At 39.8% G+C, this 72089-nt stretch overlaps 1 long non-coding RNA gene and 1 pseudogene across 4 annotated transcripts; one reads left to right on the top strand and one right to left on the bottom strand.

Annotated features, from left to right (window-relative positions):
- Nucleotides 1-41913: 41913 nt before the first annotated feature.
- On the bottom strand, nt 41914-49178 carry LOC107826016 (uncharacterized). Of its 4 annotated transcripts, XR_012701278.1 has the most exons (4): nt 49044-49160; nt 45421-45783; nt 43202-43319; nt 41914-42342 (listed from the first exon to the last, which is right to left on the bottom strand). It is a non-coding gene; the product is annotated as an uncharacterized LOC107826016 (long non-coding RNA). The 4 variants fall into 4 exon arrangements; XR_001657196.2 differs by lacking the exon at nt 41914-42342 and having other exon boundaries at nt 42355-43319; nt 45421-45586; nt 49044-49178; XR_012701279.1 differs by lacking the exon at nt 41914-42342 and having other exon boundaries at nt 42355-43319; nt 45406-45783.
- On the top strand, nt 45458-48773 carry LOC107826015 (putative calcium-transporting ATPase 13, plasma membrane-type; annotated as a pseudogene).
- Nucleotides 49179-72089: the final 22911 nt, after the last annotated feature.

Raw genomic sequence — 72089 nt, 5'->3', positions numbered from 1 at the left:
ACCACCTGAAGCACTGTGGGATGCCTAGAGCACTGAATGAAATGGCCTGGGAGGATGGCCTCTACCAAAATTACCCCTGCCTCCAAACGAGGCACCACCGAACCCACCGAACTAACAAGACCTCTTATCAGACCCTTGCCCTCTCTCTTGTGCGAGAACCATCTCGATCCTCCTCGCAACATTAACAGCCGTCTGAAAGGAAATCTCACTTCTGGTCTCGTTGGCCATCTGAAGCCTGATAGGGTGAGTGAGTCCCTCAATAAACCTCCTCACTCTCTCTCCCTCGGTAGGTAGTAAAAGGAGAGTATGATGAGCTAAATCCACAAAACGGGTCTTGTACTGAGTAACAGTCATACTGCCCTGCTGTAAATACTAAAATTGCCTACGGTAATCCTCTCTCAATGTGATAGGGAGGAACTTTTCTAAATATAGCTGTGAGAACTGATCTCAGTTCAATGCAGGCGATCCAACTGGTCTGGTCAACGTGTAATCTCTCCACCACCTCTTGGCGGAACCCGTCATCTGAAATACAGCAAAATTGACCCCATTGGTCTCAACTATACCCATGTTCCGCAATACCTCATGGCAGCAGTCAATATAATCTTGTGGGTCCTCAGAAGGTGTACCACTGAAGTGAACTGGAAAGAGCTTAGTAAACGTATCCAGTCTCAATAAGGCCTCAAAAGACATGGCGGGCCTATCACCGGCATGTGCTGCAACAACTGCCTGAACTACCCTAAGTGGTGGGAGTAGTAGGAGCTTGTGCTCCTCCCCAGCCTATGAGACAGTCAGTGCTACTGGAAATGTACAATTCTGGGCCACGCCCTCCATAAGACTCACCAAACGGACTAGAGCGTCCTGAAGCACTGGAGTAGTTATGAATCCTTCCGGGACCTGAACTGGTCCAACTAGTACAGTCTGAACTGGAACCTCCTCCTGAAGATCCACCTGAAGTTCTACAACAGGTGCTGCTGCTCGAGCTCTAGACTAAGCTCTACCTCTGCCTCTGCCTCTAGCACGACCTCTGCCTCGACCTCTACCCCTGGCCATAAGTTGCCACCGGGGGCTCTGGTCCCTATTCATCGGTAGTTGTATTACGTGTTCTCACCATCTGCGAGAGAATAAGAATAGAATGGTCCAATCATAGATGATAGAATAAGATCGCACGACTTAGTAAAAAGAAGTGATATTGTTCCTAAACTTCATAACCTCTGAAAGATAAGTACAGACGTCTCCGTACCGATCCTTCAGACTCTACTAAGCTTGCTCGTGACTCGTGAGACATAAGTAACCTAGTGCTCTGATACCAACTGTCACGACCTAAAATTCCTACCTTCGAAACCGTGATGACGCCTAACATTTCACTTGCTAGGCAAACCAACATTAGAATAATTTTAACCATTTTAAAACAAATTAAATTAAACAGGAGTTCATTATTGAAATAAATTGCGGAAGACCATAATAACGAACCATCCAAATACATCCCCGAATCTGGTGTCACAAGTGCACGAGCTACTAGAATAATACAAATAAAGGTCTGAATAAAATTCAAGCTATTTGAAAGATAATACACAGCTAAGACAAGATAGAAGGGGATTTCAGAACTGCGAACGTTGTACAGTTATACCTCAACTCTCCTCTAAATAGTTGAATCCGAGCACGTCTATGGTACGCCGCTAGGACCAACTCTAAAATCTGCATAGGAAGTGCAGAGTGTAGTATGAGTGCAACCGACCCCATGTACTCCGTAAATGTCGAGCCTACCCTCGACGAAGTAGTGGCGAGACTATGACAGGACACATACGTAAACAACCTGTACAAGTATATACAAATATGAAGCAATAATAATACAATAATTAACACTTTATAAATTGGGAGGGAACATGCGAAGGGGAATGATATAACAATTTCAGCAGGAGAAGTATCACTTAGTAGCCAATTAATTCATCAACAATAAAATGAGCAACTAATAATATGAAAATGGCACGGCACCACCCTTCGTGCTTTTACTCTTATTCCTCCCATAAACTGATAAATAAATAATAATAATTGGCACGGCATCACCCTTCGTGCTTTAACTCTCTTTTGGCACGGTATCATCTCTCTAAAATTTACATGGCATCACCCTTCGTTCTTTTACTCTCAAAAATGACACGGCAATACCCTTCGTGATTTTACACTCTTTATCACCATGACAATGATAGTATAAATAATAAAAATAGTACGGCATCACCCTTCGTGCTTTTACACTCTTCCTCACCATGTTCAACAATAATTAAATCAATCAATATTTCATGAATAATGATCAAATAATCAATAATAAACTTAAATAGGAATATCTTAATTAAATAGGCAATTATTCAAAATTAAATAAAATCCTCCAGCATGCTTTGACTTAACCACAACACATAAGTACTCGTCACATCACATATACATTATACCCGCACATTAAATCACGTAGCAAATAGATAATTAAATCCTACTCCCTCAAGTCAAGGTTAACCACGACACTTACCTCGCTTTGAAACAAAATTCAAGATTCCAATAAACCTTTGCCTCATGAATTCGTGTCCGAAATCCTCAAATCTAGTCATAAAAAATTCAATATACTCAATACAGATCGTAGGAATTAATTCCATATGAATTTACTAATTTTCCAGATTAAAATCCGAAATTCATCTAAAAAATAACAGTGGGGCCCACATCTCGAATCTCAAAAAACCTTTCTAAATTCTTATTCCGATACAAGTCCAACCATATAAAAATTATCAAATTCCGATGTCAAATGGACCTTCAAATCTTAAATTTTTGTTTTTGGAAAGTTTTACGAAAATTCCAATTTCTTCCATCTAAATCCGAAATAAATGATAAATATATACATGGATTTATGAAATATAATCACTCTTGATTATAGAATACTTACCCAATTAGTCGTGAAAATCCCTTTGGAATCGCTTAAATCCGAGACTCAAAACAAAAAAATAAGTAAAAATGGTTAACTTCCGATTTTATGGGTTCTGTCCAGGCCTTTTTGCATATGCGGACACTTGACCGCATCTGCGGTTTTCGCTTCTACGAACACTTGACCGCATCTGCGGTTTCCACTTCTGCGAGGCATGGCTGACTTCTGCAAGCCCGCATATGCGGTCTAAAATCTGCAGGTGTGGTTATACTAGAAGGCCAAAATTTCAGATTTTCCTTAAGTCCAAATTTTGATCCGTTAACCATCCGGAATCCACCCGAGGCCCCCGAGACCTCAACCAAATACACCAACAAGTCCTAAAACATCATACAAACTTAGTCAAGACCTCAAATCACATCAAACAATGCTAAAACCATGAATCATACTCCAATTCAAGCTTAAGGAACTTAAGAATTTTCAACTTCTACATTCGATGCCGAAACCTACCAAATCAAGTCCGATTGACCTCAAATTTTACACACAAGTCATAAATGACATAAAAGACCTATTCAAATTTCCAGAATCGGATTCCGACCCTGATATCAAAAAGTCAAATTCGTGGTCAAACTTTGGAAATCTTTAGCCTTTAAATTTCTAGTTTCCGTTAAATGGCCATAACTTGAGCTAGGGACCTCCAAATTAATGTTCCGGGCATATGCCCAAGTCCCAAATCATGAGGCGGACCTATCAGAACTGTCAAAACACTGATCCAGGTTCGTTTGCTAAAAATGTTGACCAAAGTCAACTTAATTGAGTTTTAAAGCTCTATTTCACATTTTTAATCAATTTTTCACATAAGAACTTTACGAAAAATTATACGGACTACGCACGCAAATCGAAAAATAATAAATAATACTTTTTGAGGTCTTATAACACAGAAATGAATGTTTAAATTAAATATGACATTTTGGGTCATCACAAATGGTGTTAGAACTCACGAAAGATTGTACTTAAGGTTGAGAAAAATGGGTAATGCCTATATAGAAATATTTGTATATTGTAGGTCAAGGTATTGGGACAACCATTTTCTATGACAATAAAGTACAACAAAGGAATAAATAAATAAAAAGGAAATACACTGGTTACAATATAAAAGGGAAGGTAATACCTCAATTTACCGTGATGTGATGTCGAGGAATGACATGAATCGAATTGGGAAAATAATAATGAATCAATCAAGTTCGTACTAAGTACCTTGTAGTTCATAAGGATGAGGATCTATTTGTGATAACACCAAGAATTACCAAAAGTATCTTTTAGAAAAGAGGATGTCTGGAAACCTTCATGATTTTTAGAAAGGTGAACAAGGAAAAATGCAAGAGATGACCCTTAGTCACACAAGAGATTGGGGAACTCTCGACTTGGTAAGGTCTTCTCATAATAGTGGCTAATGTGATGATGTAACTTATAAGAAATAAAGCGCCATGTTGGGGCACAAGTTGAGAGTATTTGAAGCATGTCATATGCCGGGGGGGGGGGGGTAGGTGAACTTTGAATGTCAAATGCGAAACAAATGAAAGTCAATCTTCAATGATGCACATTGAGGTATGTGAACTTAAATGGGTACGTGAAAAAGTGTTAATGCATGATGTAAGGCCCCGTTAAATGTTACCTAGAACCCGAAGTTTCATGGTAGCGAGGTAGGCTAATGTGTTCAAAGATTTTAGAAAATAAGTTGTGGTACGGACCTTTTGGGTTGTACAATGCATAATGGAGTGGGTAGAAGAAATTGCAGAAAATGACGATTATGTGGTCCATGATGCTATAATGGATATGTTCTACTGACCACTAAATGACCACATAATGAACCAGAAGCAACTCAAATTTTGAAAACTATTTTTGCTGGCCACATAATGATTATGCTATCGCGAAATTGCATCACGGAATGGACTAGACCCAACCTAGAATTTGAAAATTATTTTGTGACCATTCTGTTGGCCGCATAATCATCCTGCTATCGCGGAATTGACATACCATTTTATGGTCGTTCTGCTGGCCACATATTGATTCTGCTGGCCACATATCCGTTCTGCTACCACACAATTGACTTCGGGGGTCATTTTTAGAAATTTTCTTATCCGACCCTATTTGGATATAAGGCCTTAGGGGGTCATTTTACAAGATAAAATCTGATATTTTAGAGAGAGGAGAGAGCTATTCTAGAGAGAGAAGAAAGGGCGCCAACATCTTCATGCTTCAAATTCTTGCTCAAGCTTTAGGGATTCAAGGGAGAAATCCACAAGATCTTCATCTAATAGGTAAGGTTCTACTCCCTAGCCCTAAATTTTGGGATTTGAACTGAAAGTAGGTAATGAGAAATGTGATTCTTGGGTATGAGAGTCGTTATTTATGCATACATGTAGCTATGAGGATGGTGGGGAGGTTATTAAGCTAATATGAGTAAACTCTTGGTATTGAATTGGTTGTGGGGTGAAGAGAATCTTGTAGAAGAACCTTGTAGTCAAATTTGCACACCTAGTGTTTGATGAAATGCCTAAATGAGGTGAACCCACAAATATCTTCCTACTTATGGTTTAATTTTGTTACGTTTCTAAATAGATTGGGATTGCTAGGATTTTCGAAATATTGTAGTAATTTAAGGAAAGCTCAAAGCAAGGTATGGTGGCTAAACTACTCTTTTAGAATTGAATTCCATGATGTTCCCGTAAGTTTCAAGTATGGTTGGCTCAAGTTCCTAATTCTCATGTTCCGAGTTGTTCCTAATAAATTCGATTATCCCGAGTAAGCAAAGTGTCAAAAGATTTATTTACTCAAAACGTGTTCCAATTACTCTTATCCTATCACGATCTCCATCGGGAATGTGTTCAAGTATGACTTATGTGTTAAAGTGTTATAACTTCAATTCATGTTTCAAATGAAAGTCTAGTATGCGTAACTTGGAAAGAATACCAAATGCGTCTAAAATTCCTATTGCTCATATATATGCTTACGGCCTTGATTTTGAATGCTCATATTGTTGATAATCTATAAGGATGCTTGAAAGTGAAAGAAGTGAGTTGGAGATATAAAGTGTGGCCACCATGACAAGAATGAAAATTATATTAGTGGCTAATGGTGCCAATGAAATGAAATTATGTGAGAAAGGTTATGAAATGAGCCTTGATTCAACCGTTCCAAATTGATTTCGAAAACAGATTTGCCTAAAAGCTTATGTACTCAAGTCATGCCCAAATATAGTTCTTTTAAACTAATGCTATGCTTTGTAGGTATTTCCAATATGTTTTGAGTTCTTACATATCATGAGTTGAATTGTGTATTGCCCTTTTTGAGGAAAAGTATTTCAAGAATAAATGGTGTGTTACTCGTTTATGATTTTAACTTGTACTTCGATTGCCAATCATTTAGCTCCATTTCTTTGGAAAGAAATCCATTGTGTTAAAAGCCTTCATTACTAATGAACTTAAAGTTTTGATTTCTAAAATATTCTATATGTTGATGTTATGATGATGATCCTTGAAAGTAAATAAATGAAAGCGTGAAATATGAGATACGGCCATCTTGCCATGAGTGAAGAATCATATATATGGCCAAGAGAGCCAATGAAATAATGATGTTGTGAGCGGTTGAAAGTACTAATGAAGTGATATATAGTGTGAAAGGTTGTGAGATGAATGCATTTGTACTTTTGGTTCCATGTGTTATAAGCTCCTACGTCCTCATAAGTAGAGGCTATGGTGTTCCTAAATATTTTAAATGCTCTTAATGTTCCATGTTCACCCATGGAAAGTAAGAGGAAGCGATAGTATGACCATAAGATGTGGCCACGTGCCAAAATGAGAATTATGAGGCCTTGTATGTTCCAATGGTCTCAATCATAGCATGTATGCTTCTAAACTAGTAAATGCAAATGACTTCTATGTTAAGTCTCCAAGAATCATGAACTTAGCTAATGACCTTAAGATGACAAACAAGTGAATAATAAGATGGAAAAGATATGTCATCTGCTAAATGATGATGAATCTTATGGAAAAAGAATTTGGGCCATGTGACATTGAAATCGACTTATTAATTCATCATGCATGTGCTAATGTAATGAGCTGTGTTTGAACATGAAGTATTCCAATGATCCTGGAACTTACGACCTTAAATGTAATGTTAAGCATGTAGCTTTGAGCTTATATATGGTCATGTGCATAATAATGTGATATGAATCCTATGGGCGGTCTATGAAATGCATAGGTGAATGGTATGAATGAACCCTATGGACGGTCTATGAAACACATAGATATATAATATGAATGAATCCTATGGACAATCTATGAAACGCATAGGTGAATGGTATGAATGAACCATATGGACGGTCTATCAAACGCATAGGTATATAATATGAATGAATCCTATGGACTGTCTATGAAACACATAGGTGAATAGTATGAATGAACCCTACATACGGTCTATGAAACACATAGGTATATAATATGAATGAATCCTATGGACGGGCTATAAAATGCATAGGTGTATAATATAATATGCAAACCCTATGGACTGGCCATGAATCACATAGGTGTATTATAAAATATGTGAACCCTATGGACGGGCTATGAAATGCATAGGTGTATAATATAATATGTAAACCATATGGACGGTCTATGAAACGCATAGGTGTATAATATAATATGTGAACAATATAGACAGTATATGAAATGCATAGGTGTATAGTAAGAGAGGGCTATGGACGGTCTAGTGAGACGCGTAGCCAACACGAACAATAGTTTCCACTTTCATTGCCCATGTTTGTACATGTTGTTACATTTACATTATATTTTGTATACCACGCATAGTTCATATGGATCAATTGATCTCAAAAGAAGTTCATAATGATGTAAGTATAATAAAACTCGAAATGTGATTCTATGGGACATTTCGTAGTTTCTTGATGTGCTTGAATTGCCTCTTATTTGAGTTACCGTATTTTAATATGTTGTTATATCTGCCTTACATATGAGTACTATTCTATATGTACTCACGTCCTTTTTTCCATGGGCGCTGCATCTTTTAATGGATGCAGGTATACTTCTAGTGGATGATATGGATCTTTGATAGGGATCTTCTTTCACTACTCAACTTATGGTGAGACCGCTACAGTCTAGTAGGTGTTTGAGTCTAGTTCATTTTATGTACTTAGGTATCTATTATCATAGAAGCTCCGTGTACACTGTGGGTCCTGTATTTAAGTTGTGTTTTTCCATGTATTTATGTTCACAGTATTTACAGTTATTTATAAAGCTGTGTACCCATTACGAGAAAGGTTTTGGCCTTTGAGCCATCTGTATTCAATTCTAAAGTCAATATATAATTATGTTATGATAAATTATGCATGATTAATGATGAGAGGTTTATGTAAAGTAGGATGGCCTAACTGGGTTTACTCGGTTGAGTGCCGGTCGCGCTCCCCGTGTTCGGGGCCTGACAATGATATGCACAAAAGGTGTAACGACCCAACCAATTATTTTGAGCTCTAGCACATCGTTCGGTGGTTTGAGGCCTTGAGTATCTTCACTTCATATTTTATGACTTGTACACGTTGTCGGAATCAAATTTCGAAAAGTTCAGAGTTGATTCAGATGGAAAATTCTAATTTCGAAAGCTTAAGCTGGAAGAATTGACTAAGGTTTGACTTTTGAGTAAACGAACTCAGAATCATGATTTGAATTTTCCAATAGGTTGTAATGATGATTTCTGACTTGGCGTATGTTCGGGTTGAGTATCGGGTGGTCCGAAAGCATTTCAACGCTTTTATGGAAAGTTAGCATTTTTGAAAGTTTAAGAATTTTTTATGTTTGGTTTGGGGTGGACTTGGGTGTTATCGATGTACGTTCGGGATTCTGAGCCTTGAAATAGGTAGGTTCGGGATTATGAGCCTTGATGTCATTCCGGGATGTTTAAGTATAATGCGGACGCATTCGGCGAAGTTTGGATGTTTGAAATTTTTAATGAAGGTTTCGATCGTCGATCCATAGTTTTGATGTTGTTTGGCATGATTTGAGGCTTCGACTAGGTCCGTGTCATGTTTTGAGATGCGTTGGTATGTTTGGATGGGATCCTGTGGGCCTCGATTTTGATTCGGATTGAAATCGGAGTGAGCATTTGGCCATATGCAATTTTTGGTGGCAACACATTTGGTGTTACTGCACCTACGAGGTTTTGGCAGTAGGTGCGGAGCCGCAGAAGCAGTCCTGGGCGAGCTGGCAGTGGTTGCAGGTGCGAGACTATTTTCCGCATTTGCGATAGGGCAGATGCAGCTTCCTGGAGCGCAGAAGCGAAGTGGAGCGCCTGAGCGAGGGAGATTGTCTCACCTGCGATGTCGCAGGAGCAGGACCTTGTCCGCAGGTGTGAAGGGGCAGCCTCCAGTGCTTTCTGCAGAAGCGGATTTGTTGCCGCAGAAGCGGCCATTGGCTTCGGAGATACGAAGATCGACTGGGCAGAATGTATATGTTAGCCAAATCGCGTTTTGGCTCATTTCACCTCTTTTCTCTCATTGGAGCCGCCCTTGGGGGGCGATTTTTGAGTGCATTTTTGTCATCCTTCATGAGGTAAGTGATTCCTACCTTTGTGAGTTAAATACATGATTTACATGTGGATTTAAACATAAAAAATTATAGTAATTGTAGGATTTTTGAAGAAACCTAAAAATTGGTAATTTTAGATTTTGACCAAGGTTTTGGAAATAGAATTAGGAATAAATTATATATTTGAGTTCGTAATGTTATGGGCAATGTTTATCTTCAAATAATTTTGGAAATTTCGAAATTCGGGCACACGAGCTCGAGGGTTGACTTTATTAACTTTTCGAGCGGAGTTGAAAATTATTATAAATTGATTAATTATGGGTAATAGAGTATATATTTATGGATTTGCACATTATTTGACTAGTTTTGGAAAGACGAGCATCGGTTTGAGGTGTTTGAGTGGCGTTGGAGCCGGTTATGGAACTTCGAAGTGAGGTAAGTCTCATGTCTAACTTTGTGAGGGGAAAACTACCCCTAGGTGATGTATTTGATATGTGTTACTTGTTGCGGGGGCTACGTTGAGGTGACGAGAGTCCATACGTAGCTAGATTCATGTTATGTCCGGGTAGACTTAGGTTCCCGCCATGCTATAACTGTACTATTTCAGTTATCCCTTGCCTATTAAATTCCTTTATTTTATGTTACGACTTGTGATTAGACTTGTTATTGTAGAGATTTGATGAGCCTCATGATTAGCTGTGGAATAATTGTACTCCTCTTATGAATTTCTCCCGCGCTATGCGTTTTCATCGAAAGGTTTTTCTTAAAATTTATAACTCTCACGTTTATTCATGAGTGTGGTCAAGGACCCATTAAAGTTTCTTATTCTAATGGGATTGGGCCATTCACCTCAGCAGGATTTTGTACCACACTCTCATGGGAGCGGGTCGTTCGCCTCGGCAGTATAATAGATGCATCTATGGTTCGTGTCGTTCGACCCTCGGCAGTGCACACATTATGATGGGATCGGACCGTACCCCTCGGCATTTCTATAAAATGGAATCGTACGTAATATTTGAGAAGAAGCTAGTGTATCTATGAGTTTTTCCTGATTTGAAGTATGGCGACCTATCTGGTGAGATCCATTATATATATATATATATATATATATATATATATATATATATATATATATACTCCGGTTGAGGAGGTAACTACTAATTGAGAGCTTGAGTTTATTGTTGAGAGGAGGGTTGTACCATGTAATTATACTTGTTTAGTTCGTTTATTTACTCTGCCTCACGACTGTTTACTTCCTACTATATTTGATTTATTGGACCACTAGTAAGTATCATGTCGACCTCTCGTCACTACTTATCTGGGGTTAGGCTAGATACTTACTAGGTACACGTTGATTTACATACTCATGCTACACTTGCTGCACTTATTGTGTAGGTATATATATGTTTTCGGTGGTCATCTGGGTGCAGAGGCGCGGCTATTTCGGGGACTTTATAGTGAGCTGCATTCCATGTTACGATCCGCAGCATACAGAGTCTCCATTAGAGTTATTTATATTCTCCTGTCTAACTTGTATTCCAGACGGATGTTGTATTTTTATTGTACTCCTTAGTAGATACTCATGCACTTATGACACCGGGTTTTGAGGGTTCCTACTGGTTGTTCATTATTGTAGTTCATGTAAATATCATCATTTTACCGTGTAAATTCTATTTTATACTATTTAATTAATGGAAATTATGATTTCAAAAGTAATAAAAGTGAGTAATTAAGTTGATCAATCACCGCTGGCTTGCCTGACGGCAGCGTTAGGCGCCATCACGACCTATAGTGAATTTTGGATCGTGACAAAAGGTGTAACCTTAGAAGATTTCAAGAAGTGCATAAGTTGCCAAAGGAGGTGAAGTGATGTGGAATTATAACCTTTAGTTTGTCTAAGTGGTATAGGCCTTATTTTGTCATTTGAATGGTGGGAATTAAGAATTTTTTAAGGTAAGATCCAAAGCACCTCTACATGTGTCAAGTAGAGCTATTAACTTGTTATTTTGATGGAACCTTAAGATTTAAGAGGAATAAATATTTGAAATGATGTATCAGGCCAAATTAGAGCTTCAGGCAGATTATGAATATTGCATATGTAGTTTAAGGCTCAAAAGCTTGCAAACGATAATGGTACACGTGTGAAGTTGATGAGTTACAAGTGATCCAAGGCTACGTAGTGATGCCTCACGAATCCTAGCATATTATCAACAGCAAAGAGATTGAAGATACCTCAAGATATGAAGGTAATTATCATACGAATGATTGAGTACCCACAAGTAGAATCCATGAATAATGTGGAAACAAGGAGGTAATATTAATTGCACGATAAATGATGATGTGATGGTGTGATATTGACTATAAAACAAAAAAAGGTTATGACGATGTCATGAAGAAGATTGCACATTTATTACCTTTAGCATTATAAAAATAGTATATGTTATGAAAAGTTATATGAAAGTTATGCCGGTTTAGCCTGAGGCAATTGTATTTACAAGAAATATATTTGAGCATGGACTGAAGGACAAAATGTTAGAAAAATACTTTTTAAAAGTAAAATGGGCACAAAAGGTGATATTCTAACTTTATTGTTGTTGTAAGGGTAGAAAGAGAGGATACTTGGCAACATGAGTTGCGAATAGAAGTGTCATTATACTTGGGTACGGGAAGGGACAAAGAAATCCTTGATGAGCATAACTATTTTCGTTTATTATTAGGATAGTAGGTACTACTAAGTGTAATTGCACAGTAAAAGTCAAGGCTTCGTGGAAATTTGAAATGATGAAATAAGATTTTGAGTTGGGAATAAATAACTTATAGTAGTGTATGGGCGTGTGTATAATCAGATAGAATGGAGTACGACTTTAATAAAAATCTTTGAGTATCAGGTTCGAGCTTTAGATTTGGGTTTTACGCCTAAGTGGGGGAGCGTCAGAGCAAGTAGAAGTCACCTTAAAGGTGATGGTTGGAAAAATAAAATGGAAAAATTTTATTCACAAAATAAAGATAAAGGAAAAATCTTCGGTAAGATTCCTGATGAAATGAGTAAAATTGTCATATAGTGCTGGTATAGAAATCACATGCTTATATCAAGTAATAGGTACGGTGTTCAATATTGGGGTTATTAAAAGGTACTATATAATAGTCAATATTTAATGGGCTACTTGAATAGATTCTTATAACTTTAGAGCATGTGTCACTTGAATTAAATTCAAGCAATGGCGGAGATGAGGAAATACTTTGGTCATGCATTGGACTTAGTAGAACAAATGAAGGTTATAAATGAGGATAAAGTATGTGCACACTTGGCATGAAATGAGGTAGAAAACGGTTTATATTATGCATATTCCTGAATATAAAAATATTATTGCAAACCAAAATGGTGTGCTCCAATAAGAAGCACGAGATTAAAAAAAAACTAAATGGTACAAGTATTATCCTAATAGCATTTTCACTTGGGAGTTAAAAAGCCTACAATCCATGGTAGTATTATTATGGTAGGTATAATGGCAAATATAACTTAAATTTCTAGTAAGAAAATAGCATAAAGAACTTGGTGATATCGATTAGTTGGTTAAGGTTAAGAAAAATAGAAATATGTATAGTGATATTCAAGAATGAATAGAAACTTGTGCCATGAAAGGGAAGGAAGTGGATTGAACATTTCTCAGAGAGCGGACTTGTTAGAAATCGTATCAATCAATTTGGGATCTAAAGGAAACTCAAAAGGTTACTAGTGTAAGTGAAGATATATATCACCCACGTGATGGATGGATCTAGGTAAGACAAATATCTTGTTAGTCTTCGGATGGAATAAAAGAAAATTAAAGAAGGATTTGGTAACTAGAGAATCAAGAGTCCTATGAGGACAAACTAAGCTTAGAAGTAATTTGATGTAAATATGAAAGTCTTTGAATGAAAGAAGAAGAATTTTAACCTATGCAAAAAAAAATGCTCTTTCACTTGCGACTTGGTGTATACATAATAAAAAGAGAATATATAATATGTGTTGCAATATAGAGTAACATGTGTTGGAATGAGCGAGGAATAGATATGCAATTGTTTTAAATTGTAAAGAAGTATTTGATGCAATTCTGGTATATACGCGGCCACGTGGGGCTTAGAATGTTGTAATACGTTGAGGATGTATGTGCAGTCGTGCGGGTCCTAAATAGTTTGTTGTTATACATTGAGCATATATATGCGGCCGTGTGGTGCCCAGACATCATATTATGTAAAGATATTTGGTTGTTGAATTAGGTTGTTATTGGTGCCCGTATGGGGGCTTGTTCTGAACATGTTGAATTGTTTGGATAGTCTCAGTTACAGGGGATACTCCGTCGAAAGGTTTTATGAATTTAGAGAGTTAGCAAAATTTTGGAAGAACATCTAAGATGCGGATGAAGTCAGAAATAATTAAGAATGATGGTTAAGGTGAAAGGAGGATAATAATGTTCCTAGTATTCACTTGCAAAATATTCGAGAACGAATGTTCTTAAGTGGGGGAGAATGTAACACTCCAAATTGTTTTGAAGTATTTTAAAATCATTAAGAAGATTGGCGAGTGCTAATTATAGTAATTTGGGTATGAACATGACTAATAATATGAAGTATATCAAGATCACGATAATATATGCATGAGTTGCATTAAGAATGGTTTATGGTCTAAGAAGAGCCCTAAGGCTAAGTCAAGTTGGAGATTATTTGAAGGGGTAAAGTTTCAAGTGAGTTCACACAAGACCTAACTTTAAACAAGCATAAATCTCAAGATATGAATAGGTGTATGGTGTATGACCTATCCAATGAAAGGTCTATGTGTCTCTCCTAATGCTTCAAACCGTTCGTCATTTGGATACTTCTACAATGAGTTATGGACTTTTTACCAAACAATGGTAGTGCGGCTACGCAACCTGCGCAGCCAATTACAGATTTCGGTCAAGGAAAATTTCCCTGCATAGCTTTCATGCGTAAGCTACGCAGCAAGGCTACACAGCTTCAAGGGTCATTTTAAGGGGCTGAAAATGTGAGTTTAGAGAGAGAATGTGTTAGTTCTTCAACTTGGAACTATTTTCTAGAGAGAAGGAGGAGCTCTTTCACCATGGATACACTTCAAGGTAAGTTATTTTGGTACAAGGATAATTATATAACATCATTTAGTGATAACACTAACATTATTATGGATCACATCCATAGGAAATTGATTGAATTTTCAAGAACACCAAAAAGAGGTAAGTGAGATTCTTCTACCAAGAAGTAATCCCTTCACTTGAGATTCATATATATGTCATATTGGAGTATGGGTATCATGTTTATGATTTTTATTTGAAGTTGTAATGGGATATTGTATGAACCCTAAGGGTGGGTCTTGAAAATGATATTTTGGGCGAAGAAGAAAATGAATAGTGATGAATTGATATAAATGGAATTGTTTTGAGTTTTAATGATTCCAATAGATTTAATAACTTAGTTGATGAACGAATTGAATAGGGAATAACCATCTGGAAAAGATGTAGTACTAGTTCTTGAAATGGGTGTTCTTGAACCTAGGGTTTTGTCGGAGAAGACGATGAATAGTGACTTGATGATGTTGGGTAATTAACGTAGTATTATTAATGACTCCAAATGAGTATTAAATCATAAGAATGGAATTGAATAGACTAATGGGTGAGCTTATTGGATAATTTGGGATGGTTGAAGGCTTGTTGCCGAATTGTGAAGCCTAAATGGATATTTATGAATCTTTTCGTATTTGTTTTGATGTAGTTGGGATAACTAATTGTAGATACTGAATTGCGGGCGATATTTGAGCATTTTAATCAATTGGGGGCATTGTAGTATTTTTGGAGCTTGAAATTTAAGGTAAATTGATTAAGACTTACTCTTCTTGAGGGATTCTCTTTAAAATCATGTCTTAAGTTGATATATTATATTATTTGTAAATGTGCATTCGTACTTGTGGGGACAAGCAGAAAGATGTCACCATGTATTATAAATTGTTGCTTATTGTCACGACCCAAAATCTCACCCATCGTGATGGCGCCTATCTCAATACTAGGCAAGCCGACAACAAACCACATATCTTTTAAATTTAAAACATAATGATTAAATTCAGCTGAAGAAATCTCACAAATACAAATATAAATCGGCAAAGATCCAAATATACCCCTGTACTTTCGAAAATGGTCTAAGAATACCCCTCGTTATACTATTGGGTTATCTATACCCCTGCAGTCATACTTTGAGTTCAAATATACCCCTCATTTAAACGGAGGGACATGTGTCATCATTCTATTGGCCAATTCTAAATATCTCCTAATTAATTAAAAAGACCCATTACCCATACCCGAAAAGCAATTTTCTAAAGTAATTTTTTTTGTAAAAACTGGAAAAATTGAAATGTTTTTTTTTTACTAAAAACTGAAAAGCAATGAAAATATTTTTTTTTCAGTTTTTACAAAAAAAAACTACTTTAAAAAAAACTGAAAAATATTTTCTAAAACAATGTTTTTGGAAAAAAACTAGAAAACAAAACTGAAAAGCAACTTTCTAACGCAATAATTTTGTAAAAACTCAAAAAAACTGAAAAAAGCAAAAATATTTTTTTTCCAGTTTTTAGAAAAATTTTGCTTTAAAAAAAACTGAAAAATAATTTCTAAAGCAATTCTTTTTGTAAAAACTAAAAACAAAAAACTGAAAAGCAATTTTCTAAAGCAATGTTTTTGTAAAAAACTGGAAAAAAATTAGTTAAAAACATTTCAATTTTTTTCAGTTTTTACACGCTTTAGAAAATTGCTTTTCAGTTTTTACAAAATTAGTGTTTTAGAAAATATTTTTCAGTTTCTTTTAAAGTGGTTTTTTTGTAAAAACTGAAAAAAAATATATTTTCGTTTTTTTTCTGTTTTTAGTAAAAAAAAATTCAGTTTTTTCCAGTTTTAACAAAAATAAATGCTTTAGAAAATTACTTTTCGGGTATGGATAATCGGTCTTTTTAATTAATTAGGAGATATTTAGAATTGGCCAACAGGACGATGATATGTGTCCCTCTGTTTAAATGAGGGGTATATTTGAACCCAAAGTATGACTGCAGGGGTATAGATAACCCAATAGTATAACGAGGGGTATTCTTAGACCATTTTCGAAAGTACAGGGGTATATTTGGACCTTTGCCGAATATAAATATTCCCAAAACCCGGTATCACTGAGTACATGAGCATCTAATCTGAATACAAGTCTGGAAAATACGATCTATAATAGCATGAGACCAAATACAGTAAACAAGGAGATAGGGAAGGAGAGACAAGGTCTGCGAAATACAGTAGCTACCTCTGAATCTCCGAAAATCAACTATGCCTTTGCCTCTGACGGCAAACTCCCCGTCCGTCATTTTATCTGGCATCTTCTCCTTTCCTTGCAGTGCCAAATCTAAGCCATCCTGAATTAGGATAGCTTCCATCTTTAATTTCCATATTCCGAAGTTTGCACTTCGGTCAAATTTCTCAACATAAGACTTTGTTAGAGTCATTTTGGCTATTTAAACTAACCCGGTTAGATCTGGCTCTGATACCAATTTGTTAGGATCGGAAACTCGGGTAGTACGAAATTTGGCCAAACAACGGTATAATGACAATAACAAAGACAATGGAAGTTGATAATAACGGCAATTAAAGAATATAAAGAAGACACAAATTTAACGTGGTTCGGTCAAGGTGACCTGCGTCCACAAGCGGAGGGGAGCAATTTCACTATACCAACAAGAGTACAAAATTAGAGTAAATACTCTAATTAATCCCAAATACCCCAAGAGAATAACCTCACAAGATCACTCCAAAGACAGGGCTCACACAAGTATTTTCCGACACTAACTCTCTTGCAAAATACTCTATAATGAAATAAAGGAGAAAGAAAGACAAGAGTGAAAAGCTCTTGAATTGGTGTGTTTTCAAATGAGGAGAAACTCCTCTATTTATAGCAAGAAATTCTTGGCCTAATAATGGATATTATGTCATGGCAAATGTCATGATCCACAAATTTGTTATAATGGATATTATGTCATGGCAAATGTCATGAAAATTTGGCCATATTACAAATCTCCACCTTGAGTCGCTAAAATATTTATCACTTACTATATGAGTTCTATCTTTACTATTTAATTGAAGAAAATTTTGATTTCAAAAATACTAAAGTGGGTAATTAAGTTAATTAAATATGGTTGGCTTGCCTGACAACGGTGTTAGGCACCATCACGACCTTTAATGGATTTTGGATCGTGACAAAGTGTGCTTTTATAATATATATATATATATATATATATATATATATATATATATATATATATATATATAGACTCAAGTTATCACAATAAGAAACAACTTGATCCGTAAAAACGTACGGCAATGTAGCACACAACTACATAGTAACACGGTATTGATTATACCAAGAAATATAAATATTACTGCCAGCTCAAAAAGTATACAAAATAGGAAACATCAACTTAGAAGTATTAACTCCTGCCACTTATTGATATTCTTATTGTTGATCTTGTATGTAATTTTGATGAAAGATATTACATTGTGGCCTTCTAAATACAGAAAGTACACCAGCACCTGGTCAACATTAAATTGATGACCAGCTGAAGAAATATTTGCACAAATAATCCTTTTTCTCTTTTAGTTTTTTTTGCGAATTGAAGGGCTTTTTTGCTTTAGCATATATAAGTATCTTAGAACCTAATTTGTTAAACACCATTAGCCAAAGTAGGCTAGCATCACTATCGGCTGCATAAACATAAAAGGTAGTGAGCCTTGCTAATCTACTACATTAAAATAGTAGGTTAGTATTATACTCACTTTTGACTTCTCCAAAATGTGGCCGTCTTATTTTACCTGCAATATGGCACAAATTTAATCACAAAATTCAACATAATTTCTTCCTTTGTGATTCGTGATGATGTCTTCAATATAAACTTATACATTGAACCAACTTATATAAAAATAGATAGAGACTTCCTGTTTGAGCAGCAAAATCGAATTGCGGAAGCAAAACTTGAATGATAAACCCTAGACATGAAGAGAGAACAGTAGAGAGAAAAAGGATATTTTTATTTCCGTCAAAATGTCAAAATGTCTAATCCCCCTGTATCTGAATCCTTCTAATCTGTATATACAACTAGCACATGTTACAAATATGGACCTAAAGCAAGTAGAATTGTGATTACAAAGTAAAGAATGGACTTTCTCATGTAGCAGCTAGTTGGGCCTTTTTATTGGGTTGGTCGCTGTGAAAAGGGCCACCTTTAACACCCCCCTTAAGTTGGGGGATGATAACACTCCAAGCTTGTCCAAAAGAGAATGATGTGAAGCACCATGCAAAGCCTTTGTGAAGATATCAGCCAGCTGGTCTGAACTTCTGACAAAATGGAGAGAAATCATCCCAGAAGACAAACAGTCCCTAACAAAGTGACAATCAATTTCAATATGCTTAGTGCGTTCATGGAAAACGGGATTCTTGGCTATGTGCAACGCAACCTGACTATCATAGAAGATAGGAACTGGACTGAAAAAGGATAAACCCATATCACCAAGCAAACGAATAAGCCAAGACACCTCTACAACAACCATCCTTAGTGCCCGGTATTCTGCCTCAGCAGAAGAAAGAGAGATAGTAGGCTTCTTTTTACTCTTCCAAGAGATAGGGCAACCACCAAGAGAGACATAAAAACTAGACACAGACTTCCTAGAAGTAGCACAAGCAACCCAGTCGGAGTCTGTGTATGCAACAAGAGAGGTGTCGACTGAATTTGAGAACAGAATTCCTTGTGTTAGATCATTGGACAAATATCTGAGAACATGTAAACTAGCCATCATATGAGGGACTCTAGGAAAATGAAGGAACTGGCTTAGGTGTTGAACAACATAAGAGATGTATGGTCTTGTATGTTGAAGGAAGTTTAACTTCCCAGTTAGTTTCCTGTAAGATCCAGGGTATGGTAAGAGATCACCACATCAGAAGAAAGTTTAACAGAGTGATCCAAGGGAGTAACAACAGGTGTGAAGTTGTCACAATGATACTCAGCCAACAAATCTGAAACATACTTGTATTGACTGACAATATATCCAGAAGAATGACTGAAAACCTCCAATCCCAGAAAATATTGGATGGTACCAACGTCATTGATCTTGAATTGATCATCTAGAAAACCTTTTAAGGAGTGCATCTCAGATAAGTCATCCCCAGCTAGCAATATGTCATCCACATAAACAGCTAGCACAACCAGGGAACCAGCAGAAGATTTGGTGAATAAGGAATAATCATTTTTGCTAGAAATGTACCCTCTAGACTGCAATACTTCAGACAGTTTAGAAAATCACTGCTTAGAAGCTTGCTTGAGGACAAATAAAGACTTCTTGAGTCTACAAACCAATTGAGATGAAGGAGAGGAAGAAGAAGAGACCTGAAGACCAGGAGGAATTTTTATGTAGACTTCCTTATGAAGATCTCCATACAAAAAAATATTATTCACATCCAGTTGAAACACAGTCAAATGCCTCTTAACAGCTAAGGATAAAAGATATTTGATGGTAGTGAGCTTGACAACTGGAGAAAAGGTTTTAGTGTAGTCAATCCCTTCCTTTTGAGTATCCCTTCTAATAACAAACCTAGCCTTGTATTTTTCAATAGATCCATCAGACTTTTGTTTGATCTTGTAGACTTATTTATAAGGGATAGGCTTCTTGTGAGGAGGAAGGAGAACAATATCCTAAGTTTGGTTTGCTTCAAGAGCCTGAAATTCCTTTAGCATAGCCTCTTGCCATGCAAGGTGAGAAACTACATGCTGGTAGAACTGAGGCTCATGCATATGTAATTCAGCAGAAGAGATCTTAGAGTTCATTGAGACAGGTGCAGAAGGAGGGAGAACAGAAGAGCATATATAATCTGCTAGGTAAGCAGGTTGAGTGACTGTTCTGGAAGATCTTCTTAGGATTGGATCAGGAGAGGAATGTGCAGGAGCTAGAGAAACAGGAGGAAAACTGCTAGTTGAGAGAGGTTGGGAAGTGGAGGAAGTAGGAATGGAAGAGGTGGATGGTGGTGGAGATGGAGAATCAGCATAGGTAGAAGAAGGAGAAAAAGTAGAAGAGAAAGAACGATTATAAGGAAAGATATGCTCATGAAAGACAACATCTCTAGCGAAAATAATAGAATGAGTGTGAACATTAAGTAATTTGTAACCCTTTTTGCCACAAGGGTACCCCAAAAACAAATACTAGAAATAATTCTAGAATGAAATTTATCTCTGCCATGTCTAGGAGTTGCTGCAAAACATAAGCAGCCAAAAGATTTAAGGTGGTCATAAGAAGGAGAACGGCCATGTAATTTTTCAAAAGGGGTGACATTGTCTAAAACAGTGGAGGGTAGTCTATTGATGAGATATGTGGATGTCAACACACATTCTCCCCAATATTTCAAGGGGAGTCTGGACTGAAATAAAAGAGCCTTGGAAACTTCCAAAAGATGTTTGTGTTTACTTTCAACCACCCCATTTTGTTGAGGAGAATGTGAAATGGTTGTTTGATGTAGGATGCCATGAGTTGCAAAAAAATATTGTGCTTCTTAACTGCTACCCAGTTCAAAGGTATTATCAGATCTGAAATATTGAACAATGGATTTAAAATGCACTTGAACCATTAGAGTAAAGGCTTTGAGAATAGAGAGTGCATTGCTTTTACAAGAAATGATATGAGTCCAAGTGACCCTAGTATAGTTATCTACCAAAGTTAAAAAATATCTTAATCCATTGTAGGTTCTAACATTATATGGCCCCCAAATATCAATATGAACAAGTTGAAAAGGAAGAGTGGAGTGAATTGTACTATCGGGGAAGGGTAGCCTCTATTGTCTAGCCATATGACAAATGTCACATAAGAAATGTTGCTTAGAAGAAATTTTATCATACAAAAAAAGGAATAGACTCCATTCTATGAAAAGGCATATGACCCAATCTTTGATGTCAATACATATCAATTTTATTAGCAACAGTAGATGAATTACAAGTAAGACAGTGAAGAGTGCAACTATTTACATGATTAGAAACAGTACAACTAGATACTGAATTGGAAACATTACAATGAGAGAATGTAAATGGAATAGAAAGAGAAGGGGTGGTTGTGGTAGGGCTGAGATAGTACAATCCATTTGCAGCTTTACCAATTTCCAGTGGCCTCCTCAGAGAAGGGCCCTTTAAAATAGCCATGATAACTGGTAAGGATTGCAATGCAATGTAACTTAGTAATTAGTTTGTGAATAGAAATCAAATTGAAGTGAAAGGAAGGAACCAATAGAACATTAGGTAAAGTGATATCTGATCTAAGAGTTAAAGAACCAGTAGATACGTCACGACCCAAAATTCCACCACAGGCATCGTGATGACACTTAGTCTTTAAGACTAGGTAAGTCGATTATAATTTCATTTCGAGCCATTTTTTAAAAACATATAATTACAACAACCTCCCAAGACTGGTAATATAAAGTCACGAACTCTAACTGAATACATGCAATGATCTCAAGGATCGAATATACAATACTATTAGAATAAGAGTTGATAGTACAATATAATGGAAAGACTCCAAGGGACTGCGACGACCAAGCAGTCCTACCTTGAATCCTTATGACCACACTCTAATCTCTGCCCGAATCTGATATCTCTAATACCTGGCTCTGCACAAAAATGTGCAGAAGTGTAGTATGAGTACATCACAGTCGATACCCAATAAGTATCAAGACTAACCTTGGTGGAGTAGTGACGAGGTACAATCAAGGCACTCACTAGTCAAATAACATATGCAATATATCATACAAAAATAATAGAAAATAAATATAGCATACAAAAATAATAGAAACACAAATAGCAGTGATAGCAACACCAATCAACTAGTGATATAAACAACAAGGCAGTAAGAACACCATAAATATTGCTCAAACGAATAATAAACACATGTACATCCAATTAATCAAGTTTTTCAAAATATACATCTTTTATCTATAAGTTTTTCAAATAAAAATCTTTAGAATGTAATCCGTACAATTAAATATATCCCGAATATACTTCCTTCAAATAAATATCTTACGAATATAATTCTTTCAAATAAATATCTTTCAAATATAATTCTTTCAAGTAAATATCTTTCGAATATAATTCTTTCAAGTAAATACCTCTTCAGAATATAATTCTTTCAAATAAAAGTCACCATGTGACGCCTCATTTAACTTTTCTGGCGTGAGAAATATATTCAACATATCACATAAAATGGCACGGCAATACCTTCGTGTACTTATCTCATTCTCACCCAATATTTATATATATATATATATATATATATATATATATATATATATATATGTGTGTGTGTGTGTGTGTGTGTGTGTGTGTGTGTGTGTGTGTGTGTGTGTGTGTGTGTGTGTGTGTGTGTGTGTGTGTGTGTGTGTGTGTGTGTGTGTGTATGAGCAACACCCTTCGTGCATTTATCTCTTTCTCACCGTGCATACATATAACAGTACCAACTAGGTGGGAGAAATGCCAATAACAATAAAGAAAATAAAGTGGGAGGCACACATGAAGCAACAACGACTACAAGACACATAGAAAACATAGGTGCACAATACAGCTCAAGATAAAGGCATGAATGTATACACAACGAAAAGATATCGTAATATAATATATGTCTCTTGTCCTCGCCTGCACAGAAACACCCTTCGTGCCATGAACATATGATAATATAAAAATAATGGCACGGCATCACCCTTCGTGTTTTTACTCTCATCCTCACATGATAATATAAATGAAATGGCACGGCATTATCCTTCGTGCATATTAAGAATGGCACGGCATCACCCTTCGTGCTTTATACTTTTGCTCACCAAGCACATGTATATCATTAACAAGCAAGGTAGAAAGCAAAAATAAAATCAAGGAGAGTATTTAAACGATAACACAATACAATAATTCATATCACAATTTTCCCACATGCCACAACCAACTTCAAAGATACAACAAAAATCAATTAATTTCAAAGCAAATAGCCCAAGGCTCCACACAACGTATATAAAACCTCAAAAAAATAACAGAAATGGAAAAGTAACTCAGCATAGGACAACATCTTCTTTAATCCAAATTTTTAACAAAAATATTAACGCCTCTTTTTTTAAGCTTATTTAATTAATTATTTGCAGATTGAAAATTCATAATGAAATTAATTCCAAGAAATATCAAATCAACAAACACACAAAATTCACATAAAATCCAAGTGGAAATAACTCCAAATTATCATATAAAATACAAACTCGACAAAAAAGGAATGGGGCATGACAAATAAAGGATTTACCGTGTTCTAAAAATTTTCCAATTTAATACATTAGGGTGTCTACGAATTTAAACCGATATAATTTGCACATATAAACCAAGTATGTACTCGTCACCTCGCATATAGGGTTTTCAATCACAAAATTTCCACATACGACTTAATGCATAAGGGGAATTTTCCCCACCCAAGGTTAGGCAAGATACTTACCTTTTTGAAGTTAAGCCGATATTCCAAACTAACCTTCTTGCTTGAATTGACCTCCGGACAGCTCAAATCTATCCAAATTGATTGTATAACTTCATTAAAATTTATCGGAAATAATTTTGGATAATAAAACGTCAACTTAAAATTTTATTCTAAAAAGTCAACGTGGGGCCCGCCTCTAGGAACCCGATAGAATTTTTACGAAATCCGAACACCCATTCCGATACGAGTTCAACCATACCAATTTTATCAAATTTCGATAACGAATCGACCTCCAAATTCTCGATTTAAGGTATAGAAAATTTCTACCATTTTCAACCCAATTCACTAATTTCATGATAAAAACAATAATAGATTCATGTATTTTAACCAAAATCGAGTTATGAATTCTTACCCCTAATGTTTTCCTTGAAAACCCCTCGAACAGTCGCCTCACCCGAGCTTTCTTCGTCCAAAAATGGAAGAACGAGACGAAGTCTCATTTTTGGACTTTATTCTGCTGCCCAGGGGTTTGTTCTTCGCGTTCGCGACCCTCCTCTCATATACGCGATGAACAAATCCTTCCACAACCATTTCTAAACTCTTCTCAGACAACCTCTAGTACAATGGTCATAAAGTTTCGTACAAAACTCCAAATGACAAATGGTTTAACGTTTTGAAAACTAGACAGTAAGGGATACAACTTTCATGTTTTTCTCATCTCCCAATTCCTTATAGATTTCAAGATATAAGCTACTAAAGTCAGCCCTGTGCAGCAGAAATTTCTTCTTCGCGATTACTAAACTCTTCCCAGATAGCCTGTAGTATATCCACCATAACGTTTTGTACACAACTACAAATGATAAATGGTTTACATTTCTAAAAACTTGACATAAAGGGCTACAACTTACATTTTTGGATCATCTCCAAATTCCTTATAGATTGTAAGATATAAGCTTCTGAAGTCGGGTGACGGACAGCAAGAATTCCTTCTTCGCGAATGCGAAGAACAAAATCCCATAAGCCAAATCCTTCTTCGCGAATTCAAGAGGCACCCCGCGAACGCAAAGAACAACACCAGACATCAGAAAACCATTATCCAAAGTAGCCCAAAATAATCCGATAACACCCGAAACACACTCGAGGCCCCCCGGGACCCCAACCGAATATACCAACAAGACCTAAAACACGATACGAACTTAGTCGAGGCCTCAAATCACATCAAACAATACCGAAACATTGAATCTCACCTCGAATCAAACTTATGAGCTTATGAAATTTCCAAATTCTATAACTTCTGCCGAAACATATCAAGTCAATCCGGAATGACTTCAAATTTTGTACCCAAGTCAAAAATGACATAATAGAGCTGTTCCAATTTCCGTAATAGAATTTCGACCCCGATATCAATAAAGTCAACTCCCGGTCAAACTTTCTAAATATCTTCCATTTTTCAACTTTCGCCATTTCAAGCCAAAATCAATTACGGACTTCCAAATAAATATCCAGACACACTCCTAAGTCCAAAATCACCATACGAAGCTATTGACATCATCAAAATTACATTTTGGAATCGTTTGCTCAAAATTCAAACTATCACGACCCAAAAACCTAATATGTTGTGATGGCGCCTATCGATGGTACTAGACAAGCCGACGTTCCCAAAATACTCTAGTAATTCAATAAAAAGGTAGTTTAAAACTTTTTCATATAAAATTTTTTCATAAAAACCAAAGTTGAACTCAATATAGAATCAAAATGCAAAAACTAGCCCCAAACATTGTGGTGTCACTAAGTCATGAGCATCTAGATAACCAAACTAATACAACCGGTGTCTAAGTATCAATACAAGACAGAAAGGAATATAGAAGGAGAGACAAGGTCCTGCGGACGTCGGCAGCTACCTCGTAGTCTCCGGTACTCGATCGCGCCCGAACTCAGCGACCTCCGTGATCAAACACACATGGATCTGCACATGAAGTGCAGGGTGTAGCATGATTACAACCAGCTCAGCAAGTAACAAAAATAAATAAGGAACTGAGAAAACAAAACCGAGCTACACATAATACAGTTCTTTTCAGAAATTTCAGTAAAGGAATTTAGGCATGCTTTCAAACCGGTGTTTTAAAATCAAACGTTTCAAGCTCCTGCTAAACAGTATAAGTCCTTCAAAACATCCCAACAGCAATGACTAACAACAATGTGCATCAATAAATAAAAGCAATAATTAGCCTCACAAGGTCTACTGTCACTCATCTATCTTGACAGCTCAGTCGCTTGGCTCTCAGCCTCAATACTCACACTCAAGGTACCTGCGCTCACTGGGGGTGTGTACAGACCCCGGAGGGGCTCCTACAGCCCAAGCGCTATATTGTTGCGGCGTGCAGCCCGATCCAAATACTGTTGCGGCGTGCAGCCCGATCCAAATACTGCTACGGCGTGCAGCCCGATCCAATACTGCTGGGGCGTGCAGCCCAATCCGATATCATGGCCCGAAGGCTTGTTGCGGTGTGCAACCCGATTTAACATTTACTGCGGGGTGCAGCCCAATCCAACATATCTCACACAGCTCTCAACCCGGCACTCAGGCCCTATATCAGTCACTAGCCTTTCCAGCCTCACAATTATCACAACAACAGCCTAAACAAAGACTATAACAAGTACAAATCAAATCATGGGAGAGAGCCGGGACAAAATGCATAAGCAAACAATGACTGAGTACAAGACAACAATTTAACAGTCAATGCAACAAGTTCACGACCACTGCGGGTCCCAACAAGGTTTCCATATAACCTAAGCATGGTTTCTAACATGTAAGACAGTCAGTAACTCGAAAACAAGAGTGAACGGGTAATAACAAGACGGACCAAGTCTCAATCCCACTCGGTGCACGCTCACACGTCCATCACCTAACGTGTGCATCACCTCTAAATATCAACATCATATGAATTTCTCGGGTTTTCGTACCCTTAAGACCAAATTTAAAACTGTTACTTACCTCAACCCAAGCAAAATCCTACTCCGCGATGCCCTTGCCTCTCAAATCGGCCTCAAAACGTCCCGAATCTAGCCACAAGCAATACAATACCATCAATATAGGCGAAAGGAACCAATTCCACAAGAAAATTACCAAATTGTAGCCAAAATCCGAAATCGACTCAACCCCGGCCCCCGGGCCCACGTCTCGAAAATCGACAAAAGTCACAAAACTAGAAAGCACATTCACTCACGAGTCCATTCATATAAAATTCATCAAAATCCGACATTATTTAGTCCCTCAAATCCTTAAATTAAACTCTACAAAATCCCAAGCACTAATTCCCTATTTTCACTACAAAATCTTACTAATTAATGATGAACAAAGCCATAGATTCACGCAATTTATACCATTATGGGTTAGAATCACTTACCCCAGTGTTTCTCCTTGAAAACCTTCGATAATTCGCCTCTTCCCCGAGTTTCTCAGGTCCAAAATTGAAAATGAAAGACAAAACCACGAGCTAGAGATTTTCTGCCCAGCACTATCGCACCTGCGGCCCCTTTTTCCGCTTCTGCGACGCCGCACCTGCGGACTTTCCATCGCAAGTGTGGAACTCACTTAAGATCCTAGGTTCTGCATCTGCTGACCAATATTGCACCTGCGAAAACCGACCTGCACATCTCTATCCGTTTCTGCGAAGCCTGCCAAAATCCTCCTCTCGGCATCTGCGCCCTAGGTCTCGCACCTGCGGGCTCGCAGATGCAACATACTTCACGCACCTACGGTTCCAGCCCACCTTAGCCTTGCCCGCACCTGCGACTTCTCCAAGCGCTTCTGCGCCATCGCACCTGCGGCTCCCACTCCGCAGGTGCGAAAATACTAGTAGCAACAGCTTCAGCTGCATTTTTCCAACTTCAAACAATCCGTTAACCACCCGGAATCACCCTAAGCCCCTCGGGACCTCAACCAAACATACCAACAAGTCATATATCAATATGAAAACTTAGTCGAGCCTTTGAATCACTCAAAACAACATCAAATTACCCTCGGATTCAAGCCTAAGAACTTCTAAACTTCTGAATTCCACGAACGACGTCGAAACCTACCAAAACACGTCCGAATGACCTCAAATCTTGCACACACGTCACAAATAACACCACGAACCTACTCCAACTTCCGAAAATTCATTCAGACCCTGATATCAAATTTTTCACTGCCGACCAAAATTGCCAAATTTCTAACTTTCGTCAATTCAAGCCTAATTCCACTACGGACCTCCAAATCACGTTCCGGACGCGCTCCTAAGTCCAAAATCTCCCAAAGGAGCTAACAGAACCATCAAAATTCCAATCCGAGGTCAAATGCTAAAAAGTCAAACTTGGTCAACTCTCCCAATTTAAAGCTTCAACAATAAAATTCTTTCTTCCAATTCGATTCTGAAATACCTGAAAACCAAAACCGACGATTCACACAAGTCAAAACACATCATACTGAGCTACTCACGCCCGTAAACTACCGAGCGAAGTGCCAATACTCAAAACGACCGGTCGGATCGTTACACAAACTCCGGTCGAATTTTAGAAATTCAAGCTTTATAAAATCAAACCTTTTATTTTATTTATTATTTTTAAAAACTAACAGAAAAACGTGCTTACGCACCTCGGAATAACTTCAAATTTTGTACATAAGTCATAAATATTGGTATGAAGTTGATTGAACTCTCGAAATCCAAATCAGGATACTGTATCAACAAAAATCTAATTATGGCCAAATTTAAGAATTCTTTAAACCTTTAAATTTCTAGTTTCCGTCAAATGGCGATAATTCAAGTTAGGGACTTCCAATTTTGATTCTGGGCATACGCCCAAGTACCAAATCACGATACGGATCCACCAGAATAGTCAAAATACTAATCCGGATTCATATACTCAAAATATTGATCGAAGTCAACTCAAATGAGTTTTAAAGGCAAAATTTCACATTTTCTTTGTGTTTTCACATAAAAAATTTCCGAAAAAAGATACGGATTGCGTATGAAAATGGAGGAAGGTTGAATGGATCTATTTGAGGTCTCAGAATACATAAATGAAGGTTAAAATTAAAAATAACATATCGGGTCATCACAAGATACAACTTTAACCTTATATCTATTAGGGAGAGTAATCAAGTAAGGTCTAGTTAGAGGTTGAAGATTGTGAAGGATGTGTTTATGCGGAGTCATATGGCTTGTAGCACCTGAGTCTAGAATCCAAGGACTTTTATCTGATTGTGAATGTGCACACACACTATACCCATCAACAGAAAATACAGAACAGCTAAACGCACCTGCAAAATTTGCAAATGCAGCATTTTCACCACTGGATCCCTCAGATTGGAAAGGAAGGGATATGTGTGCTTGTTGGAAGAGGTTAATAAGATACTGGTATTGTTCCTTACTGAAGCCATGACCAGGAACATCAGATGATTTGGAAACAGACCCAACAGAACCACCAAACCTAAGAGAATCTGCATTGTACCCTTCAGATTGAACACAAGATACAAACCTATTGTTCTTAATGAATTTGAACTCTGGATGAAAACCATGAAGCATGTAGCACTTCTCAATACTATGCCCAGGCTTCTTACAGTATTTACAAGAGAGACTGGATGTAGGAACCCTCTTGGAGTCAAATTGCACCCTATGATTAACACTTCTATTGATGTTGGAGTTCGAGGGACTAGAGGATACAGAAAAAGATGCAACCTCATTAGAAAAACTAGGAAAAGGACTAGGGGTTTCTTTCTGTTTCTCATCATGCTGAAGCATAGAGTAAGCTTTACTTATAGAGGGAAGAGAAGACTTCATCAAGATATTACTTTTGCAGGTGGAATAAGACTCATTCAAACCACCAAGGAACTGAAAGATCTTATGTTTCTCAATGTGTTTGGGAGAAGCACCACAGGTACACACAAGTCCTACATATGCAGTACTCAATTCATCCTATAAACTCCTTAGTTTAGTGAAATAGGCTGCAATGTTTGAGGACCCCTGGGATATGGCAGCTAATTCTTTTTGTAGTTGAATATGTTTGGACCTATTTGACTGTCCGAATATCTCATTTATATCAAGCCAAATGTCCTTTACAGTGGTAAAACCCATGACACTTGTAGCTATGTCCTTAGAAAGGGAGTTGTAACTACCCGACCGGTCGTTTCGAGAGTTATAATCCCATTTTCCCCATTCCTACTTCTTTTTTGTGTTATTTAGCTATATTATGTTATATCGGGTTAGTGGGTTCGAGTCCGGAAGGAACTCGGGGTGAAATGAGACACTTAGTCTCATAATTAAAAAAATTGAGTTAGAAAAGTGGACCGGATATGGACCTATATTTGGGCATTCAGCCCAATCTTGAGAATTTGGGTGTTTGGGCCATAAAACCATGAATCCTCAAGATTGGGCTGAATGCCATGTTTGGGCCTTGTGCCAATGCTGTTTGGACCCTTAGGGGCTATTTCTTACCATCCTTTCACTGTTTTCGATTGAAAATCTATACTCGGTCATGTTTATACTTGTTTACCGCATAACTCAGTTTTATGACTCTATTTTGATGCATATAAATGTTTTGGGCCGAATGCCCTGTTTTACTGAAATTCCCGAGTGGCCTGATTTGTGAGGATGAGTGTGGATCGGGGCTGCATGTCCGCAGCATACTTTATGACTGAGTGAGGCCGAGGGACTGATTTGTGAGGATGAGTGTGGATCGGGGCTGCCAGCCTGCAACATACTTTATTATTACCGTAAGTGAGTTGTCCGTGCAGATTATAGCGCTTGGGCTGAATGAGCCCCTCCGGAGTCTGTACACACCCCCAGTGAGCGCAGGTACCTACTAAATACGAGTGCCGAGTGCCGAGTGCTGAGTGACTGGGAGGCAAGAGTAATTGTGAGGTATGCCCGAGTGGCAAGAGTTATTGTGAGGTATGCCCGAGTGGCAAGAGTAATTATGAGGTATGCCCGAGTGCCACAAGTGAATGTGAGGTTTGCCCGAGGGGCTGTATATGAGTGATGTTTTGCCTGAGGGGCTGTTTATGATTTCATCATTTTTTTCTCACCTTTGCATTGAGCCTTTGTTTGAAAAACTGTTAGAAAAATGTCTTTAAATGATTTTTACTGGAACTGGGTTTAAACGAGATGTTTGATTCAAATCCTGATTTTTTAAGAGCATGTGGTATTTTACTGAGATTTTCTGATATGAACGTTATATGCTTTATTGCTCGTCACTACTGCTTAGTCTTTATTTATTGTTGTTACTTACTGAGTTGGCGTACTCACGTTACTCCCTGCACTTTGTGTGCAGATCCAGGTGTAGCTGGACACGGTAGCAGTTATTGAGTATTCTGGTTGCAGATTTTCTTGGAGATAGCAAGGTAGTTGTTTGGCAATCGCAGCCCCTGCACTTCTCCCTCTTATCTTCCTCCAGTTGTATTTAACTATTTTTTGGCCTGAGATAGCCTTGACATTGTTAGACAGATTGTAATATATGCTCATGACTAGTGACACCCCGATGTCGGGCTTTTCTTTTCCGCACTTCTGTTTTTCTTTGATTTGAACGCTTTAAATGGAGGCTTTATGTTAAATAACCTTGAAATTATCTTTGAAATGAAAATATCATTTTGTTTTGGAAATGAGTCGGCTTGCCTAGTTCCACGATAGGCGCCATCATGACAGGGGTTAGTTTTGGGTCGTGACAGATTGGTATCAGAGCCTAGGTTACATAGGTCTCACGAGTCATGAGCGGGTTTAGTAGAGTCTTGTGGATCGGTACAGAGACATCTGTACTTATCTTCAGGAGGCTGCAGAACCTTTAGGAAACTCCACATTCTTGAATTCTTGTCGTGCGAATCTGTTGATTCTAGTAACTAAATATTTGTTGTTTCATTCTCTCATAGATGGTGAGGACTCGTGCTACCGGTCAGGAGGGCCAGCTACCAGTACCACCAGCTAGGGCCGCGAGAGGCCGAGGCCGCGGTAGAGGCCGTGGTAGGGGTAGAGGTGCAGCCCGTACAGCAGTTGGGGTAGTACCTACAGATCTACCAGTTGTCCCAGATCAGGACCAAGTTCCAATTGTTGATGCACCAGTCAGGCACCACCTGTGCCTATTGTGATTCCAGGCCTTCAGGAGGCCCTAGCTTAGATTCTGACAGCGTGTACTGGCCTTGCTCAGGCGGTCTCTATTTCGACGGCCGCAACCACTTCTCAGGCCAGGGGAGGCACTCAGACTCCCGTCGCTCGCACACCCGAGCAGGTTATTCAGGGACTTCAGACACCAGAGGCACCACCAGCCAAGCCGGTTGCTATTGCTCAGGATTATGTGGTTCCTTCTATGACTGAGGATGATCAGCGTAGGTTGGAGAGGTTTGGGAGACTTCAGCCACCACCTTTCAGTGGCACAGAGAGAGAGGATGCTCAGGACTTTTTGGATAGGTGTCAGAGGATACTCCGTACTGCTGGTATTTTGGAGACTTGTGGGGTCTCATTCACTACCTTTCAGTTTTTTGGGGCTGCACTCAGATGGTGGGAGACTTACGAGAGGCGTAGGCCTATTGGCGCAGCACCCCTTACTTGACAGCAGTTCTCCGTGGTCTTTTTGGAGAAGTTTGTGCCTCGATCTCGCAGAGAGGAGCTGCATAGATAGTTTGAGCGGCTCCGCCAGGGTGATATGTCTGTGACACAGTATGATATGCGGTTCTCCAAGTTGGCCCGTCATGCTATCTGGTTGGTTCCCACAGACAGAGAGAGGATCATGAGGTTTATTGATGGCCTCACTTATCAGCTACAGTTGCTCATGACCAGGGAGCGGGTTTCAGGTTCTACCTTTGATGAGGTTGTCGACATTGCTCGGCAGATTGAGATGGTTCGCGATCAGAGGATGGTTGAGCGGGAGGCCAAGAGGCCTCGTGGTCTGGGTGGATTCAGCGGTGCTCCTTTTGGTGGTCAGTTCCAGCAAGGTAGAGGTCGTCATTTCAGACAGGCTCAGTCAGCTCGGCCATTTCATCGGGGTGCATCATCTGGCCATGGTTCTCACAGTTCTCATCAGGGCCACTCATCACTTAGTGCCCTTCCAGTTCAGAGTTCGTCCCGTGCTCCACCTGTTCAGGGCTCTTCCATGCCAGGTTCTTCTACCAGTCATCCCGGTGCTAGGGGTTCCCTTCAGTTTCCGCCGCCAGCACCAGGGAGTTATTTTGAGTGTGGGGAGCTTGGGCATATGTGGGGGCAGTGTCCTCATCGTCATGGAGGTCTATCTCAGCAGAGGAGTCAGCCTCGGACTATAGCACCAGCTACCTCACCATCCGCCCAGTCAGCTCGGGGTGGAGGTCAGTCAGCTAGGGGTCGCCCTAGAGGGGGAGGCAGATCAGGGGGTGGTCATGCCCATTTCTATGCTCTCCCTGCCAGACCAGATACTATTGCTTCAGATGCTGTGATTACAGATATTGTCTTAGTTTGCCACAGAGATGCCTCAGTATTATTTGACCCTGGTTCCACGTATTCATATGTTTCCTCGTATTTCGCCCATTTTATGGATATGCCCCGTGAGTCCTTAGTTTCATATGTATATGTATCTACTCCTATGGGCGATACTATTATTGTGGACCGCGTATATAGGTCATGTGTGGTGACTATTGGGGGTCTGGAGACCCGAGTAGATCTATTGTTGCTCAGTATGGTTGACTTTGATGTGATATTAGTTATGGATTGGTTATCTTCATGTCATGTGGTTCTAGATTGTCACGCTAAGACGGTGACATTGGCTATGCTGGGAATTCTGAGGGTTGAGTGGAGCGGTTCTGTAGATTATGTACCAAGTAGGGTGATTTCATATTTGAAGGCCCAGCTCATGGTTGAGAAGGGTTGCCTATCTTATTTGGCTTTTTTGAGGGATGTTAATGCAGAGACTCCTGCCATTTATTCTGTTCCGGTGGTACGTGAATTTCCGAATGTGTTTCCTGCAGACCTACCGGGCATGCCGCCTGACAGGTATATTGACTTTGGTATTGATTTGGTGCCGGACACTCAACCCATTTCTATTCCACCGTATCGTATGGCACCGGCAGAGTTGAAGGAATTGAAAGAATAGCTTCAGGAACTCCTTGATAAGGGGTTTATTCGGCCTAGTGTGTCACCTTGGGGTGCACCGGTTCTATTTGTGAAAAAGAAGGATGGTTCCATGAGAATGTGTATTGATTACAGGCAGTTGAACAAGGTCACAGTCAAGAACAAGTATCCTTTGCCTCGTATAGATGATTTATTCGACCAGCTTCAGGGAGCGAGGGTGTTCTCCAAGATTGATTTGAGGTCCGGTTATCACTAGCTGAAGATTCGGGATTTAGATATTCTCAAGACAGCCTTCAGAACCCGATATGGCCATTATGAGTTCTTGGTGATGTCTTTTGGGCTGACCAATGCCCCAGCAGCGTTCATGCATCTGATGAATAGTGTATTCCAGCCCTATTTGGACTCATTTGTCATTGTATTCATTGACGACATCCTGGAGTACTCTCGTAGCCAGGAAGAGCACGCTCAGCATTTGAGGGTTGTATTGCAGAGATTGAGGGATGAGAAGCTTTATGCAAAGTTCTATAAATGTGAGTTTTGGCTCAGTTCAGTAGCATTCTTGGGGCACGTGGTGTCCAGTGAGGGTATTCAGGTGGATCCAAAGAAGATAGAGGCGGTGCAGTGTTTGCCCAGACCGTCCTCGGCCACGGAGATTAGGAGCTTTCTTAGTTTGGCGGGTTACTACCGTCGCTTTGTGGAGGGATTTTCATCTATTGCATCACCCTTGACCAAATTGACCCAAAAGGGTGCTCCATTAAGGTGGTCGGATGAATGTGAGGAGAGCTTTCAGAAGCTCAAGACTGCTTTGACCATAGCTTCAGTGTTAGTTTTGCCATCAGCTTCAGGTTCTTACACCGTGTGTTGTGATTCCTCGAGGATAGGCATTGGTTGTGTTTTGATGCAGGAGGGTAGGGTGATTGCCTATGCCTCGCGCCGGTTGAAGACCCATGAGAAGAACTATCCTATCCATGATCTTGAGTTAGCAGCCATTGTTCACGCCTTGAAGATTTGGCGTCATTATTTGTATGGGGTTCATTGTGAGATCTATACTGATCACCGGAGTCTGCAGTATCTGTTAAAGCAGAAAGATCTTAATTTGCATCAGCGGAGATGGTTGGAGCATCTTAAGGACTATGATATCACTATTTTGTACCATCCGGGAAGGCCAATGTGGTGGCCGATGCTTTGAGTCGCCGGACAGAGAGTTTGGGGAGTTTAGCATATCTTCCAGCAACAGAGAGACCTTTGGCATTAGATGTTCAGACCTTGGCAGGCCAGCTTGTCATATTGGATATTTCGGAGCCTAGTCGGGTATTGGCTTGTGTGGTCTCCAGGTCTTCTCTTTATGACCGTATCAGGGAGCATCAGTATGATGACCCTCACTTACTCGTTCTTCAGGACAGGGTTCGGAGAGGTGATGCTAGGGATGTGACTATTGGTGATAACGGGGTGCTGAGAATACAAGGCCGAATATGTGTGCCTAATATAGATGGGCTTCGAGAGCTGATTCTTGAGGAGGCCCACAGCTCGCGGTATTCCATCCATCTGGGTGCCGCGAAGATGTACCAGGATTTGAGGCAGCACTATTAGTGGAGGCGGATGAAGAAGGATATAGTTGGGTTTGTGGCTCAGTGTCTAAACTGTCAGTAGTTTAAGTATGAGCATCAAAGACCGGGTGGCTTGATTCAGAGGTTAGAGATCCAGAGTGAAAGTGGGAGCGGATCACTATGGACTTTGTAGTTGGGCTCCCACGAACTTCGAGGAAGTTCGACGCTATTTGAGTTATTGTGGATAGACTGACCAAGTCCGCGCACTTCATTCCGTTTGGTACTACTTACTCTTCAGAGCGATTGGCTGAAATTTATATCCGAGAGATCGTTCGCCTGCATGGTGTCCCAGTTTCCATCATTTCAGATAGGGGTACTCAGTTCACATTGCAGTTTTGGAGGGCCGTGCAGCGAGAGTTGGGTACTCAGGTTGAGTTAAGCACAGCTTTTCACCCTCAGACGGACGGGCAGTCCGAGCGCACTATTCAGATATTGGAGGACATATTGCGTGCTTGTGTCATTGACTTTGGGGGTTCATGGGACCAGTTTTTGCCACTCGCGGAGTTTGCATATAACAACAGTTATCAGTCGAGTATTCAGATGGCTCCGTATGAGGCTTTGTATGGAAGGAGGTGTAGATCTCCGGTTGGATGGTTTGAGCCGGGTGAGGCTAGGCTCTTAGGTACAGACTTGGTCCAAGATGCATTAGATAAGGTGAAATTGATTCAGGAGCGGCTTCGCACGGTGCAAACTAGGCAGAAGAGCTACGCGGATAGGAAGGTCTGTGATGTGTCTTTTATGGTTGGGGAGAAGGTTTTGCTAAAGGTATCACCCGTGAAGGGTGTTATGACGTTTGGGAAGAGGAGCAAGTTGAGCCCCCGGTTCATTGGGCCTTTTGAGTTGCTTCAGAGGATAGGAGAGGTGGCTTATAAGCTTGTCTTGCCACCCAGCTTGTCGAGTGTGCATCCAATGTCCCATGTTTTGGATTTCAGCACGGTTCAGTTGGAGGGTGATATGACTTATGATATGGAGTCGGTGGCTATTTTGGATCGGCAGGTTCGAAGGTTGAGGTCAAAGGATATAGCTTCAGTGAAGGTGCAATGGAGAGGTCAGCCTATGGAGAAGGCCACCTGGGAGACCGAGCGGGAGATTTGGAGCAGATATCCACGCCTATTCGAGACTCCAGGTATGTTTCTAGACCTGTTCGAGGACGAATAGATGTTTAAGAGGGGGAGGATGTAACGACCCGGCCGGTCGTTTCGAGAGTTATAACCCCATTTTCCCCATTCCTACTTCTTTTTGGTGTTATTCGACTATATTATGTTATATCGGGTTAGTGGGTTCGAGTCCGGAAGGAACTCGGAGTGAAATGAGACACTTAGTCTCATAATTGAAAAAACAAATTGAGTTAGAAAAGTGGACCGGATATAGACTTATGTGTAAACGACCTCGGATTTGAATTTTGATGATTCCAATAGCTCTGTATGGTGATTTTGGGCTTAGACGCATGTCCGGAATATTATTTGGAAGTCCGTAGAGGAATTAGGCTTGAAATGCCGAAAGTTTTATTTTTGAGAAGTTTGACCGGGGGTTGACTTTTTGATATCGGGGTCGGAATCCGATCCTGAAAATTGGAATACCTTTGTTATATCATTTAGGACTTGTGTGCAAAATTTAAGGTCAATCGGATGTGATTTGATAGGTTCCGGAGTTGTTTGTAGAAATTAGAATTTTCAAAGTTCATTAGGCTTGAATTGGGATGTAATTCATGGTTTTAGCATTGTTTGAGGTAATTTGAGGATTTGACTAAGTTCGTATGATGTTTTAGGACTTGTTGGTATATTTGGTTAAGGTCCCGAAGGCCTCGGGTGAGTTTTGGATAGTTAACGGATCAAAAATTGAACTAGAACAGCTGCTGTAATTTTCTTCTGTTGGAAATTGCTTCTGCCTAGAAATCGAGCCCAGATGTGAGCCCAGATCGAGATCAGGGTCGAGGGCCACGATCGAAGCCCAGATTGAGCTCAGGGTCGAGGGCCACGATCGAAGCCATGATCGAGCCCAGAGTCGAGGGCCACGATCGAAGGCGTGATCGAGCCCAGGGTCGAGGGTCACGGTCGAAGGCCGGGTCGAGGACATAATCGAGGGCCAGGATCGAAAACCAGGATCAAGGGGTAGGACCGAGGACCAGGATAAAGGACCTCGATCAAAGGACAAGATCGAGGCAGAACCGAGGATGTCTGGGCAGAATTATAAAAACAGGGACTTCGTCCCATTTGCCATTTTTGACAAATTGGAGCTTGAAGAGAGGCGATTTTTGATATATTTTCAAGAAAAACTTGAGGTAAGTCCCTTGTGATCATTTCTACTCCATAATATTGAATTATCATCGAATAATCCGACTAGATTACATGATTTTGAGGTGTAAATCGGAGATTGTGACTTAGAATTTTGGAAATAAGATTTGTAGATTTGAGGGTCGAGTTGAGGTCGGATTTTGGTAAAATTGGTATGGGTAGACTCGTGGTTGAATGGGCTTTCGGATTTTATAACTTTTGTCGGGTTCCGAGACGTGGGCCCCACGGGCAATTTTTGAGCTAATTTTCGGATTTTTATGGAAAAATCATTATTATCTTGTGGAATTAATTTCAATGAATTTTATTAACTGAAACGAATTATTTGTGACTAGATTCGAGGCATTCGGAGGCCGATTTGCGAGGCAAAGACATAGCAGAGTAAAAAGTTTCACGTTTTGAGGTAAGTAACGATTGTAAATCTAGTCCTAAGGGTATGAAACCCCGGATTTTGTATCATTCTACTATTTTTAGTGACGCACATACTAGGTGACGGGCGTGTGGGCATGCACTGTTGGGAATTTGTGACTTGGTCTGCCCCGTAGCAACTGTAAAGTTGCATACTTTGTTGAAACCATTGATACTTATATGTTTTAGAAAGATTTTCTGTAAATTAGGCTGAATACCATGTTTGGGCCTTGCACCAATGCTGTTTGGACCCTTAGGAGTTGTTTCTTACCATCCTCTCACTGTTTTCGATTGAAAATCTATACTCAATCATGTTTATACTTGTTTACCGCATAACTCAATTTTATGACTCTATTTTGATGCATATAAATGTTTTGGGTCGAATGCCCTGTTTTACTAAAATGCCCGAGTGGCTTGATTTGTGAGGATGAGTGTGGATCGGGGCTGCCCGCTTGCAGCATACTTTATGACTGAGTGAGGCCGAGGGCCTGATTTGTGAGGATGAGTGTGGATCGGGGCTGCCCGCCTGCAACATACTTTATTATTATCGCACGTGAGCTGTCCGTGCAGATTATAGCGCTTGGGCTGAAGGAGCCCCTCCGGAGTCTTTACACACCTCCAGTGAGTACAGGTACCTACTGAGTGCGAGTGCCGAGTGCTGAGTGACTGGGAGGCAAGAGTGATTGTGAGGTATGCCCGAGTGGCAAGAGTGATTGTGAGGTATGCCCGAGTGGCACGAGTGACTGTGAGGTTTGCCCGAGGGGCTGTATATGAGTGATGTTTTGCCCGAGGGGCTGTTTATGATTTTATCATTTTTGCTCACCTTTGCATTGAGCCTTTGTTTGAAAAACTGTTGGAAAAATATCTTTAAATAATTTTTATTGGAATTGGGTTTAAACGAGATGTTTGATTCAAATCCTGATTTTTTTAAGAGCATGTGGTATTTTACTGAGATTTTCTGATAAGAACGTTATATGCTTTATTGCTCGTCACTACTGCTCAGTCTTTATTTATTGTTGTTACTTACTGAGTTGGCGTACTCACGTTACTCCCTGCACCTTGTGTGCAGATCCAGGTGTAGCTGGACATGGTAGCGGTTATTGAGTGTTCTGGTTGCAGATTTTCTTGGAGATAGCAAGGTAGCTGTTTGACGATCGCAGCCCCTGCTCTTCTCCCTCTTATCTTCCTCTAGTTGTATTTAGCTATTTTCCGGGCTGAGTTAGCCTTGATATTGTTAGATAGATTGTAGTATATGCTCATGACTAGTGACACCCCGATGTCGGGCTTTTCTTTTCTGCACTTCTGTTTTTCTTTGATTTGAACTCTTTAAATGGACGTTTTATGTTAAATAATCTTGAAATTATCTTTGAAATTAAAATATCATTTTGTTTTGGAAATGAGTCGGCTTGCCTAGTTCCACGATAGGCGCCATCACGACAAGGGTTAGTTTTGGGTCGTGACAGGAGCTAGTAATCCATGCTATAACCATATCGTTACAACGCTCCCAAAAAGAATAGTAGGGAGAATTCAAGGTTGGTTGAGGGACTCTACCAGTAATAAGTCCTAGTTTATTTTTGGCAGAGAGAGCTACTAACATATTCTTTCGTCAAAGGAAAAAACCATTCCTATCAAAGATATCAGAAATTAGGCGAGTTCCGGGACTATCCGAGGGATGAATATAAAATAGATGGGTCGGTTCAATAGAGAACGAGGCAAACCCATCGTCAGATGATGTGGAAGACCTAGTATTATTTCCAATTTCTATATTGCTACCCATATTGAACCAAAAATGTGCATGCAATAGCAAAACAATAAGAAGAATCGAGTAGAATTGAATAGAAAGTTATCGTACTTCTCTGCAACCTGAAGAAGGTAATGCCTTGATAGCAGAACTGGAAAAAAATCACAATATTCAACCACATACCACCGGAGAACGTACAATATACCACCACAAAAAATCTCGAAAAAACTCAGAACTAGTCGTAGACGTAGCAAAATTGACGAAATTTGCAGTGAAAACGAAGAAAACAGGCGAAAATGGGCAAAAAAATCGACGAACAATTTCACCAGAGAAAACCCTCAAAGGTATAATCGATCGAAAGAGGAGGTTGAGATGAGCTTGAATCCCTGCTCCGATACCATGTTCGAGCAGCAAAATCGAATTGCAGAAGCAAAACTAGAATGATAAACCCTACACATGAAGAGAGTACAATAGAGAGGAAGAGGATATTTTTATTTCCGTCAAAATGTCTAATGCCCATGTATCTAGATCCTTCTAATATGTATATACAATTAGCGCGTGTTACAAATATGAACCCAAAGCAAGTAGAATTGTGATTACAAAGTAAAGAATGGACTTTCTCATGTAGCAGCTAGTTGGGCCTTTTTATTGGGCTGTCTCTCCAACGTAACATAGGTGTATGGAGAAAAAAAGTTAACCAAAGGAATAAACAAACAAATTAACTATGTATTTGTACAACTATCTTGCGAATATATTTGCTCACCATTTAGTTTAGACCGAAGTCATGAGATTTTAGAACACTTCGTAGGGTTTATGAAATAAAGTTTTCTTGAGACATTGACTACGCAATGTGACTTATGTTATAAACGTATACTAAAAATAGTAAGTCATTTGTGAAAGATGTTACGGAATCTTACATTTTAGGTGCCCACGTTTCATATATTTTTCCTTATCTGACAATTTTCTTCTAAGAATTTACTATTTATGAATAGGTTGGGAAAATAGTAGTCTCCAAACTCAATCTTACACTTGTGAAAGAGTGCATTAAACTTCCACAATACACAAATAAAGAAAGAGCATGATCACATTCAGCGGCGGACTCAGGATTTTGTACAAGTGGGTTCAATCTAAGTATATAACTTTAGTCGTAAAATAATAGTTGTCAAGTGGGTTTAAATAAAATATTTATACAAAATTTATGCAGCTTTAATCCTAATTTATATATATACACAGTATTATTTACGCACTACGTGCGTCCGCCACTGATCACATTAGGTTTGTTATATATGATTTTACCTTATGTTTTTTAAAGAGTTAGTTTTCACAATTTCACAGAGCTAGCTCCTAGTTCAAATTTGAGGTGCAATTGATCAATCATAAAACCAACCATCTCTGCCCAAGTGTTTGCTGATGATTTTGAACTCAAGTGTTAAAAATTAAAGGTTCCGCCTTGTTTTGGTTTAGACCATGCTCTGCTTTGAAATTATGTGGTTTCGCAGGATTTTTGATCCGTTACCAAACTGAATTACGTTGTTTTATTTAGTTTGGACACTGTTCACCCGAAAAATTAGATAACGTTAAATTTGTTTATGATTTTAAGAATATGTGATACAATTTGATACAAATCGTATAGAAAAATAGAAATATGTGTGTTCTTGTTTATGAGAATGGAATAATGAGCAAAAGAATGAATAAGGTAAAATAAAACAAGCAAGAGGAGATATCTTTCAATATGAGAAGTGATTTTTTGTTACAGTGTTTTCTCCGTGTCCGTATGTTTACAAGGATTCCTCCTTTTATAATAGAGGGATCCTACTTTATTTATAATAAAATAAAGTATATAGTGGATGACCCATGATGAATTGTCTCTTCCTCGATTAATTTCCGTTAAGATTCTCTCTCTTAGTGCGGTTGTAACGGCTCTTGTCTGTGAGCTCGACACTGGCTCGAACTTGTTATTGGGTCGAGCCCTCGGTTTTGGCTTGAGTTCGACCTCCGGGGTGGGCGTAGCGCATTTCTGACATCGAAGCAATGCCTTGCAGATCAATTTGGTCACGGACTCGATAAAAGTATCTAGTCGGCTCCTCGATCAGCCTTCGGACTCGAGGCTCGTTTGTACGGCCTTCAGAACTCATCCCAAAATCCCACTCCGGTTACTTACCATTCGAACTCAATCGAACGTAGAAAGTTTGAAATCTATTTCGACCATATACAGACACAATTGTCAGAGTACAAATTAAAACTTTAATTTAACTATTTAAGTAAAAGTCCGTCAGAAAATAGGGATAAGATTGACCGTACAAATAATTGAAATTATCGTAAATTGAATCCTAGAGTACATTTTCAGTTATAGAATAACACAAATGTATTCTCAAGTGTAAAGAAAAGTTATCTTAGAAATGCTAGCAAAATCTATAAAGCATCGCCAGTTGATATCAAATTCTTGGTTCCAATTTCTGTGTGGTAAATTATATTATGATACAAATTATCATCAACGAGAGCTTTATCTACATTACTAATCTGAAAGAAATTGACAAAAACGACGCAGTACTTATTCTATTACGAGTAACATTTACGACGTCTTCGATGTCTAAGCTAACTAAAATTGGTTTTCGAATGCATGAGTGTATTACAACAAAATTATGTTACAGAGGTGTTTACAATCCTTAATATCCTCTACGAAAAGTGATGCTTTTAAGCCTACTGTTTTCATATAAAAATAGTTTAATGATTCTCTTCTGTTGAACATAGACTACTCGAATACACTTGTATTTTAACTGTCACCTTCATATTCATGTCAATATAAAGACACTCATATATTGGGATTGATGGAGGCCATAGTTTAATCCAAAATGTAAAATAACCAAATGGGATGAGGAATTGGCTTGGATTTGGACAAACTTTGACTTGATGTTCTGTTGGATTATTAGGATGTTACTTTCCTCTTCGCCAACCAGATATTGAAAAAATAAATCACAAAATATATTTTGCACCCTAACCAAATACAAGAAAAATAGATGAAAAGTAACTTATTTTCCATAAAATATATACATACATGGGCACATTCGATTTAGCGGTGACAAAGAGAGCACCACAAAGCCTAAACATTTTTCCCGTCTTTATCAGACCAATGGAAAGGGTCGTCAATGCGTGTTATAAACCGTGTAGAAATCCTGAAATAGGAGTTGGAAGTTGTTAGGAAGCTTCATTTTAATCCTTTGATTGAAAAGTAGAGAAAAGAAGAGAATGCATGCCTATTTGACCATTGGATTGAACAGGCATTTCATTATTGAAAATCTTAGCATATGTTACGTTAATCATGAAGTAACATCACCATACAGATTATCTTATAACTAGTTTCTGGGCACGTGCATTTCATCGTGTATGTCGAGTCATGTAATACGTAATTTTATAAAATAATGCAATATTATTAAAATAAACTTTTGAGTAATTATTATACATGAAAGATTAAAGTACAAGAAATATACTATTCGTTATACTTTGGGTCCAAATATACTTCTGTCGTAAACTATTGGTTCAAATATACCCTTCTTTTGTTAAGTTTGTCCAAGGTGAACATTCAATCCTACGTGACACTGATATTTGATGAGATGGATACCACATGACATGCCACCTCAGCGCCCCTAACCCATTTTACCCCTCCCTTTTATTTTTTTCCACGACTAAAACTTGATTCCCCTCCACTATTTTCACCATTACCAATACCATGAAAAATATTATATTTCTAATTTTAGTCTTTTATGGCATCCACATCATTAAATATCAGTGCCACGTAGGAGCGGATGTCCACTTTGGACAAATTTAATGGAAAATGAGTTTATTTGAACCAATAGTATAACTAGGGGTGCACAAATAAAACCGACAAACCGCACCAACCCGATAATTCGAGTCAAACCGAGAAAAAAAAATCCGACTATGGTTTGGTTTGATTGGTTTGGTGTTGGAAAATAAAACCCGACGATATTTGGTTTGGTTTGATTTTAACTAAAAAAAGTCAAACCGAAACCAAACCAACCCGACATTATATGTATAGAAGTTTTAAATATATTTAATGCATGAAAATATTTATTGTAGTGTAGTTTAGAAATATTTCTTAAATATTTTCATAATTTTATCTTTTAACGTATTATTCTAAGCTTGGACTTATAATTTTTGGATGCTCCAATAAGTTTTATAGTCCATAAATATTAGTAACTCAAAAAAATCCTAAACTAAAATCAAATCAATACTAATGATAATAAAAGACATTCAATTCAATTGTACTATGAATGAAAATAGTGTTGGATATCTATTTTTTAGTTTTTTCATGGTTTAGATAAAATGCATAACTTATTTTTCTTTTAGTGTTTAGTCATGTAAATAATAGTACTTATTAGTCGTACTTATTTTAGCAACTTATTCGTAATTTTAAATTATATTTGTTTTCATTATAGCTTATTAATAATATTTATTTTATGCGATTTTCTCATCTTTATTGTTGAATATTTTAGTACAATGCCATGAATCATCTCATATTTATGTTATTTTATTAAAAAACACCTTATATAGTTCTATCTTACTAGGATTAAAGAAATATTTGGAGAACAAATTCTATATTTTGTGCTACACTTTATGAAAAAACAATCGAGAAAAACAGAGATTTAAAAACCCGACTTTGATTGGTTTGGTTTGGTTTTTAGATTTAATAACCCGATATAATTAGTTTGATTTGGTAATTAAAAAATCCGAACCAACCCGACCTATATACACCCCTAAGTATAACAACAAGTATATATATGGGCTCAAAGTATAACAATATGTACATTTAAACTTTTACTGATAGTACTCTGAGATATATTTGATAAAGACAATACCAATTTGTTTCTCATTCAAGCTATTAGCATTTAAAACATGTAAATTTCAATTAAAGAGGCTGATGCGCCGTTGGACGTGACAAACTACTGAACTATCAATTAAAATTGACTTGTACAATCTCAACTATATATATATATATGGCGTCATGTTTGATGGATAGGAGTGAAGGAAGCTTCCCATTTCTTTCTTTAAAACCACTTATTCTAGAATCCTTTTCTTCCCTATTTAATGATGAATTGATCATTTTCAATATTCATTCCCCATCATATGATCTGATTCTGTCAATGCTTTCCTGTTTTATACGAACTCCAAAAAAACAAGTTCACGTACGGCCATATATATATCCAGCTAACTAGTATAGGATGATGGAGGATCAAGACATACAGTGGAGGAATTGACCTTGAAGCTCAGGGGAATTCGCCGCTGCTAATTACTGATGAGGAGGTCAGCTCTCATTGTCCGATCTGCTCAGATGTTCATTGAAGCTGGAGCAAAAATAGCATCTCTTTCTCGAGTGACGTCATCCTCCACCATCAATATTTATGCTCCTCTTAACAGCTTTAATCTTCAACAATATGGAGTACGTATATAAACATATATACCTCTCCTTCTTCATTATAGCTAAAGTACCATCTTAATTTTAAGTTATATATACTGCATGCATTAATAACACTACTATTATTCTCTTTCTAACTAGGAATTGGAAGCTTCTGGAGATCAAATACAGCTTGATGAAGTTGTCGCAGCTTCACCTGATGGTGCCTGGCATGTTAATATTGTACAATCAGACAATGATCATATTGAGATTGAGCTTCAGCCTCATCAGCATTGCTTACAGATTAGCAAGATTAATGAGATTGTGAAGGAGAAGAACATGGATTCACTTCACAATTTTGGAGGAGTAAAGGGGGTTGTAGAAGCATTGAGTAGTGATGTCGAGAAAGGAATTCATGTTGGAGACATTTCTCGCCGCAAGGGGATAGACTTGTCTCATCACATGACCTTCACTGAGTATGGCCACTTCTTCCTACAATTAGCACGCAAGGAACCAACAATTTTGCTCCTTGCAGTGGCTGCAATATTGTCATTTGCTTTTGGAATCAATGAAGAAGGTATGCAGAATGGCTGGTTTGAAGGAGCACTTTTGCTTGTGATCATATTTGTGACTGTACTGATTAAGATAGCAAGAATTTGGTACCAAAGGCGCTGTTGGAAGAAGCAAAATGATCACAAAGCAAACGCGATACAAGTTATGAGAGGAGGCAAAGAAGTGGCAATCTCGGCCTCAGATATTGTTTACGGCGACATAGCCTTCGTGAAGAAAGGACATTCTGTTCCTGCACATGGTTTGTTTGTTTCGGGTGAAGCATTAGAGCTGTTCCAGCTGGATGATGGAATATTGTCCATCGTCAATGAGAAAAGTCCATTTTTGCCTCCTGGTTCTAAGGTGATTAATGGTGATGCTAGAATGATTGTTACAAGTGTTCAAGTGGACAAACCAAGCCAAGAAAACAAGATTTCTGAAACGGAGTCCAATTTTTGTGCCTACTTTGACAAGTTGAGCAATTGCATACATATTGGTGGGCTATTGATTAGCATTTTGATCATTTTGGTGGTGTTCTTGCGCTTTAAATTGGGCAAGAAAGATGACGAGAACGGATATAGGTTAGAAACCAAGGGAGAACCAGCTGAACTTGCATCAATAGTGAATGCCATGAAGAAGGTTTTAACAGAAACAAAGGAAACAGCAAGAGTTTGGATAGCTTTACTCGGTGTTACAATGTTGGGGATGACTGAAGGAATACCATTTCTTGTTTCAATTGCAATAGCATATTGGAATTTAGATGTTAAGATGGAACCAGTCACCACTATCTGTATAGAAAAGGCTAGCTGGTTGAAAGAGCAAAAATTGGAAGTTACTCAGTTTTTTCTTGGCAAAAAAGATGTCACCGAGATGTCTGCAGTGTTCTCTCTGATGGAATTGTTGTGTCCACTCTGACTTCTCAAAGAGCCTACCACAGAATAGAAGAACCAATACTATGTTGGGCCGAGAAGAACACGGGTATGCAAAGAGAGACTTTTGATCAGCAGTGCACCATAGTGAATGACAATGATATTGAGATGAACCCTTTAGAAGAACCTTGTGGAGTTGTCATAGAGAAAAATGGAGACAATGGGAAAGAGTACTATTCACACTTCAAGGGCCCTGCTGAATCAATATTGTCCAAGTGTTCCAGTTACTATGACTTAGAAGGTCAAGTACAGCCCTTGGATGATGAAAGAAAGAGTGACTTTGCTCGAGTTAACAACAATGTGAACGTAGTTGCATTTGCCTGCAAACGTACTCAGGTTGCCGAACTTGATGAAAATGGGCTAACATTCATTGGTATGCTTGTCTTAGAAGATAGTACTATCAATCTGGACAACATGAAGCAAGCAATTGCGACTCTGAAAAAAGGCGGAGTGAAGACCATATTTGCCTCAGAAGAAGATGTTGAAGTACTTGATACTATTGGTCATGACACAGGATTGCTCAATTCACACGATGCTCTAGTGGTTAAGGGTGAAGATTTCTACAACTTCACTGCAGATGATAGGAAGGAAAAAGTTGAGAAAATTTTCATAATGGGAAATTCCTCTCCCGCACACAAGCTTCTTCTCATAGAGTGTTTGAAGAGAAAAGGTGAAGTGGTGGTTGTGGTAGGAGAACAAGTAGCAGGTGAGTGTAATCAGCTGGTACTTGAAGCAGCTAATTTTGGCCTGCCTGTGGTGACTAATGTAATGAACTGGCCTGAAATTATAACTTTCGTGATAAACAGGATAAAGGGAGGAAGAATTGTTTGTGAGAATCTAAGGCAATGGATCCAACTTGAGCTAATCTTGGCAATCAGTAGCTCATCAATAAACTTCATACTGGTTATATGCAACAGAGATGCCCCATTAACGACAATTCAGTTAGTTTGGGTTAACCTTCTTGTTACGTTTATTGGAGGGCCAGCTTTGCTAATTACTCAACAGACCACAAGAAAACTAAGGGATGAACTATCTATCAAACCGAGAAAACCCCTAGTTACCAAGGTGGTGTGGAGAAACATACTATTTCAAGCTAGTTATCAGACTGGCATTTTTGTATATCTGCAACACCGAGGAAGTGCAATTCTGTACATCACTCCAAAAGTTACCAAAAGTGTAGTCTTTAACGGGTTCGCTTTGTGCCAGATTTTTAACATGTTCAGTGCAAGGGAGGTGGAACAGAAGAACTTTTTCAAGGGACTTGGCCAAAATTACTGGTTTTGGGCAGTGTCTGGGCTCTTTCTTGTGTTACAGGTGGGATTCATTGAAGTAGAGCCTCTCTTTAGCAATACGGCACGACTGAATTGGGAGCAATGGGGTGGATGCATTTTGATTGGAGCTGTTACATGGCTGTTTGATTGGATAGTAAAATGGGTATCAGAATACATAAAGATAGATAAATGTGACTGTGGGGTTCTTCACCTAGCTAGAAAGTGCATATCCAATATTGATTTCAAGTATTGCTTTAACAGAATCAGTTGCTGCCTAATCATATTATAGCAAGTTCAAACAAAAAAGCTTTCTTTTTCTTCCTAAAAATTTGGACATCAAGTTCTAGTTCTTCTTCTTTTGCAGGGCTGGATAACGAATATCGCATTCACACGTCGTGTGAAATCAACCAAGTGTAGAGCTAATACTTTGGTGGATTAATCGTATTGCAGTAGCTGCAGTTTTGAGTACATCTTTCCCACGTTATGTTAATTCTTTCATTAAGTTTCTCACTGTCACTTGGATGGAGAAATGAAGATGCAATATTGTTCTTTTTTCTTTTCCCTTTTAACTAAATTCAGGAATGCAAACTTATTATGCAGAAAGCAAGAATTCTATAAATTTCAAATATAGGAAATTAATTTGCTCAAAATCAGGATGGAAGCTAGCTAGTCAGTACACATTCTGCTAATTTACTGTAGTAAAGGAAGATTGATATCATATGCAAAAATATAGCTTACCTCAATGTAGATTTTCTCAAACTTGGTGTAAATAATGTACTAGAGAGCTTTTCTTGAGGAAAATTTAACTAGCCAGGGATGCTACTGCAAGACTTTAACTTCAGCAAAGTCAACTTGCAGTGGTCGTTTCTTATTATATATGGTCCTCACAATATCCAATAGGGATATTAAGATTATTTTTCTTCCAAACATTAATTTTTATTTGTCAGTTATCCTTTGTGTCTTCAACTAATTATTCGTGTTTGAGGCAAGGAATTTAAGGGGTAAAGCATACGATACGAAAGATACCAAATTACACAGACTTGATTAATTAGGGAGTAGATCAATGCACTTGGCACGTAACTACGGAGGCGGAGTCAGGATTTGAAACTTATGAGTTCGAGATTTTAAATCTTTTTCTAAATTAATAATTTATACATATTCAATGAATTTCTTAAGACAAATACATAATTTGTATCAAGCTATTGGGTTCGACCGAACACGTAAATTCTACTCTCCCTCCGCCTCTGCGTACGTAATATCATTTAAATCTAGCTCCTATATGATGGTGTAAAATATATTCGTACAATTAAATTATTTAAAAGACAATTATAAGTAACTACCTATATTAGCATGAATAGGTAACTTAAAGTTTTAAGTAACCTGTTACAAAGATTAAATTAGAATACTATTCTTACACTCATGTTGCATAACTTACATCCATGCCATTAACCTTTTTCATGAATGGACTCTTTACGTTGTTCGAGGGGGAAATCAGGTAAATAAAATTGCTTCTTTGAACGTTTTTAATACAGTACCATTAGCTTGATGCAAAGTGATAAATTAAATTACAATTGAAATAAATAATGATAAAGTAAATTCAAACCACACGAAATGAACAGTTTCAGTCTTGGAAGGTTAATCACCCTCGAACCCGATGCACTTCGATCGGTGTCAAGATATAGAAGAATAAGAGCTTAAAGAGAAAAATGATAATGTATTGCTTTAGAATGCGTGTTACAATGTGATAAATGAATTATCATACCCCCTTTATATTAGTAGAGCAGTCCTACTTGAGGTACAATTCTATAAAAGGTAAAAAAATCTCTTGATTTGTTGATTGTTAGTTCCTTATTGATACGTGTCGGGATTCCCGCCGTAATATCCGACCGGTCACGGATATTTCGTTCTTCTATTGGCTTCGCTAACAATGTTTCTTCGAGCTCTTTCGAGGCTAGGACCGATTCCGGGATCACGGTCTCGATATTCTCGAAGGCAGACGTCCTTCCCCCGGGCTCTAGTCCGGTAGGACTTGGGATCGATCTTTAGCCCTTTATCGCCACGTTTCTGGCCTGACATGTCATGTCGTAGGTGAGCTCGATTTTGATCGTATACAGATAGTCCCCTCGTTTTTCAGAGAGTAGACAGACGAGAAACGACTTGAGCTTCCGATTCTTACTTTGATACCCCGTGACAGAAACGACAAAACAAACGAAACGTCTTGTCAGTCAAGTCTCAATGGCATTAAATGTATGTCAGCCACCGGTCGGCCATTACTAGATGTGAACTGCCATTGAAATACTATAAATACCTCTTCCCTTGTTCATCCCGACTTTATATTCAAACCTTCTACCCTCGTACCTTCGAAATTTCAATACTCTTTAGCAATTATACTTTGTTTTTTTTTAAATCCTTTGCAAGAACTCTAGTTCGTTTCCATATGAAGCCAACAAGTGTACCACCTCATCTTCCTCTCTTACTCTATTTTTAAAGAAATGGCAAAGACTTCAAAAACCGTTCCCCAAAAAGAAAACCCTTCTACTTCGCGGCCAGATACTGAGGCCGAAGGAACTGTTTCGTGTACCGTCGTCGATGAACCATTACTAGAACCCTCTTTGAAAATGTTCATCACTGGAGGATGCTCGGTAATTGCCGATTTTAAAGTTGAAAAACCTTCCTCCGTACAAGGACGGTGTGAGGAGGTCCCGAGATACATATACCCGATTACTGAAGAAGTCCTCTCTACGGTCAAAAAGGATTGCAATTGGGTTGACAAACACGTGGTGGTTCCTGACCCCGATGAAGCCATCACCACCTATGTCGAGGGATACCAAAGTTTCTATACTTATCTCTTTACATTGGACCCGATGGAGTCGGTCATCATCGAATTCTGCAAGAGGTACGAGGTATGCCTCGTTCAGAGTCATCCTTCGCTTGGGAGAATCGTGATCCTCCTCCGATTTTTCGTGAGCATAATTGATGGCTGCTCATTCACCGTCGACCATCTTCTACACTTATACAGTCCCTGAATCTTCTAGAGGGGTGATAAAGCTCATGCGCCGGGTCAGTAAGTCTCCGTTCTCGAGTAGTGATGAAGACCGGGATCGGGGCTGGCAAGGTCGCTTTGTCCGAGTGAGGACTTCAGACATGATCCCAGCTGAGCGCATATCGTTCCCCGAGAAGTGGAACACATTTTGTAAGTATAACTTCGTTTTCAAAAGTCAATTTTATACTTTTTTCCTTCTATCTTATTGGTGCTCTGTGATGGTGCAGTTGTCGCCCGGGTCCCAAATGTTGTCCCTCGACTCAAGGAGTGTGTCGAGGTCATCGTAACACAAATATCCTACTCCGAGCGCTCATGGTGCAAGCTCTTGAAAGGCCGTTGGGAAACTCATTCCCATGGTGAGACTCCTTTCCTGAATAGGTAACGTTTAGATGCCTCTTTTATCATGAAGTCCTCACTCCCTTTACTTCTCTTTGCAGGTTTATCCAAGGATGCCGAACTGAGGCCTCCAGCCAGTAGCGAGGACTTACTTACCGAGTCCTCTGTCCCGAAACAGGCCGAAGAGAATAAAAGAAAAAAGGCTCCGGGTTCTCCGAGCTCGGAGAAGAAGAAAACAAGAAGAAGGTTGGTGCGCAAGTCTAAAGAAAGTACCAACATCCGAGCACCATCCTCGGACTCACTCTATCGGTTGAGGGACGAGTCCAAAAAAAGAAGAAGAAACCTTCGATCTGATGGCCTACGTGTCGTCGCAACTCGAAGGGCAAGGGGCCTCCGAACCGGAGAGAGGCGAGGCCGATCTGCCTCAAGTTAGGGAAGCCGACGAGGAGGCAGAGGCCAAGACCGAGGCTTCCCGAGATACAGGCAATGCCCCGAAGGAAGTACTTAGTGTGATAGACATCACCAAGTTACCTTAATTCACTGAGTCCATGTATAATGGGGCTTAGACGGTGAAAGAACGTCCCAACGAGGGGGCCCACGGAGCGGACGACCCCTTACGCGACTTTTTTGATGGCGTGGATTGTACCGCCACAAAGGACATCATCGGATTGGGTGACTTAGATTTGCCGAAGAAGAGTCCATCTTTGGGAACAAGCAGGCCTTCCTCAAGCCCAAAACTAATCAACCGGTTCCCAGATCCGAGTGTGGATCCTGACCGGAAGCGATCGATCGTCATCTCTATTCCGGAGTATGCCCGAGTCCTCTATGCCCCCGTAGGGGTGGCCAGTTACCTTCGATGTCTGGTGACCGAGGAAGACCAAGCCAAGATGAATGAGGTGGACGCTCCATGTCTGTTCAACGAAGCACAATATGCGCTAAACCAGGTAACTTCAGATACCTCTTGATGACTTTAAATTTGTACTTAGACTAATTTATAGATAATCCAAACATTTTTCTTTGTGTCAATAGGCCTCGGTGCTTCATCACGAGACTTTTCTCCGATATCGGGACAAGCTGAACCATCTTGAGGTTGAGGTCCGAGGGCTCACTGATACAAACTTCTCAGATACAAACTTCTCAGCGAGCAGTGTGAAGGGGAAGCTAAAAGCCTCCGAGCTGAGCTGGAGGTGTCTTGGAAAGAGCATGCCGACCTGGACGATGAGCTAGACTCGGTGACTAATGGTCGGAATCTGCAGGTCCAACAAAAGATCGATTGGATCGACCAGATTCGAGCTGAAATGGATACAATTAAGGCCTAGACCGAAGAATGGAGAGGCATAATGGATTGCCTGGCCTCGTAAAAGGAGACGGCTCGGGCGCAGCTGACTTCGGCTGAGGTCCAGCTTCGAGCGGCAAGTCAGCTTCGAGGTGTAGGCCAAAAAGGTTGAGGTGCTCTAGTCTCAGCTGAGTTCGACCGTCTCTGACCGAGAAACTATTGCCAAGGAGCTTGAAATGGTCAAGTCGGCAGTTCTGGTGGTTAAAGCTGATGCCGACGAGATGGTGGCTCAATATAAGGCCGATGCCGAGGCAGACCAGGATCGAACGAAGGATATCGTCGATCACAAGAAGTGGCAATCCCGAAGGGAGGCCCTCGAGGAAATTCATGCCTAGGGTTTCGACTTGTCGGCCAAAATTGAGAGTGCTAAGGGGCTCGAAGCCGAGGCCAAGAAGTTGGCTTATTCCGAGGATGAAGAAGACTCAAAGGGTTCGAGCGGATCCGAGGGTGGAGGAGACTCCAAAGACCCTGGCGACGAGGCGGGCTCTGGTGAAGATCAGGCTGTTTAAGTGCCTTGTACATTTTCTTTTGTTTTTTTGCATTTTTGTACTTTTGTACTTTTGTCAAGACCGTTTGGCCTTTGTAAAGACTATATATATAATATAAGGCTCATTTTTTCCCTTCAACATTTTCTAAGCTTGTTTTACTTTGCTTTATTCTTTAAGTTGCAAAGATCGAAATGCCTTAGTATGAAATAGTTAGGTCATGTTCGGAGGCTCAAACATGCCTTGCCTCCGATATTATTTTGTTTAACATATCGTGGGGGTTTGGTATGACCGGAAACCTTTCCCCAAAGTACTTGTTGTATTTTAGATTATAGTTTGCCGATGATAGCCTTTGAATCGGTTAAGAAATTTTGAAGGCTTTGTTTTTTGTTACGGGTCACGGACGTCTCTGAGTCGTTTTAATATGGCAGTAGACTTTTTATTTCGGGTGTTTCTTAGTGGGCTTGTTACCCCGAGTTATCCGGGTTGCCTAAGATAGTAGTCCTCGAGTAGGGATGGTCGTAGCCTTTTTCAGGTTCGGGAGCTGCCTAATAGGTCTTGCGCCCTCGAGCTTCAATAGTCCGGGCCATCCGAGTTTGTCTTTTGACGACAATCCCTGAGTGAGAGCGATCCTTTGAAACCAAATAAAGACGTCCCTTGGGATCGATATCTTTAGGGTATCGAGTGTAGAAAATTCCTTAAGAGAAATAGTTTTTTAAGGGACAAGATATTTATCCGTAAGGTAGAAACTATTTTTTATTTCTGTGCGTAATATATACGATTACACATGCGTACAAGATTTATGTCAGGGCTCCAGCAGTCTATGTGGGCACGGTTCATTCGACCGTTTGGACCTTACAGTAAATCCTATCGATCGAGCCGAGACTATTCGGTCACAAAGTTTCTTTCCTTGCTAAAGTCATTGTTCGGGGATGATGCCCCCAGTGTTCGAGGATGATCGTAGAGAGGCCTCGAATGCTGTTATAGTGATCTTCTATACCGGTTCTTAACCAGCCTTCAATTCTAAGTTAGCACGATTTACTGTTGCCTCGTTAAAAATCTTGTCGGAAAACCCATTTGGGACAAAACCGGTTCAAGGGAAAAAGAGTGCAACGCGTGCTTTCAGGCCTAAAAATTGTATCGTTCTTTGATGGTTGCCTGCAAGTGTTAGTTCTAAATGAAAATAAGTAAAAGGAATGAATGGGGTCGTACCTTAGCAGTAGTATCGCTCCAAGTGAGTTATGTTCAAGTTGTTCGGTAGTCGTTCACTGTTCATTGCTCCGAGTTTGTATGATCATTTTTCGGTGATATCGATAATTTGATATGGCCCTTCCCAGTTCGGCCCCAACATCCCTTTGTTCTGTTTTCGGGTGCTTAGTGTGACCTTCCTTAACACTAAGTCCCCGACATTGAAGTGTCGAAGGTTGGCCCTTCGATTATAATACCTCTCGATCCACTGCTTTTGGGCGGCTAATCGTATAAGAGCGGCTTCACGCCTTTCATCTAATAGCTCCAGGTTCGTGTTCATGGCCACGTCGTTTGATTTCTTAGTTTCATATCGGAACCTGAGACTTGATTCTACGACTTCTACCGGTATTAGAGCTTCAGCGCCGTAAACTAGCAAGAATGGGGTGGCCCCAGTACTGGACTTTGAGGTCGTACGGTATGCCCATAGGACTTCGGGCAGGATTTCCTTCCATTTTCCTTTGGCGTCGGTTAAACTCTTTTTGAGGTTTTGGAGCACGGTTTTGTTGGTCAATTCTGCTTGTCCGTTCCCACTATGGTGGTAGGGTGTTGATAGGATCCTTTTTATCTTATGGTATTCGAGAAACTTGCTTACTTTGCTGCTGGTGAATTGTTTCTCATTGTCCCATACGATCTCGGCGGGCATTTTGAACCGGCATATGATGTGGTCCCAAATGAAATTGATGACTTTCTTCTCCCTAATCTTCTCGTATGCTTGGGTTTCTACCCACTTCAAAAAATAGTCAGTCATAAACAATATAAATTGAGCCTTAACGGGTGTTCATGGAAGGGGGCCAACGATGTCCATTCCCCACTTCATGAACAGACATGGTGACAAAACCGAATGCAGCAACTCCACGAGTTGATGAATCATCGGAGCATGTCTTTGACATTCATCGCATTTTCGTATGAACTCCTTCGCGTCCTTTTCCATGTCGATCCAGTAGTAGCCGGTTCTGATTACCGTTCGAACCAATGATTGGGCGCTTGAATGATTTCTGTAGGTGCCTTCATGAATTTCCCTCAAAACGTACTCGGTATCTCCTGGTCCCAGACATATTGCGAGTGGGCCATCGAATGTTCTTCTGAACAGGGTTCCATCTTCGGACAAGCTAAACCGGTCTGCCTTCGTATGTACGGCCCTCGATTATTTTGGATCCGAGGGTAGTTTTCCGGTCTTTAGATATTATATATATTTGTTTCTCCAATCCCAATTCAGGCTCGTTGAGTTTATCTCGGCGTGACCTTCTTCCTCTACCAATCTCATGAGTTGTACGACCGCCCCCGAGTTGAACTCATCGTCCTCGGCTACCGACCCCAGGTTAGCGGGCACCGGCCTCATTGTTTTGATCCCGAAGTACGTGTTGTAGAGTCCACTCCTTGAATCGATGTAATGTTACCTGCAACTTATCCATGTACCTTGCATGCGTTCCTCTCTAACCTCGAACGTCCCTTTAACTTGGTTCACCTCAAGGAGGGAGTCACACTTAGCTTCGATTACCTTCGCCCCCAAGCTTTTGGCTAGTTTGAGACCTGCAATCATGGCCTCATATTCGGCCTCATTGTTAGTCAATTTTACAGTCCTAATAGATTGTCTAACTACATTGCATGTTGGTGTCTTCAATACGATGCAAGGTCCGGACCCTTTTTCATTCGAGATGCCATCCGTAAAGAGGGTCCAGATACCCGAAGAAGTCCCCAATTTCAACAACAACTCTCTTTCGACCTCGGGTATTAGGGCCAGTGTAAAGTCGGCCACAAAGTCTGCCAAAATTTGAGATTTAATGGAGGTTCGAGGCCGATATTCAATATCGTACCCACTGATTTCCACGTCCTATTTGGCCAACCGTTCCGAGAGCTCGAGATTATGCATTAGATTCCTCAATGGGTAAGTAGTCACAACACATATGGGGTGACATTGGAAGTATGGTTTTAGCTTTCTAGAGGCGCTTAGCAAAGCGAGCGCCAACTTTTCTAGGTGAGGGTACCTAGTTTCGGCCTCGCTAATGGTCCTACTAACATAGTAGATTGGAAATTGCGTACCTTTCTCTTCTCGTACCAGGACTCCGCTTACCTCTATCTCCGATACTGCCAAGTACAGGTACAATTATTCATCTGTCTTCTGCGTGTGAAGCAGTGGTGGGCTCGATAGATATCGCTTGAGTTCCTCCAAGGCTCGTTGGCACTCCGGGGTCCATAAGAAGTTATTCTTCTTCTTCAATAGTGATAAGAATCGGTGTCTCTTATGGAAGAACCTCGAGAGGAATCGCCCCAGGGCGGCTATGCGTCGGGTTAATTTTCGCACGACCTTCACGTTGTCCACAACCGTGATATCTTCAATGACTTTGATCTTGTCGGGGTTGATCTCGATTCCTCTGTTGGATACCATGAACCCGAGGAATTTACCTGATCCAATTCCAAATGCACATTTGTCCGATTTCAACTTCATATTGTATTTCTTCAATATGCTGAAAGTTTCCTGCAAATGTTTCAAATGGTCCTCTACTCGCAGGGACTTGACCAACATATCGTCAATGTAAACCTTAATTGATTTTCCTATTTGTTCCTCGAACATCCGGTTTACTAGGCGTTCGTAAGTGGCACCGACATTTTTAAATCCCAATGGCATCACGTTATAGCAGTACGTGTCGTACTTAGTGATGAATGAGGTTTTTTCCTGATCGACCGGGTTCATCCGTATTTGGTTATACCCGGAGTAGGCGTCGAGAAAACTGAGGATCTCATTGCCGTCTGTGGCATCAATCATGCGATCGATGTTGGGAAAAAGGGAAGGAGTCCTTGGGAAATGCCATATTCAGATCCTTATACTCTACACACATTCTTAATTTATTCCCCTTTTAGGGACTACCACTACGTTTGCTAACCAATCCGGGTATTTAACCACCCGAATGGACCATATTTTAAAGAGTTTAGATACCTCGTCCTTGATGAAAGCATGTTTGACCTCAGACTGGGGTCTCATTTTCTGCTTGATCGGGTGAAACTTCGGGTTCAGGCTTAGCTTGTGAGTGGTTATTTTGGGCGGGATCCCTGTCATATCAAGGTAGGACCAAGCGAAACAATCTTTGTTAGCTATAAGAAATTGAATGAGTTTTTACTGAGCTAGGGGTTTAACCTCGTGCCTAGGTATAACTTTCGATCGGGCAAGTGTTCGGTTATCGTGACTTTCTCCAGTTCCCCTACCGTTGATTTGGTAGCGTCGGAATCATCGGGGGCTATGAAAAATCTGGGAACACCATAGTAGTCATCGTCTACCCTTCGTTCCTCCGATCCTGTCGAGGCTGGTATCGGTGATTGCTATTTAGCCCCATTTCTGACCATCTAATTCGGATCCTCCGATGTCGAGAGTGTGGATGTCGGGAACACCTCATTGACCGCGAACATCTCCTTGACGGACAGTTGTTCCCCATAAACTGTTTTGATTCCGCCGGGTGGTCGTAATTTCAGCACCTACTGTGGTGTCGAGGGTACTGCTCTTATGTTGTAAATCTATGGCCTTCCCGAATAAAGCGTTGTATCTCATATCCCCTTCGATTACATATAACTTGGCTTCATGCACGGTTCTTGTGACGTTCACCGGTAATTTTATCACTCCTTTAGTGGTCTCGCTTGCCATGTTGAACCCGTTCACGACTCGGACCGCAGGTACGATCTAGTCTTTTAGGCCGAGTTATTCGACGACCCTTGATCGGGTGATGTTGGCTGAGCTACCTGGATCAATTAACACATGCTTAATCCGATATTTATTTACGTGTACCGATATTACTAGTCCGTCATTGTGGGGTTGCATGAACCCCTCGATATCTTCGTCGTTAAAAGACAAGGTTCTTTCCGGTACGTAATCCCGAGTCCGTTTTTCCCTTGTAATGGATAATTTGGTGCGCTTCAGCATCGACCCCTAGGGAATGTCGATCCCACTGACGATCATGTTAATGACGTGTTGAGGTTCCTCCTGCTCGGTCTGCTTATTAAAATACCTATTCCTGAAGTGGTTCTTGGCTCGATCACTCAGGAACTCTCGGAGATGCCCGTTGTTGAACAGCCGGGCCACTTCTTCTCTTAATTGTCGACAGTATTCTGTTTTGTGGCCATGAGTGCCGTGGTATTTTCACATTAGGTTGGGATCCCTTTGGGATGGATCGGAGTGTAAAGGTCTAGGCCATTTGGTATCTTTGATGCGTCGGATGGCAAATACAATAACGGCGACATCGACGTTGAAGTTGAACTCCGATAATCTCGGTGCTTCTTTAGTCCCGACGGGCCTGTCAAAACTATTTTTTCTCATGAGTCGGTTGCTCTAGCCGGTCGTTTCTCCTTTCATCATGGTTCTGTCCGGACCCACTGCTTCTTCGGTCCCCATTGTACAGTTGATACCGATCCCTGTTCGATCTCAGTTTACGATCGATATCTCTCTTGACTCTGTTGATGGTTCTGACGGGATACACGGACCCGGAAAGTGACCCAAGCTGATCATTTTAGACCCTGATTTTCTATTGATATTGGTTATGGACATCAGCCCATGTGACAGCCGAATATTCTACCAAGTTCTGTTTCAACTGATGTGAAGCCAACGTGCTTCGAATGTTGAGTCCTTGGGTGAAATCCTGAACGGCCCAATCATCAGTGATCAGTGACAGGTCCATTAGTTCCATTTGAAATCGGGACACGAACTCTCTGAACATCTCATTATCTTTTTGTTTTACTTTGAAAAGGTCTGACTTCCTGGTCTCGACCTTGATAGCCCCGGCGTGTGCATTCACGAATGAATCTACAAGCATAGAAAACGAGTTAATAGAATTAGGAGGTAAGTTGTGATTTTGAAAGGGTCTCCCCGAACATTTTCAACAAGACAGATTCGATCTCATCATCCTCTAAGTCGTTCCCTTTGATGGCACATGTGTAGGAGGTCACATGCTCATTTGGGTCGATCATTCCATTGTACTTAGGAATCTCGGGCATGCAGAACTTCTTAGGGATCGGCTTCGGATCCGCGCTCGGAGGAAAAGACTTTTGAACGAACTTCTTGGAATCTTGGCCTTTCAATATCGGCGGTGTTCCTGGGATTTGGTCGATCATGGAATTGTAGGTTTCCACCTTTTTGTCATTAGCTTCAATTTTTTTCTTCCCTGATTCTACCCATTTTGTCAGTTCCTCGAGCAACTTTATGATCTCGGGGTTAGTCCCCGATTCATTTTCATTCGATCTCTCTGCGACCGGTTCATCCTTTCGGGTGACTTCCCGGGACAGATCGGGTTCAATTCTTCTCGGTGCGCGGCTTTGGTTCTCTAATTGGGCTATGGCTTCCTGTTGAGGCTGCAAAATTTCGAAGATCATCCGTAAATTGATCCCGTCTCCTCCAATATTTTATGTATTTTGGGTTGCCGATCGGGCTCCACCACGGACGTTATTCTCACGGTCGGTAGGCAGATTTGTGTTGATAGTCACATGCGAGTTGGCATCAATCAGGTCCGCGACGAGAATTCTGATGGGATCAACGGGCGATACCTCGTCACTGGGCACTATGTTGTTATTTACATTGTGATGGACGGACTCATTGTCAACATGTAGGAGTGCTGATTGAGAGTTTGACATTTTAAGCTCTAACCTGAAATTAGAGGCACTTCAAAAAACAAGTGTAAAGTAGTTTGTTATGGAACATTTGTAACAAATAACCACTATTATCCTTAGCCCCATAGTGGACGCCAAACTATTTACCCTAAAATCGGATAACAATTGAATTTGTAAGTGATTTTAAGGATATGCAGATTAACTTGACACAAAGTGATAAATTAAGTTGCAATTGAAATAAACAATGATAAAGTAAATTCAAACCACACGAATTGAACAGTTTCAGTCTTGGAAGTTTAATCGCCCTCGAACCGGATGCACTTCGATCGGTGTCAAGATATAGAGGAATAAGAGCTTAAAGAGAAAAATAATAATGTTTTGCTTTAGAATGCGTGTTACAATGTGCTAAATGAATTATCAGACCCCCTTTATTTAGTAGAGGAGTCCTACTTTAGGTACAATTCTATAAAAGGTAAAAAAAATCTCTTAATTTGCTGATTACTGGTTCCTTATTGATACGTGTCGAGATTCCTGCCGTAATATCCGACCGATCACACATATTTCGGTCTTCTGTTGGCTATGCTAACAATGTTTCTTCGAGCTCTTTCGAGGCTGGGACCGATTTCGGTGTCACGATCTCGATATTCTCGAAGGCAGACGTCCTGTCCCTAGGCTCTAGCCCGATATGACTTGGGATCGATCTTTAGCCCTTTATCGCCACGTTTCGGGCCTGACCTGTCATGTCGTAGGTAAGCTCGATTTTGATCGTATACAAAAATATTTTAAAATAAAAAAAAATAGTTAAAAATACTCTTGTTCTTCTTCCCAAGCACATACTTCATTCTCCATCTGTATCAAAATAGGAAGAAAACTCCTCTCTCACCATCCAATGAACTCTCCACCACCATCAAATCATTACTCAGCCAATGCTCTGCCACCCTTCTTCCATTGTCGTCGCTCGGCACCACCATATATACTCCTCGGAAGAAAATTTTACCAAATTGGCACATTTCGCCGTCAACTATAATACTAAGCACACAATTCCCCCACCGACAACCATTCTTCATTACCTATCCTTCCACTTCCTCCATTTAAATCTGCATTTTCGTTCGCAGTTCCTACTTCACCATCATCACATTAATGCTAGAACAAAGTTAAAGGAACTGCCTCAAGTAGTCAGAATAAACAACAAAAAGATGGTGAAGGTCTGATACATTGTGGGGCCAAGATATCTAATTTTTTCAGATTTTTTTAGAGGGGTTTTTGAGAAGAAAGAATGAAAGGAAATATAGGAGAAAATATAGAAGAAAAGGGAGAGGATGAAATTTTTTCTGGTGGGATTTTGGATAAAAAAGAAACGGATTTTCGTTTCTCCATTGTTGCTGGAGAGTTGTTTGCTTGTGCTTGACAAAGAAAATAAAAAAATAAAGAATAGAAAAGGGAATCAAAATTCAAAATTCACTTACCTATGTTGTGTGAAAGGCACGTGCACGTGCATGCCACGTCATAAACGTAGACACATCTGAAAGGTTTGAGTATATAAAAATATTCCCGTAATGAAAAAGTGTGCGAATTTGGGGTACAAGTTCATGTGGTATTTATGTATTCTGCCAATATATTATTGTGATTTTCAATTAAATTACATACAGGAAAGCAAGTAAAGTATTGTAGGAGGACGAGCGAAAAGAGCCTAGCTAGCTAATGTTATGGGAACGAGGAGGATTAGCAATTTGGGTTGTGGCAGATTCTTTTTTTTTTTAAGAATTGATTTTCCATCTGGCTTTTGGGAAATAATTTCCTTATCTTTGGTAGTAGGTGGGTAGAGCAAACCAAAAATTTCAACAAGGAAAAACAAGGGAAAAGGCTCATATATACCCATAAATTTTGCGGAATTAATTACTTTGCACTCTATTAAAAGTTTGATTAAAAAAATGACTTCCATGTTATCCAATCATCTCAAACATGCTCTTAATTTCCAATTCAACTAATGCAACTAACACAACTGGACCATTCTCCTATCACGGGTCTCTCCCGCTTCAAGAAAATAAAAATAAAAAATTTATAAAAACGTTCTTAGTGAAAACAATTGTGTCATACCAAAAGTAGCAACAAGTCTGAACAAAACCATCAACAGCAACGAAAATGTCCAATATATTTGTGGCCACAATAGTTTTGAGTGAGTATTTTCCGGGTTAGCCAGCAAAAAATCTCGGATGTAGATGTACCAAGGATAAGAATTGCGTTTAGTTTGTCTGTAATTGCCATGCGATATGATGTTGATGAATGTTAAATCATGTAGACAGAAATGATGCTAATCGAACATATGAAAGTTAAGTAACTATACTGTACCAATTGTACTATTGTACTCCTATGTTTTTTGTTCTTACTCTTATCCGATAATCATATAGAAAGTCAATCTTTTCATATATTTTAATTAACTGTCTCTTTGCACGTGCAACGCACCTGTATTTCACAATTATTTCTTACAAAATATATATACTAAAAATTATAAGTGCATGTTCGAAAAATATTTATTTAGTTATATGTTTTAAATTTAAATAGACCAGCTAGCATTCTCGCGTAATCTTTAGATCTTTTATGAACAAGTCAAAAGGCATACTCTCCGACAAACTCTAACTCTATTTTCTAGCCATCACGCTATTAATTAAATTTTCATATATCTCCCTTTTAAAATTTGATTGCTCGAATAGACAATATCGGAAGTAACATTCTTTGTTCAACTTTATCTTCTCTATATTCTTCAACCACATCGAATTATCAATTATGCTTTGGCATAATTATCTTTTCAAGATTGACTGTTCTTTCCTGGAATATTCGAGTCTTGCCTTTTCTATTTTAATGTACATGTCATGCACAAAATTTTTAACTTCATCATACACTCCTATAAGTAATATTTAATTATACATCTAAGTGTTAGAGTCCAAATCTCATAAGTGGATATGAAAGAATGAATTGCATTGTGAGTATTTTTTGTCTAGTTATGAAAATTAGGTAATCATAAGATAGAGTTAAGGAAAAAGATCCATATATCCCATGTACTATTCAAAATTATTTACATTTTATATTTTAGTAAATTCTTAGAGCTTGATGTCTTCCTCAAATGGCGATAATACTTTCTTCACATAAAGTTTATCATGACAAGGAACTCTCCTTCGTCTCCCCCAATTAACTACATTGGACTTAGATAATATAAGCATAAATTCAACAAAACACTTGTAAGATGTGAAAAATAAATTAAAAAATGAGAATTCATTAGATAAGAAAAAAGCGTAGAAGGAATTAATATATTTATTAAAATGATGGACTTTAGTTGCTTTGTCTCTTTATTTTTCTGAAATGATCAAGGTATAATAAAAATATATTACCCAATTTATAAGAAGTATATAATTATCTACATTAATGTAACTTGAGGAATGCAACAAACTAAAAGCGATAGAATAGGAACTCACAGAATTATTGGTAAATATATGTGTAATTTTATCTTTCTCAAATATATTAAGAATCTTGACCGTGATAGAAAAAAGCAAATAATTGAGTTATAAGTTACATGACAATATCTTTCCTCCAATATTTATATTCTAGAACTATTTATGCTGCTAAAGATTTATTACAAATCTTATTGATATTTTATTAGAGTTGCCTTATAATCTTATTTTACAAGAAGAAGCTCGGGATACATTAGAAATAGCAAAAGAAGAAAGAGCTAAATGTCAGAGAAGAAGAAGAAGAAAGGGGAGAACAGTTAAAGTTCTAAATGAATTTACACGTACTAACTTTTGGTTGTATAAGTGGTTATTTTACTCTTGAAGTGTTTTATTTTGGTCAAGTCATATTTCTTATGAGAAGTTTGTATATGTCTTGATATTGTTAACCTCTCCATGCAAATAAATCAAATATACTGTTTAAAACACAATTTTTTATTATATAATTTTTGGGTGAATATAAATAATAATTTTATTTACCCAAAAAATGGATAGAGTTGAATTTATACGCAATTCTAAGGATACGTGGTACAACTTGGCACAAATCGGAAAGTAAGTAGAAATATACTGGGTATTGACTGTATGAAGAATGAAATACCAACTAAATTGAAATAGAAAGCTATTTTATGAACAAGCAAGATGAATCAATGTATATAGCTTACAAGAGGGTAATCTCAATATAAATATCATTATGTTTTTCTCTGTGAATATCAATAATATGAGAGTGTATCAATGCCTTAATGTTCGATTCTCTACAGAAATAATAACTATCCCTCTTATAGTGGAGGGATCTTACTTTAGATATAATTAAAAATACATAGTGGGGATCCCATGATAGATTAGCGTTTCCCTAATTCCCGCCAAGATTCTCTCGCTTAGTGCGGCTGTAACGACTCTTGTCTCTTGGATCGACCTTGATCTGACTGGGTGTTGGTCGATTTTCAGGTTTAAAGCTCGATATTGGCTCGAGCTCGGTATTGGCTCGGGGCCCGGTATTGACTTAGGCTCGGTATTGGTCGATTTCTGGCTCTTAGGCTCCATGACACCACCTCACATCATAGTTCGATTTGGACTCGAGCTCGGTACTTAATTGGTCCCCGAAACTTGAGCTTGGTAACCTGGCTTCAGATCTCATTTCGATATTATGAAGACGAACTTCGGTCCATTACGTTTCAATCTTGACTAATCATTCGAAGGTCGAAAACTTGTTTTGACCGTATACAGATAGTCTCCTCGTTTCTCGAGAAGAATGTGGCGAAAAACAACACGATTTTTCAACGGCATGACTAGATATATACTGATGTTTGCATCGAACTTGACCATGACGTATGTGATAGCTGTCCCATCGGTCTAGTTACCAAGGCATTAAATGTATGTCAGAAGATGGTCGGCTGCTGCTAATATTGAACCGTCACTACCAATTCTATAAATACTTTCAGATCCCCAATCACCAAATCTACTAAGTTCTTATTGTATCTTCTGAGTTCTTCATTTGTAAATTTGTGATTTTCACTGCAAAATCCCTGTTTAGAACACCAAATCTTGTCATCTTACTCTATCTTCAAATCGCAATGGCGAAAACATCAAAAATCGTTCCTCAAAAAGAAAAAGCTTCTTCTTCGTGGCTCGCCGGCGACAAAACACCGGTGGAGCCATGACCTGAGAAGTGTGTTCCCGAGGGTGTGTCCTTACTTCTGATTTTAAGATCGATAAAGCCTCGTCAGTTCCCGGTCGAAGTGAACTGGTATCGAGGTATATATGCTCGATAACTGAGGTACACCTTGAATGATTAAGGAAAGATTTTGACTGGGAGAACAAAGAAGTGATAATTCCGGCTCCCGAATAAGATATTACTACCCATGTGAAAGGATTTTTAAGTGTGTACACTTACCCTTTCACGTTGGGCCCCCTCGACCCTGTTATCATCGATTTTTGCCACCAATACCAAGTAACTATAGGCCAAATCCACCCTTCTTTTTGGCGGATCATTATTCTAATTCTCTTCTTCTTGAACAAAGTCGAAGGGATGCCTTTCACCTTCGACCATCTCATTAGATTGTACATCCCCTGCCTCTACCGGGGTGGGCTACCAAAGTGATGTTCTCGAGCATAGACGAGAAAAAGGACAAGGACCGGAGATGGATAGGCAGGTTCGTTCGAGTGAAGACTTCGGACCTGGCTTTGACTTCTATATATGCCGAGCGCTCGTGGCGCGATTTGTCAAAGGGCTGATGGGAGGCTAAACATCATGGTAAGACTCTTCCCCATGCCTTCGATGATTCGAACGAAATGACTTTCTTATACTTAACTAATTCTCTTGTGTGTAGGCCTGGGAAAAGATGCAGTCATGAGGCCCTCGTCTGGCGAGGAAGAGGCTTCGGCCCCGTGTAATGACCTAGCCGGTCATTTTGAAAATAATAGCCCTGATACCCTATTTACTTTTTCTCCCGCATCTATTTCTGCTATTGTGACTTGTCGAAAGGCTTCATTTTGGTGTTTGGAGTGTTCTGGGACACTTAGTCCCAAAAACGGAAGCTTAAGCCTTAAGATTTGGACCGTAGTCGAAACTGTATGAAGACGACTCCGCAATAGAATTCGGTCAGTTTCGTTAGCTCCGTTAGGTAATTTTGGACTTAGGGTTATGTTCGAATTGTGTTTTGGAGGTCCATAGCTTATTTAGGCTTGAAATGGCGAAAGTCGAATTTTTGAAGATTTTGACCGGTAGTGAACTTTTTGATATCCGGGTCGGATTCCAATTTCGGAAGTTGGAGTAGGTCCGTAATATTGAATATGACTTGTGTGCAAAATTTGGGGTCAATCGGGCGTGGTTTGGTTGGTTTCGGCATCGGTTGTCGAATTTAGAAGTTTCAAGTTCTTTAAGTTTGAATCGGAGGATGATAAGTGATTTTAGCATTGTTTGATGTGGTTTGAGGGCTCGACTAAGTTCGTATGGAGTTTTAGGATTGGTTGGTATGTTTGGTTGAGGTCCCGGGAGCCTCGGGTGAGTTTCGGGTTGTTAACGGACTTGGAATGGAAGTTGAGAAATTTCTAAAGTTTGGTCTTTTACTAGTATGATTGCACCTGCGAGGGTATTAGCCGCAGGTGCGAGGCTGCATGTGCGGTAGGTTGAGCGCAGGTGCGGAAGGGGTGGAGATCAGCAGAGGTCGGAGGTGCGATGGTTTCTCCAGACCTGTGATAGCGCAGATGCGGACCAGTGGTCGAAGAAGCGGAGGCATCCAAGGTTAGTCGTTTTAGCATGTGCGCCCACATTTTTCGCACCAGCGGGTGCGCAGGTGCGGAAATGCCTGGGCAGTGTTTAAAACCGAAGGGCTTCATGATTTTTGTCATTTTGGAATTTTCAAACTCGGTTTAGGGCAATATTAGAGAGCATTTTCGAGGCATTTCTTGAGGTAAGTCTCTTGTGCTTTTTTTTTATCAATAATCTTGCTTCCCCATTTATTTTTTTCACCTAGTTGGGGTGTATTTAAAGTAGAATTTGGGAGTTTGAGGCTAGGGATTTGGAAAGTTTGAATTGTGGAATTGAAGGACCATATGGTGTCGGATTTTAGTAAATTTGATATGGTTAGACTCGTGAGTGAATAGGCTTTTGGATTTTGTGACTTTTACACGATCTGAGATGTGGGCCCGGATCGACGTTTTAGGACGAATTTCGGAATTTTTGGTAAATTATTGATTTCATTAATTAGATGAGTCTATTATGGTTGTATTTATGATATGTAATTGCTTTTGGCTAGATTTGGGGCATTCAGAGCCGAATATTCGTGGGAAAGGCATTGTGACCGATTGATTGAGTTTGGTTCGAGGTAAGTGGCTTGCCTAACTTTGTATGGGGGAAATCCCCTTAAGATTTGGAACTATTGTGATATGTGAGATTCGTGTACGTGAGGTGACGAGTACGTACATAGGCTAGTTGTGGAAAAACCCGATTTTCTTACTGAGCAGCAACCTGTTTTCCTTTTTTTGAGTTAAACCATTTTAATGAGTATTAATCTATTTTCATTCTTAATTGAGTTATTCCAATATGTGTAGCTATCTTTTATAGTCTAATGCAGCATGTCTACGTGTCTTATCTTCTTATGTGAACTCGGTGCATCATGCTTAGTGATTTTCCTGGTTCTTCCTTGACTGGTACTTAGTCTAAATCGTAAGATTTCGTAATGTAGTTGTATTTCTATTGTTTGTGCTGCATATTTACTTTAGGACTACGGAACGGTATTCCGGGAGATCCCCCTGTATTGCATATTTACTTTGGGACTACGGAACGGTATTCCGGGAGATCCCCATGTCTTGCATATTTACTTTGGGACTACGGAACGGTATTCCAGGAGACTCCCCCTACATATTTACGTTTGTAACTACGAGACGGTAACTCGGGTGATCCCCTGTTGTACTTCTGTGTATTGAGCTGTTACATTCTATGAATTCTTTCTTGTTAAATTTCAGTCTTTATCTGTGATATTTCATTTTTGCCTTGCTTCATTATCATATTCCAGTAGGGTCGGACCTGACCTCGTCACTACTCTACTGAGGTTAGGCTTGGCACTTACTGGGTACCGATTGTGGTGTACTCATGCTACTCTTCTGCACATATTTTGTGTGCTGATCCAGGTAATTCTTATCAGCCCCGCTACTAGCTGAGAGTGTTTGTTACTGTACGGAGACTTCAAGTTATATCTGCCGCATCTGCAGACCTCGGAATCCCCCTCTATTCGCTTATATGTTATTTACCTTCCTTACTTCTGTTATTAGACTCTGGTGTATAGAGATACTAGTTTCCTTCTGTAGCTTGTGACTTATGATGTTGCGGGTTTTGGGATTACTGTGTATTTTGAATAGTTAGTTGTTTAATTCATGTTTGCATTTCATTATTCCACAAATGTTAGGCTTACCTAGTCATAGAGACTAGGTGTCGTCACGACATCATACGGAGGGGAAATTGGGTCGTTACAAGTTGGTATCAGAGCTCTAGGTTCATAGGTGTCGTGAGTCACAAGCCGATTTATTAGAGTCTCACGGATCGGTATGGTAACGTCTGTACTTATCTTCGGGAGGTTATGGAAATGTTAGGAAAATTTCACTACTTTGATTCCTTGTCGTGCGAAAATTGTTGACTTCAAAAATTCTAAACTTCTGTATTCTATTCTCTCACAGATGGTGAGGACACATACAAGCGGATCTGATGACAAGGCACCCGCGCCCCCTGCTAAAGCCGCGAGAGTTCGGGGCCAGGGTAGAATCCAAGGACATCCACGTGGTGCAGCCAGAACACACGCACGAGCTACTACAGAGGAGCCCCCAGTAGCTCCAGCTAGAGGGCAGATACCTGAGGCACTTGTTCCTGCACCAGCCCTCAAGGAGACTCTAGCCCAGTTTCTGAGCATGTTCAGCACCTTAGCTCAGGCTAGATTGATTCCACTTGCCCCTGCCACATCTCAGGCTGGGGGAGGAGCACATACTCCCATCGTCGGTACTCCAGGGCAGCGGGTTCAGGTCGACCAGGTTCCAGAGATTGTACCAATGCAGCCGGTAGCTCCAGCTAAGCCCGAGGTTAGGGCAGCAGCTTCTGAGGTAGAACAGCTCAAACTTGAGAGGTACAGAAGTACCACCCACCTACCTTCAGCGTATTGGCTACAGATGATGCTCAGGGTTTTCTGGAGGAGTGTCATCGTATTCTTCGTACTATGGGCGTAGCGGAGACGAGCGGGGTTTCTTTTACTACATTCCAGCTTAGATGAGCAGCCTATCAGTGGTGGCGTGATTATGAGTTGAGTAGTCTGACTGAGGCAGCTTTACTTATATGGACTCAGTTCTCAGACATGTTTTTGATAGAGTATGTCCCTCAGAGCCTCAGGGACTCATGGCAAGCGGAGTTTGAGCAGCTGTGCCAGGGTGCTATGACTGTGTCAGAGTATGCAGTTATCTTCAGTGATTTGGCCCGACATGCACCGGCCTTGGTTGCCACAGCTCGAGAGAGGGTTCGACGGTTTATTGAGGGACTCCACCCCATTCATTCAGCTCTTCCAGCCGTCAGTGGTATTACAGCTCCTTCTAGGCCCTAGGAGCCTTATTATGCACCGCCAATATCTAGTATGACTCATGCACGAGGTATTCCAAGCGGCCAGTCCAGCAGACCTGGCCCGAGCTAGTCATAGCAGCCACTCCCCCCCCCAGAGCTTGTTTTGAGTGTGGCGACACTCGCCATATGGTGAGGGATTGGCCCAGATTTAGGAGGGGTGCACCTCTAGAGACTTTTCAGCCATAACGTGCTCCAATAAGTCCTCAGGCTATGATTACAGTACCAGCTGCCACCCCACCTGCTCAGCCAGCTCGAGGTGGAGGTCGGGGAGGTAGAGGTTGCCCTAGAGGGGGATATCAGGCCAGATATTATGCCCTTCCTGCTCATACAGAGGTAGTCGCTTTTGATTCTATCATTACAGGTATTGTCCCGGTCTGTCATAGAGATGCGTCGGTATTATTTGACCCAGGCTCTACATATTCTTTTGTGTCCTCTTATTTTGCCCCGTATTTGGGCGTATCTCGGGATTCTTTGAATTCCCCTATTTATGTGTCTACTCCTTTAGGAGATTCTCTTATTGTGTACCGCGTGTATCGGTCGTGTTTGATTGCTCTTAGTGGTTTTGAGACCAGAGCCGACTTATTATTGCTCAACATGGTAGATTTTGATGTTATCTTGGGCATGGACTGGTTGTCGCCCCATTATGCTATTCTTGATTGTCACGCCAAAACCGTGATACTGGCTATGCCAGGATTACTGCGGTTAGAGTGGAGAGGTACCATAGAGTATACTCCCAGTAGAGTTATTTCATTTCTTAAAGCTCAATGAATAGTTGAGAAGGGGTGTGATGTGTATCTAGCTTATATGAGAGATGTCAGTATTGATACCCCTACAGTTGAGTCAGTTCCAGTAGTGAGAGACTTTCCAGATGTGTTTTCAGCTGATCTTCCGAGCATGCCGCCAGACAAAGATATTGATTCTGGCATTGATTTTTTGTCGGGCACTCAACCCATCTCTATTCCTCTATATAGTATGGCTCCTCCTAAGTTAAAGGAGTTGAAGGAGCAGTTATAGGAATTGCTTTATAAGGGCTTCATTCGGCCCAATGTGTCACCTTGGGGTGCTCCTGTCTTATTTGTGAAGAAGAAGGATGGTTCTATGCGGATTTATATAGATTACCGCCAGTTGAACAAAGTCACACTGAAGAACAGATATTTTTTGCCTCGTATTGATGACTTATTTGATCAGTTCCAGGGTGACAGAGTGTTTTCCAAGATTGATTTACGTTCCGGCTATCATCAGTTGAATATTCGGGAGCCAGATATCCCAAAGACTGCCTTCCGGACTCGGTATGGTCACTACGAGTTCCTTGTGATGTCTTTTGGGCTGACCAATGTCCCGACAACTTTTATGCACTTGATGCACAATGTGTTCCTGCCTTATGTTCACTCATTCATCATTGTGTTTATTGACGACATTCTGGTATACTCCGAGACTCGGGAAGATCATGAGCAACACCTCAGGACTGCTCTTCAGACCTTGAGAGAAAAGAAGTTATATGCAAAATTTTCAAAGTGTGAGTTTTGGCTAGACTCAGTGGCATTCTTGGGTCATATAGTATCGAGTGATGGGATCCAGGTGGATCCGAAGAATATTGAAGCAGTGCATAGTTGGCCTAGATCATCCTCAGCTACGGAGATTCGGAGTTTTCTTGGTTTGGCGGGGTATTACCATCGGTTCGTTAAGGGATTCTCGTCTATTGCAGCACCTATGACCAGGCTGACCCAGAAGGGTGCTCCGTTTAGGTGGACAAAGGAATGTGAGGAGAGCTTTCAGAAGCTCAAGACAACTTTGACTACAACCCCAGTATTGGTATTGCCTACAGGTTCGGGGTCTTATACTGTATATTGTGATGCCTCGTGGATTGGTCTCGGCGCGGTGTTGATGCAGGATGGTAGGGTGATTGCCTACGCGTCCAGACTGCTGAAAGTGCATAAAAAGAACTATCATGTCCACGACCTTGAGTTAGCAGCTATTGTTCATGCCTTGAAGATTTGGGGCATTATTTGTATGGTGTTCCTTGTGAGATTTACACCGATCACCGGAGTTTGCAGCATTTGTTCAAGCAGAAGGAGCTTAATTTGCGTCAGAGAGGGTGGTTGGAGCTGCTTTAGGATTATGACATCACTATTTTATACCACCCTGGGAAG

The sequence above is a fragment of the Nicotiana tabacum genome, chromosome 17, assembly GCF_000715075.1.
Source record: "Nicotiana tabacum cultivar K326 chromosome 17, ASM71507v2, whole genome shotgun sequence".
NCBI classification, from domain to species: domain Eukaryota; kingdom Viridiplantae; phylum Streptophyta; class Magnoliopsida; order Solanales; family Solanaceae; genus Nicotiana; species Nicotiana tabacum.
Note: the sequence above shows the minus strand (reverse complement) of the source record. Positions and strands in the feature narration are given on the sequence as shown.